A 72,089-nucleotide genomic window follows, 5' to 3' on the forward strand; every position below is an offset into this window, starting at 1 on the left:
CTCACATATATTTCTAGAAGTCAAAATCAAAATCAGATTATTAATCATCAGGTCGATTATTAAAAAATTGAGCATATTAACCCCAATTTAAGAGTTTGGGCCTTACTGTTAATTTTTGTGAGCATTGATGATTTAATTATTTTGGAATAATTAATATAGAGAGGTGAATGTGGCTAAAAGTATAAATGTTAATTATGATAGGAGGAGTTTCAAATTTGCTTTCTACAATGCAAAAGACTAACATATCCTTTTGTATTATTATCCATTAAAATGAGCAACCAAACAATTACAATATTGCCATGTTGATTGTATGTCATAGATCAAACATGATCAAGGGTTATCAATTACTTCTCGCACTTCTCTCTATAAAATCACTTCTCGCATGATCCATCCCCTATATATATATATATATATATATATATATATATATATATATATATAAGTATATATAATGTGATTATTTATTTAGTATTAAATTGTAAAGGTTTTAATTTTATAAAAAGGGTTTTTTTTTTAAAAAGATATATTTAGAATATCTCGTTAATTAATATATAAAAATATAGTATAAGTCAAGTACTTTATAAAAGATTTTATTTTATATAAGTTATTTATTTATCATCAATAAAAATCTTTATAAACATTTATTTAAGTATTTTTATGTATTTTAATAATTAAAATCATATTAATTATGTTAAAACTTTTATTATAAAGTTTATAATAAATTAACGAGATAAATAGCCTTTGTAACATTTCACCCGAACATCATCGAATTCCCAATTTTCTATCTAATTTTAGCTTTGCTATACAGTTCATATTTGTTTCCTCAATTTATGTTACTTAGGATATCTCGTCGGTAATTCCCGAAGAGCTTCGTTTACCGCTTCTCTAACTAATCATTTTCTGCTTTGCTTAATCTCTAAGGTGAGTAATCACTCCCCTATTTTACTTATTTTTAAACCTTTTTGGGGACATGAGTGTATCTTACATATATTATCTATTATCTAGTACTCAAAACCGCAACTGTTAATCCTTGTGTTTATATCAGTTTATGCTTAACTTGCTATTTGCTTACTTGCTTTATTTGAACGTTGTTTGCTTACTTCGGCAACCGATGTCCATTTTTATGGCAACGGTTTAGTCCTTGCTTTGGTAGCCAATATCCATTTATATGGATTGGTTGAGCCCTTTCTTTATGGTTGATTGCTTGTTTATATGCTATGGCTTAACTGTTTATTCTCACAGGAACAGTTTGCATCTTTCTTTATTTGTTATATATTATTATTGTTGTGTCTTAAACTGGTGTTTTACTCACTCAACATGTGTTGTTGACAAAATTATATTTTATACGCATATGCAGGTTATCGTAGAAATTTAATGCAGGTTGGTGAAGACTTAGTGAATAATATAAGTTAGAAAATAATTAATCAAGATCATTTGTAATATAAGTTGTATTGTTGTATGGTACTTGATTATATACTTGTTTGTATTTGATTTATTTGAAAATTGAATTAAATTAATAGATATTGTCATTTAAATATTGCATGATAGTACCTTGAGAGCTGTGGCAATCAGCTCACGCCCCGACATTTCCGCCTTAGGTTGGGGTGTGACAGATTGGTATCAGAGCCGAAGTTTTAAGATAGGTCGTTAGTGGTGCCCTACTAACATGCTTAGGAGCCCCATACGTGCTTATTTGTTTACCTGATATGTTCTATTTGATTGTTACAGCTTACGTAATTGCTTGCTAGATTAAGTACTTATTTAATTGTTTAAATAATGATTATTCTTATTATTATATTGTTATGCACACACACACACACACAACTCTGAGGCTATGCCTCAACCTTCAAAGAAAATTTTTCATAAATATTTTAAATTAAATTAGATTGTCTTTTATTTTTGGGAAATTCCTTAAGAATTCCCTACTTTTGTTTTTACTCCTTCATCTTAAGGCTTGGTAGCATGACAAGTTCTTCTCGGCCAAAGAGGAACACAACTGTCATACGACCGACACCTTAGGTTGTTTTTGAACCGAATTCACGGTGGTTCGTGGCTAAACTCGGTTTTCCCAATTATTGTGTTCCATTATTTAAATTGTTAATTGGGTGAAAAATCCATGGAACCCATGGGCATTCATACTATCCATTTCTTAACTTGTTTTCGTATTTTTGTTGGAGTGATCAATGTGGTGATTCACAAGATACTCCGACTACTCGTATTTATTTCGTTAATTCGTTATTTAGTTTGGTCGGTTAAAACGCCATGTAACGCTCATCGGGCCGACAAACTTCATTGCATTGTTAATTCATTAATTAGTTGGGACAATGAAATTGCCATGTAACACTCATGGGCTGTCCAACTCAGTTATTTTATTCGTTAGTTCGTTGGGCCATTCAAATTGCCATGGAAAGCTCATGGGATGCCAACATCCACAATTTATATTTCGTTAGTTTATTCTAAACTTAAATAATCAAAATCTAAAATTTTAAACTGACTTATCTCCTTGTGTAGTCATCACACTATAATCATATTGACTACATCATCTAAAAACTATTTACGCTATATACCCCTTACCTTATAAATTTTTATCTTTATTCCTCATGATATGACGCAAATCCCTCATTTATGAAAAGCAACGTTATTATAAAGCAGTTAAACTTTTATTATTTAAATTATTTCCTCAACTTATCCTTCATATTGTAAATCTTTATTTTTGATCCTCGTAGAATGTCTTCTCTAAGAAATTCACCATCGTCCTCGACATCAATAATCTAGTTCTCATAACCGTGTATATCCAAGGAGTTAACTGCCGCGACCTGTAAAATATAAATTAAAATTCAAAACATTAATACAACCAATTCAAACTGGTTCATTAACTTCCTTGATTGAAATTTCAATTCATTTACCCCTTACTCATTCTCGTGACAACAACAAGCGCAAGTCTAATTATATATAAAAAAAACTATGTCGTTAAACAAATTAATTATCAACCTCGACAAAATCAAAGTATCTCGAGCAAGGAACTTTCCAACGATATTCACTCGTTATGCCCCGCTAGTAACTTTCATCATTCGACTCAATCCTCATATCGTTTCTACACCCAATGTAATCGCTTCGATCATCCTTACATATGCATGTCCTACACCACCTACCACTCATGCTCAACCTGATGCCACTACTACCTGTACTTGCTACCATAGAATGCCTCAGATTATTCAAACTGCTCAAGCTCTTATGGATCAAATCGTTCAAGACGTTCAAGTTTCAAGGTTCCAAGTCAGGCGCGACTAAAGATTTAAACTACTAGAAGACTTTGCCGCTCGTCATATTCTATCTTACTTGAATTTGACATTTCTGCTTTGCATCAACTATTTAATAAATTTTAAATTAATGTTTTTTATGAAATATTGAAGTACTAATTAAAATTTTCTATTATTATGCCCCTCGAGTAAAGTTTAAAATTATCGAATGGTGGCTTTATAAAATTCCTCATTTTAAATAACCAAACTATAAATTTTTGTCTATTTAAAGACGTCTCACTTAAAACTCATTTCCCTAAAGGATTTCTATTCTTAAAATTTTGTTTTCAAACGTTTTTGTAAACCCACACGATAAGACGAGTTATGCGGACCATCCGACGATATAAATAATTATGGTCCGGAACATAATTATTGAAGTCCTCGCATGGAAATCATGATGCGTAAGATTGTGTGTCATAATATAGAATTGAAAGTAGTTGGGATAACGGTACAAATGTAAAGATTATAAGGACATGGTGGATACGCCGCTGGTACATCCTATATATAAGTGCCCTTATTGGATTTTCATTTGGAGCGTTGTTTTAACTATTCAAAGTTCTATGTCATGATAAAATTTTTAAATTTGTATTTTAAAATTTTCCTTTCCTCAAAATTTACTGGTTTTGTTATAGTATTTTTAATTTCGGGACGAAATCCCCAAAAGTAGGGGAGACTGAAACAATTCGGGTTTCCGAATCAATATTTTTATTAAAAACCCGACCCATTTCGATGTTCGAGAACTTTTATTATTATAATATTATTTATTTTTATTTGTAATTATTTATTTATTATATAATATATCTTTCAAGATATTTCGAAAATAACCCCAAACTAAACTATAACCCATAATTGATCCCACCTCTTATCTTTGAGGACCTTATTGCAAATTACATATATTATTCATTTAAACCATACCCAGACCCGTATACCAAACCCTAGACCCGTTTAAAGAACCCGTTTATTCATGGTGAAGCTTGGACCTTAATTCTCGACACTAATTAGGAAATTGAATCGTTGGGTTCATTATACATGTGATTTGCGACATGACCGACAACTTAATTAAGTTAACATGATCTCAATGAATCGTTATGCTTATTTAACCTAGCCGACCCTAACCCAATCTCAATATACATATGATCGTTTATAATAATGCAATTAAACTTGCAGACACAATCCTTAACCCAGCGCCGTCCCTAACCCTCTATTCGATTGGCTTTTAATTGCTGTTTGGGTGTTTGTTCGTCATCCAACCAGGCCGTCATCTGTATTGCACAATTAACCCTCCATACAACGAGTTTTGAGGTAATTATTTCATATGTTTGGTTCGTCTAGTTCCAATTAACAAGATCCCTAACATTAATTGATTATACAATAACGGATTAAACGATTTGGATTGGTTAGGGTTTATGGTATGAATGGGAGTTGTGTCTGTCTCTTTTAATTTTTGTTTTCTGAAATTAAACCAACTGACCTGATGGATCAGTTGGTTGCGTGTGAGTGTGTTAAGGTTTGTTGTCACACCCTCAAAATCCGCTAACGGAGTTTTACTGTCAGAGGGTGTGAACTAACAGGATCGGAATCATTAGTTATAATCAAACACCATGTTTTAAGTTTTCAACCCAACAAGACATTAAGTCTTAAATAAAAATGCGGAAGCGTAAATTGTAAACCAAAAAGTTTGCGCCACACAGGACGACTTAAAAACCCAAGTTATTAAGATAAAAATTAAAAGAAGTTTTCAAAGCGATGGTGTTTAGCGAATGCATGTTCCTATACCGCGCGCCCGCCTCGGCTACCTGAGAATAACATACTAAAAGTGTCAACACAGGGTTGGTGAGTTCACAGGTTTATATAAATAAAGTGTTTGCGTTTACGTTTTGCGTTTGCGTTTGCATTTGCGTTTTGCGTTACCAGATAGTGTTAAGTCAATTATATATCAATAGGTAGCTAACCTATCAAGCATGTATTACTAAGTGTTTGACATCGAAGCTGATTGTTTATCAATTGCCTTGCCACCATGTCAACCACGACCATGGTAATGTGTTAACCAAGATTACACCCACTCGACCTACAGTCGAGTTTAGAGTTGGGTGGGGTTTGTCAAACCCAGTAGTACTACTCAACAGTGGCTCGCTATTATCCAAATATTAACCGGTTCGATGTTATGAAGGACTTTGGTTGGTTTGTTTGCCACTTAGCCTTACAAGTGATATATAAAAACTAAACAAAATCTACAGCGTTGGAGTATGTTATCTCCCCCAAATAAAAGCGTTTAAAAAGAGTAAAAAGGGGACGAAAACTCACTGTTTGCGAAGATAACCAAAAAGATCCGAGAAAAGATGTGCGTCACAGAAAATCCTCACTAGTGTTCTAAAAACAAAAACGAGATTTTCTAAGTATTTAAACTACGAGTGAGTCCCTAGACTCGACACATACAACTTATGCATGAGATGCGTTTCGTGTTTCGTTTGTGAAATAAGTGCGACTCGAAAAACACGTTGGTGATACGTTACATGTGTGAACAACTACTTAAGTGTCAAGTATTAACATTGTACATTACTAGCAATTATCCCCCAAAAGGGCAATTTGGTCAAAACATAGCAAACATCGATCGGTTATGCACTTTTCATGACAATTTAAATAATACAGCAGCTAAATTATCCATGCAGATTTTCACTCGACAAGATTACTCTTATTAATAACTTCTAACAAGTCAAATAAATCACCAAAAATCATCACAGAAGCACACGTGAGTTAGGTTTCTAAACCTATTTTTATTATATTTTTATCATATATGGTTTTATCACAAAGATCAAAACATCACAGCAAACACACAGCAATCATTATCATGCGCAACAGAATGTTATTTGTTATTCCCGTTAAATGAAAAATCCAATTAATGCAAGACCAATTGGGTTAGGTTCCTAACTCAATTTATTTTCTTTCAGAAGTGGAACCAACCCATTTTATCTTGTAGTTTATGAGATATCTTAGTCGCAAAAAAACAGCCTAACAGCAGGTCTCCTGAATCAGCCTTGCACAACAGTTTTGTAAAATAATAAAAACTAACTTTTATACGTCCAAAAATTACAAACTCAGACTTTTATACTTATACATTTCACATAAATAGTATATTATAGAATCAACAATCACATAAAAACATGTAATTAACATCGAGTTACAGTCATTTAAACACGAATTCAATAATCTGTCCAGCATCAGTTTTCTTCAAAACTCAACATACAAATAACCTATGAACTATAAATCATGCATACATCCCTAACTAATCAACAATCAACATATTTAGAATTTAGGGTTTTTGATTAATGTGTTCAATGATGCCAAAAATCAATAGAAAAGGCTACATATATTGTTTAGTTTACCTAGTTAACACTTTAAGCCTTCAACAAGTTGTGAGGATGATTGTATGTGTATGTGTGTTGTGTGTTTCGGTCGATCCAAGGGGGAGGGGGGCTGCCGTCGCAGGTGGTAGAGGGAGAGGGAGAAGAGGGTTAGGGTTTATGGTTAAGGTTGTTTATATATTAATTAAATAAATGGCAGGTTACAACTAGCACCCTCAACTTCTATTTTGTATAATTCTAGCATAAAACATAAATCACCTCCATAATATAATGAAATGCATACAAGCACACATTTATACATATAAACGTAACACATAATTATATCAAGTACTTGTTTATAATATTCATCGTTTGTTCACCAATGGTTTGAGTCGACTCGTGTGTGTTTCGGTGAAATTCCGAAAGACTACTTGTGTAGTGATTGTCATGCGTCATCTAAACCCTAGTTTAAATGTAATGAGATATGCGTTATGGTTCGTGTGATCTTAAGTTTGAATTAACGAAGTTCGGATTAACGGAGTTAACCTGAAATTGACGAGTGTCACATTTGTAGAGGCTGGGGGCGCGGGTTCGAACCACCCCCAGCACAGATTTTTGTAATTTTTGGTTATTAATTCATTTAAACAATTATATTAACATATTTTGATCATTTAAATTATGTTTTTAATATTATAAAACTTATAAATTATCAATATTTTATTAAAACCGATATATTTACCAATCACTCTTCCGAACTTATGATAAAACCATATATATATATAAGTATATATATGTGATTATTTATTTAGTATTAAATTGTAAAGGTTTAATTTTATAAAAAGGGTTTTTTAAAAAAAAAGATATATTTAGAATATCTCGTGAATTAATATATTAAAATATAGTATAAGTCAAGTACTTTATAAAAGATTTTATTTTATATAAGTTATTTATTTATCATCAATAAAAATCTTTATAAACATTTATTTAAGTATTTTTATGTATTTTAATATTTAAAATTATATTAATTATGTTAAAACTTTTATTATAAAGTTTAAAATAAATTAACGAGATAAATAGCCATTGTAAGATTTCACCCGAACATCATCGAATTCCCAACTTTCTATCTAATTTTAGCTTTGCTATACAATTCATATTTATTTCCTCAATTTATGTTACTTAGGATTTCTCGTCGGTAATTCCCGAAGAGCTTCATTTGCCGCTTCTTTAACTAATCATTTTCTGCTTTGCTTAATCTCTAAGGTGAGTAATCACTCCCCTATTTTACTTATTTTTAAACCTTTTTGGGGACATGTGCGTATCTTACATATATTATCTATTATCTAGTACTCAAAACCGCAATTGTTAATCCTTGTGTGTATATCAGTTTATGCTTAACTTGCTATTTGCTTACTTGCTTTATTTGAACGTTGTTTGCTTACTTCGGCAACCGATGTCCATTTTTATGGTAACGGTTTAGTCCTTGCTTTGGTAGCCAATGTTCATTTATATGGATTGGTTGAGCCCTTTCTTTATGGTTGATTTCTTGTTTATATGCTATGGCTTAACTGTTTATTCTCACAGGAGCAGTTTGCATCTTTCTTTATTTATTATATATTATTACTGTTGTGTCTTAAACTGGTGTTTTACTCACTCAACATGTGTTGTTGACAAAATTATATTTTATACGCATATGCAGGTTATCGTAGAAATTTAATGCAGGTTGGTGAAGACTTAGTGAAGAATATAAGTTAGAAAATAATTAATCAAGATCATTTGTAATATCAGTTGTATTGTTGTATGGTACTTGATTATGTACTTGTTTGTATTTGATTTATTTGAAAATTGAATAGAATTAAATTAATAGATATTGTCATTTAAATATTGCATGATAGTACCTTGAGAGCTGTGGCAATCAGCTCACGCCCCGACATTTCCGCCTTAGGTTGGGGTGTGACACCTATGTGGTAGAGGTAAGGTTGTCTACATCTTACCCTCCTCAGACCCTACCATAGCTTTGCTATTGGTGGGATATACTGAGTATGATGATGATGATTTTCATTAAAATACTTTTTATCAAATCCTTTTAAATATATGGCATTTTTTTTATTTTTTCATTTTCTTTAAAAGACTTTACAACAAATCTCTTTAAATTGTCACATGTCATTTTGGCATTTTTTTTTTATTTTTTTCTTTTTATAAAAATATTTTTATCAAATCTCTTTAAATTGTCACATGACATTTTGGCATTTTTTTAATTTATTCCTTTTCATTTAAATATTTTTCATCAAATCTCTTTAAATTATCACATGTCATTTTTTTCCCCTTTTCATTAAAATTAAAATTCAATTCACATATAGCGGGTTATGTAAATAACCAGACTATGTTAAAAGTAATTTCATTTCCATCCTTCAGGCTTAAACCTAACAATTCTATGTAATCCTCAACCCTAATTCTATAATGAGTATATCCTAATTCAAAGTATAAATGCGATTAGACTATATATATTCATTTAACGATCGCCGTCTGCTTTTGGATTCGTCTTCTACATTGGAATTATAAGGTTTGTTTATTTTTTTTCTTTTTACATGTGTTTCAATCGATATTCATCAACATGAGTATCGATTTATCAAATGCAACACAAAATTAAAACATTCATAGGAGATTCGTTTGTAAAAACATGAGTTTCGATAAATTAATTATATCCTTTTGGATCTTTGATTAAATCCAATTTATGAAGTGAGACTTCTCAAATTTTATCATTTTGGTTTGAAATTAAAGAATTATATTCAAATTTCTATATAACTTTGTACAACATGACCTATATATATATTTAGTCTCCATGAAAGCTTACCAATAGAAAACTTTAAAGTTTTGTAAAGTTTGGTAACTACTACAAAACACTAATATCTATTACGTGTATGCTATTGTTAATTTTATGATATTAACAAAAATGTTTGTAAATGTTTATATTATCATTTATTTATCGTTTTTGTTTTATATTACCTTGTGTATTGCATGTGTTTTTTTATTATATATTTTTTACTAACACATGTAACACGCGGGTTCTAACCTAGTATATAATATATCACTAATAAGCAATTAAAGAGATTACACGTGCCAACTTTACACGTTCTTTTTATCATCGAAAACTGAAACTGAGTTGTTTAAAATTAAAACCCAACTAAGCCGAACCATTACCAACAATTAGGTTCCGATATAGTTGTACTTCAATAAAAATTGAGTTTAAAATTAGAAATATTAATATGCCTATACATTCACTTCAAACTAAGCACCAAATAATATGTTACTAAGAGAATCACAATATGAACAAAGATAAATTTGGTGTCATAAATGCTAAACCTTATTAGAATAAATAGAAGACGAAATCATAACAAGACAAAGATTACAAAAAAATCGTGCTTTAAATTGCGTTAAATTAAAGTTGTAATAGACAAGTTTACTTGTATTAAATAAAACTTTGTTTAATTATAACTGATATATATTATAAAACATATCTAATACTAAATAAGTAAATAATTAATATTTCAATATGTACGGTCATCTCCGGTTTCAACCATGAAACCAAACTAATGAACGGTCTCACAAATTCAAATGGAATAATAAACATCATAAATTTGTTACATGATTACCAAAGTATGTGTTTTCTACTGCATCACGCAAACACTCTTCTAGTAATACAAAATGGTCTCTAAGTTGACTTTGAATCAACCACCTATCGATACTCTCACAAGCCATCAAGCTCATTCTGCCTATTCAAATACTTAGGTAGTGTTTGGTATGTGGTAATGGGAGAAGGAATGGAATAGCTCATTCAAAGGGAATGGAATTAGTATGTTTGGTTGAATAATGAAAAGAAATCATCCATTACAAAAGGAATGTCATTCCTTCTATTTCATTTCTCCCACACCCCCTTCTTTCATTTTGATTCCACGCTATTCTATTTTTGGTTTCTTCATTTTGACTCCTCTATTTTAGCAATTATCTTTAATTCATTATAATTTTCTTGTAAAACCAAAAAAGTAAATGATTAAACTTCATAATCCATTTCAATAGCTGTGACTTTCTATCATCTAAATAAGAAATTGACTAAAATCAAAAGTTTAAATAATTTTAAATTTATATTAGTTCTGAACTTTGAATTAATTTAAAATTTTATTAGCTAAATATATATCTATTTTCATGATACAAATTTATTATAAATTACAATTGAAAAATGTTGTGAAAATAGGTAGAAAAGGTATTTTGAAACGGAGTACTTTTGTCATTTAAAAAAAATTATATTTCAATTTTTCATTGTTTTCATATACCAAACAATACGTGGAAATGATTTATTTCAATCCCACATGGTATACAAACATGACAATGAAATGGTAATAATTCATTTCATTCTCTCCTCCATTCCATTCCCTACTTCATTACATTCTCCCTTCATTTCATTACCTCGTACCAAACAGACCCTTAATTTGAAAATTTGTCAACATTTGTTTTTCGATGAGGTTTACAATAGTTGCCCTCCATTAGTTTTAATGCCAAACACATTCATCCAAGTTGCACAATATAAATGAACAGTAGCAACTATATCATATATGTACAAACTTACATCAACGATGTTCATTCAATTTGAATTCATATTGAGGACCATAAATATGATAATACCATCATAATGCCAATAACATAATTTCATCAGCCAACAACAGTACGAAGTAAGAACCTTCCAATTCCCCTCATAACAATAATATTGACATAAAATATTAGATCCATGGATTTTGAGAATAATCCAAGATTGTGAACTTATTGAAATCCTTTCCAATCAAACATCATCAGTCGAAATGCCCGAAAATAAAAAGAAAAAAGAATGATTATAAAAGCAACAAAAAAATGAATTCAAATATAAGAACGATTGTAAACCACTATGACATCACATCAAATAAAATCAAATGCAAAATCTATACTACCAAATTATCAATGCGGACGACTTACACATCATAAACTTAAATTTTATCTTCAGGGAAAGTATAGAAAAACTTTTAAAGTGAATTATGTGTTACCAACAAGAAAAAAAGCTGGTGACACGATAATACTTTAGTGGTCCGTGAGTGATCCTAATTTGCCGTTAAAAAAAAACAAGAAAAAAAAGCTATCTTAATGAACTTGCATTATATAAAGATTCTATCATGAATTGTTCATTTTAAATCTAAACTAAGACTTATACTAATTCTTCGTTCAAAAACTATTACACTTAGGGGTGTTTGGATGAACTTTTAAAACTTGCTTATTTGCTTGTTGAAAAGCAAAATGTGTTTGACAAAGCTTCTCCAAAAACTTCAAATTGAAGTTTTTCAAAAGTTATTTTTGTTTTTCAAAAAGCAAATAAGCAAAAACCAATTTTAAAAACTCACCCAAACACCCTCTTAATTTGATGTGTGATCCATCATACTCAAATATAAATATATGTGTGAAGGAACTATGTACATTAGCCAGGGATAATTTAATGGTTAACGTCCCCTAAAATTTTGTCTTAGTTCAAAAACTATTACATTTAGCTTGACATGTGATTCATCACCCGCAAAATCCTCAAATGTAAATATATAAATATGTGTACGCAAGATTGCAACAATTATGTACATTAGATCATAATCATAAGTAAAGGTTAATGCTCCTTAATGGCCTTGTTTTTATGAGTGACGTTGTAATTGCGCGTTGAGTTAAACGGAATTTCCTCTTAACATAGCAATATATTTTAACAACATATTTTAAGTTTTTATATAAAAATTAACATCAAGATATAAAATAAATGGGTTAGCCATTTTGGCATTTGATCATTCGTTTGTCAATATACATGTCCATTATTCGATCTTCTAGCCATCTATTTTTAATTTCCAAACCCCTTCAAATGTGAACAATGTCCCGATTCAACAACTAGTTGAACTATTAAAGGCTCTCCCTTGATTGAATTTGTTGTCACGTATTTTTAATTTGCATTATCCTTTAACGAGAAACTTGTCCAATGTCAACACATATTGTTCTTTAAACGGAACAATATAGTGATAAGTAGTTAAACGAAGTTGTGAGTGGTTGTTCTGTTGTAAAACAATTTAGCCTGAAAAATAGATAAGTGAGTCAATCGGTTTCTAGTTTGATTGACGAGTTCGACTATGATCAATCAATCTTTCCATATGGATTGAAACTAGTTATTAGAAAGTGTATTAATTAGTTATTTCACGTTGCAATGGAATATTTGCAAGTAGTTTAACTTTTTGAGTGAAATGCTAAATGTAAGATTGAATATGCGTGATTTGGTAAACAAAAACATGAATATGTGAATATAAAACAACGTCATGAAACCAACATAACGTAATAATTGTGTGAGCTCGGCTGCGCTCGGGCTTTCAGCTAGATATGGTTTTGGACAGTCCAAGATAAACCAAAAAACATGCATAATATTAGCCACCACTTAAATCAATCTAGCCGGTCATGACCCCTACCAGTTCGTACCACCAGATTCTGCAATGTAGAAAAGCAGTTATATGTGAAGTATTTAAACATGATATTATTTTAAGACTTTACATCATCTAATGTCAACTTTATGAAACCTAATTAACTCTTTTAACATATAAATAATAAAAAGATAACCATGATATAATTGCACACGTCATTAACAACTCATTATTATAATATCACTTTTGTGTGACACATACAATTAAATATTATCACAGAAATGATTATGATTAATTAATCTAAAAATCAAATTAACCAATAGAAAATTAACACAAGTGATGAAGTTCAAAAGAAATACGAGAAAGGAGAAAAAAGCGATGTCACACTTCGAGTGAATTAAATAAATATTTAGATTCAAAATTAGATATATTATTATTAAATATATATATTAAAAAGTAATTTTACGGTTTTTTAAGACAAAATCACTATTTATCTATGTTTGCTCTTTTGAAGCATACCTTACAACTTGCTGATGCATACATTTTATCGTCATTGCTTTGCACGTCACAGTTTGCTTTTGTCATTCAATTTCTTCTTCTTCTCAGGCCACTGCTCAGGTGAACTAACGTCAGTAGTTTCTTAGATCAACGATATGTGTACAACATACGATTGTCTGATTCTTCAAACCCTAATGAAAAATTCAGTTTTTATATCTCTCTCTTTCTTTCTCTCAAAATTAAATTGACCTTAATTTTACCCCAATTATGTTTTCGTTCACCCGATCTCTCCTTTACAACCCTTGATTTGATAGTTTGATTCTACCTATTGTTGATCTTATTATGTGGTAGGCGATCATTGAAGATGAACTTGGTGGAAGATGGTGAAAGAATACTGCTCTAATTCATGATAAACAGTAAATAATTTTGTATTCTTTTTATAACTTTAGGTGTTTTTAATGTGATTCTATTAGTAACTTGAATATTTATTTTACAAACTATTTTAGAAAGTTGTGTATTATATGAGGTAAATAATTTTTTTACACAACATTTATTTAAAATAACATATCATATAATTTTTAAATAGGTTTAATAAAAGTTATAAATATGGGAATCAACCCACTCTACTAACAATTCGCAAGTGCAACCTTATCTTAATCCACGTGAGCTCGGCTCACCGAGCTAGATAGCTTGACGATCTGCCTGCTTTTGTTGTGTAACCATATTATTCATCAAATTTTTTTAAAAAAAGCATTATTATTTAATTGGTGATAAATTTAAAAAATCAAAATCTAGTCTTCACCATAAATTGACACGTAAATACAAGAGAAAGGGAAAACCAACTTTTAGTTGACATACAAAGCTAACACATTTTCTATAAAACTTTCATTTATAGAAATAGACGATTATAGATTTTTCATAGCAAGTCCTAAACAATGAATTACTAGTTGCTATTTGATAATATTTAAACGGACAATTTAACAAGTGACATATTTAACTTTCATTTTTTTTTTCCTCTAGACAACCCTACTCCCATTCCCATAATCATATATAGATTTATATTTTATTTCATTCGATTTTACTCATTGAAAATGTGTGTTCTCATTTCATTTATAACCATCAATGTGAACGAACTTGAGTCGAAAACAAATGTCAGCCTATAATGATTGTGCGAGTGGGATTGACCTTAGTAGTGAAGTAAAGTTTCATTGTGATATTGTGTAAATTGTTTGTGTAATTTATGATCAATCAATAAATAATAACTATCATAATTAAAATTCGTTTTCCTATTTTATACTGCATAATTCACTTTTTATTTAAGTTACTTTTTATTAGAGTGGTTGGCTACTTTAACAAATTCGACTCATAATTGAGACATTCAACTTTTTAAGTCTTCGTGCTTTCAACCTTTTAATCCTTTTAGCCCCCTAACACTAACTATATAAGCTTTTTTGTTAAAAGTTCATGAAATAGCCAAAAGACCATGTTTATTAATTCTTTTTAATAAACTATTCAAACTGACTAAATCATTAGAGAAAAATTCAAAAATCTAATCCCTATAGACTTTTTATTTTTTCTAATGAAGATCATGAAGACTTTTCAAAATTGAGAAATTTGATAACTATTTTGAACCACTAAAAAACTCTTTAAAAATATTTAAAAAAATAAAAAATAGATAAAACAAAAATAAACAAAAAAAGTAAAACGTTTATCTAACATCTCGGTTTCAAAAAAAAAGTTCGGTTTAGCCGTTGGGTTTAGTTTGTACATATATGTAAAGAAAGGTTCGTGTACATTTTAATCTTAACATTAGAACGTAGAAAATAATACCAATTTATAAAAAAAAAATGAGAACGTAAGAAACTATACCAACTATAATACCAATATACATAAACAATGAATTGTAATAAAAAAGAAAAAAACCTAAAAATTATAGCAAAAGAATCAAAATCAAGAACAAAATACAACAACAAATACCAACAAATACTTATAACAACAAAAGAAAAAATCTAATAATAACAACAAAAATATAAATCAACAAATACTAATAATGTCTTATAATCGAAAAGTTGTAAATACGAACAAGAAATAACAGCAAACACATATAAAAATAAACCTAATAATAACAACAAATTGGTTCTCATTGTTTTTATGTTAAGAATAAAATGTATTTGATCATGTTTTCATATATGTATACTATTATTTAATCTCCTAGTACATATTGTACACATATGTATATTATAATTTATCTTAATTGTACACATATGTACACTATTATTTTCCTCTCGATTTACATAATTTGTTATGCATGTGTTTTTAAAATTGAAAAACAAGTATTATATATATGGGTAAAGTTAAAATACAAAGGGAGACAAAAATGAGAAATGTGAGAAAGATTTGTGACCACATAAAGAGCCTCTTAAAATAAATTCTAAACAATAATAACTCAAAATATAAATAAAAAACAAAAAAATTTAAAAAACTAAAATGTTTCCGCCATCATTCTCGTTCAAAAAATAATAATAAAAAAATTTGACGAAAAGACATAATGCCGAGATCAAAGGCACAATGACGAAAATGTTGTTGGAGCATTCGTCAAACCAAATGACATCACGATGAACTCGTAGTGTCCATACTGCGTCCGAAACGCTGTCTTAGGATGTATGCATTTTTCACATTCAACTGATGATAACCCGACCTAGGTCTATTCGCGAGAACCAACTCGCATCTTGTAGTTGATCAAACAAATCATCAACTCGTGGCAACAAGTGAAATCTTGACATTCTTTTACCATGTAATCAGACAAATCATCAATACGTAATCATAGTATTCATGTTATGTATGTATACGATGTAATTAGGCTAAGCCACAAGTGAACCCTTTAAATGCTTTTACCACGTGGCCCTTCACTGCCCACGCATTTCCCATGGCCACATCTGCCACATGCCCAAATACCATGTCTAACACCACATAGTATGTTTGTATAGTTATATGGTCATGTGCAATTTTAATGTTCCAGTACTCTCCACCGCCTCTGTCAATTGGGTTTGTCAAACCAATAGTACTATTCACATGCCACCGGCTCATGGTTAATCACTTATGTTTGTGGAGACTTTCAAGTGTTAGCACTTAGATAATTCACATCATAACACGTTTCCAGATAGATAGATATACGAAACCATGTTTTTCACCCCAAAAGTTCGTAAAACAGTTTAAAAGAGGGGTCATGAAACTCACCTAATAGTATCCACAATATACTTCAATATATAATATGCCTCGATTATAACACGATCCTATAATAGGTATTATACTGTTAATACTAGTATAGTCGTTAAATTGCATTTAGCTGTATATTAGTCTGGGTATGGCTATTACGCCCATATCGTGTCAGTAGTCTTAAATTGTGACGTTGTACAATATCTAATTTTTAAAATTAGTATTGGCTTAGTTTCACCGTTTTACGCGCCTGGCCAAGTTGGTCGTTCACGCGTTTCGAAAATAGGTAATATCATACAAACTTGAGCAAACGTACTATTCGATAAAATGATTCAAACTATAAAAGAAAATTAGGGTTTAGGTGTCTTGATTCTCTTCTTGGTTCGTTTTCGTTCATACGAACTGGATTATAGAAAACACGCACAATTCACCCGAATTGTCCGAAAATCTCTTAAAAAGTTATGTTTTACCAAATTTACCCAAAACTAAGATATTTGACCACTTTTGATATTTTGATAATCCAGTCAGTTCGTTAATCATAACATTGCCGATTTTATCAAAACATATATAAATTAAATCTTCAAATTATTATAACTCTTTATTAATATATAATTACATTATGAATGTTTTTACACTAAAAAAATTAAAATGTGTAGATTTATATAAAAATATTTTCATAGTTATTAAACTTACTTATTCATTTATAAAAATTCATTTTATATGTTATTTTTAACCGATAAATCTTCCGTTTATTCCAAATGATACCTAAAAAAACCAATAATTTTTCTGAATGGTCAAAATATCTTCATATGTTCCCTGAAAAATTCCCAGAAACTAACTCTTTGGCTAAAATATCTTTTTGTGCATAATTCGGTTGTTAAAACTCAATTAAACGAGAATCCAGAAACCATAGCTAGCCTTCTCCAATTGACCAAAAGTTTTTTGTGTGATCTTACAATGACTTTCCTGAGTTCTCCACAAAACTTCAGATTTTTCCAAACTGTTTAACTGTTTTCATAATAAATCATCGTCAATAAACAGTAATAAAATCGTCAAATATGCTATGTTTATCGAAAAATACCAAATTTGAACAGCGACTAATTCATATGATCCTTGTCCCTGAAAAGTTTCATATACTAACAAAAAGAATGTCACAGTCTAATCCTAAACAGCCCCTAAACTAGGGTTTTTGGCTAATACCTTTGCGATTTTCGATCGGTTAAGCCCTCTTTTCAAGTTTCTGGGTCCTTGGTTAGCTATATAGAGTATCTACAAATCAATTACAACAAAACCAAGCATAAATCATCAATCATCAAGCCTTGTTACATAGGGTTTCGGTTAGGGATTTAAATCAAGTTTTTAACCCTAGTCCGTGTCTTTGGCAAAAAAAAAATGTTTAATTCATATTTGTAAGCATGTTTAACATCACAAGATTTTTTTGTATCATTTTGAACAGGTTTTAATTGTTGAACATGATCTTTCTTGATTAAACCCTAATTTAATATATATAAACATGTTAAAAATGATCCAAATCAAGGTGTTACCTCAAGTTCTTGATGTTCTTGGAAATGATTAAGATGGATCAACAGATTGAGAATGTGAAATATCTCACTTTGGGATTAAAGAAGCTTAAAAGAGAAGATACACAAGGGGTGGCCCCCCTAACTTGGGCCGCCATGCGGATTGGAACAAGTACACTATTAGATGATACTTGTTTGTTTGCAATCAACTCATTAACCAACATTAAATTAGATATATATACGTAAACTTGACAGAGTAGTATATAGCACATATAGTATAAAGACTATGAATATATATATATATATATATATATATATAAATAACATAACTCTTTGGTTCAAAAAGTTTAGTTCTATATGAAATCAAACCCTATAAGGTAACTCAAAACGCCAAAGTCCAAGACAAGTATCCGAGATTTGAAAAGAAATCATTAGAACAAGTATTGAATTAGATGATATATTTTTTTATTTGCAATGAACCCATTAACCCGCATTCAAATCAGATATATATCCGTAAACTTATAGTATAAAACTACGACAAAAACTCATAGTTCTAAAATAACGCAAACTTAATAAGAGAATCCAAAACGTCAAACATTACTGTATTAAATAATAGTTTTGTATTCCCTTTAACCCACACTAAGCTCATCCTATATATCCTTTAAGCTTGATGAGACAATATGTAACAAATATAGTATTAAGACTAAGATGAACCATGACTCAAAAAAGGAAAAATAATAAAATGATCAAAGTAGCCAAAAATGTTTACATCGTTAAAAAAACACGTGAAAACCATTTAACACGAAACGGAGAAGACGGCAGGAGTGGACGGCGTTTGGTCCAATCTAATACCAATCCACCTGTCAGCCTTAAAACCTGGTGGGTTTGGTTTCAACTGGTGAAGGTCGGTCTTTCTTTCTTTCTTTCTTCCCCACCGCCACACCTTTATAATTAACCTCTCATCCTTCATTCATTCTCCATCCACACCAATATCCATCCATCCATCCATCCAACCGTCCGATCCGATGCGTTGTCTTCAAAGGTACCGTTCGATCTTATCCCTCATCTCATCTCAATACCTGGATTTCTCTAGGGTCAGGATCTCCTTAACCCTTCCCTTCTGATCCCATACCTATTCCTATTCCTATTCATCCATTTCATGAATTCTTTTTTTTATTATTATTATTATTATTGTCATTCTTGGAAATATGCATCTGAGACGCTTTAATTGTTTCCGTTGCAAGATTATTCATATCGGATATGATGTTGACTGACTCACTAATTACTCATTTATGTTATACACCTCTAGATTTATTATTATTATTATTATTATTATTATTATTATTTTCAATACATAGATTTTAGAAACCCTAAGTTTATGATGCCGGCTAAGGAAAAGATGAACGGGGTTTTGTTGACGACGTTATCCATGGATAATAATAATATTAATAATAATGCTAATATTAATCACTTTCTGTCCATGGATTCGAGTTTGTTTGATCCGGAGATGAATCGGGCGGCGGTGCCGTTGCCGCCCGATATTAATCTCCCGTTTTCGGCGGAACCGAGTCCGCCGAACTCGTGTGATTTGTTGGATGCTGGGTTAGGGTCTCAGCATTACCAGAGTGAGACACAGGTTAGTGTTACGAAAAGTGGGAAGAAGTCGGCGAAGCGGCTCGATAGCATGTGGGGTGCGTGGTTTTTCTTTAATTTCTATTTTAAACCGGCGTTGAATGACAAGTCGAAGAACAAGGGGAATAGGGAGAGTAACGGGTTTGATAAGTCGGAGCTGAAGTTGGATGTGTTCTTGGTGCAACATGATATGGAGAATATGTATATGTGGGTGTTCAAGGAAAGGCCCGAGAACGCGTTGGGGAAGATGCAGTTGAGGAGTTATATGAACGGGCATTCCCGACAAGGTGAGAAGCCGTTTCCGTTTTGTGCTGATAAGGGGTTTGTTAGGTCTCATAGAATGCAAAGAAAGCATTATCGGGGGTTGTCGAATCCTCAGTGTGTTCACGGGATTGAAATCGTTCGGTCCCCTAATTTGAATGGATTAGATGATGAACAGAGGAGACGGTGGATGGAACTTACGGGAAGAGATTTAAACTTCTCTATAACGCTCGAAGCGAGTGATTTCGGTTCGTGGAGGAATCTTCCGACTACTGATTTTGATATCGAACGCCCATTAATTCTAAAAGATAATTCGGCTAATCATATTTCTAATCATCATCAACAGCAGCAAAAGAGATTGCAGTTATCAGATCACACGCATGCTGATGTAAACGCGTACGGGATGGATCTTTTGGCGGGTTGTAATAATAGTAATAACAAACGGAAGAAGAATAACTCGCCACGTGGGAATAATGATGAAGAAAGCTCCGACTCGGTTCTTGATGTTCATCACGTGGGCCCGCATTGGGTGAATGATGTATCCGGGGTGTTGAAAAACGCGTCCGGGCCCGTTACGGCTGCTAAAACAATATACGAAGACGAAGAGGGTTTCTTGATTGTGGTGAGTTTGCCTTGTGTGGATCTTGAAAGGGTTAAAGTTACATGGAGAAATACTCTCTCACAAGGGGTGGTTAAGATTTCGTGTGTAAGTACCGGGTGTATGCCCGTGTTGAAAAGAACAAACCGGATATTTAAAATGACGGATGTAGCACCGGAGCATTGCCCGCCCGGGGAGTTTGTTAGGGAGATCCTGCTGCCATTGCCGATTCCTGAAGATGCAAATTTAGAAGCTTATAGGGACGAATCGGGGACTTTGCTTGAGATAATTGTGCCGAAACATCGTGTGGGGCCCGAAGAACATGAGGTGCGGGTTTGTCTTCGTCCGTCTCAGACTTGACTTTAGGAGAAACTAAACTCTGGTTTAGTGTTTGTGTTTGTGTTTGTGTTGATGGTTGTTCATAGATTTTGCTTAAAGTTATTTTACTAGTGAAATCTGTGATGAATGGATAGGTGACTTTTGTACCTTTTGTTTTATGGAACTTGTTATTTAAGTGTTTCATTGTGGTTTTTGTGCTTGTACTTTCTTAGTTTGGCTTTTTAAGTGGAATTGCGATTATGGATAAAATTATTTCAGTTTTTATTTCTTTTTATTTAGACTGTTATACCAGGTTACTTGAAGCTGTAACATGGGCTTAGCTGGTCATTGTTATTTGTTAAGGACAGAGTGGTCACGGTGTGGCCAGCGGCGCTGCCTGTCACCGGCGGGAACACAGCTACACCCTGGTCAGCCCCCAAAAAAATGAACCCCGAGATGGGTGTATTTGGCGAACGCACATATCCTCTCTCTATCTCTATGCAATTCTCTCCCTCTATAGGTTAATGGTTAAAAGTTAAAAGATGGATTGGGGCGATAGATAACTGTTTCCGGGGTTGAAAAATGGTTATGGGCAAAATGACGCGATGTTGACAAATAGTTATGGGTAAAATGACGCGGTGCTGACATGGAGGAGATAAAACGTCAAATGTCAATAGTGGAGGATTGGTGGTTGAATTCTTCAACTCGCAGACTTACCTATATATTTATGCATTCGTGTTTAGAAGTCAACTCAAACTTGAATATACTACATTTGTGTGACATAAATACAATCCACTAACCCATGTCCCATTATCTAAACATGTTAAATGAGTTGGTGGGTAAAAGTCAAGTTGTAATCGTCAAACGTGTTAATTGGGTTACTGACTTGTAAAAAAGTTGGTTAAATGGATTGTGCGTCAATATGTTTAACTAAACAGGTTGACGGGTTAAACATGTCAACCTGAATATGACCAATTTAAGTAGACATGGCAAACTTTACACAAACTATTTAAGTAGACATGCCAGCCAAAAACTTAATTATTTACGTAGTGCGTTTTGGATCATCACGAATTTACTTGCTACCCTTATTTTACCATTGTTTGAATCTCGGTATCATGGGTTGGGTTGCAGGGTAACACTTTTTGTGTTGTTTTATTTTTGTAAATATTTTGGTGGTAGGTTTCATCACCCCTTTTGACTAGTCTCCTTCCGTCTAATGTTGTTGGCTTTACTCTTTTGACTCAAAAACAAATTCTAAAGCCAAGTTGAAATTTCTTTCGTAACGTATGATGTGACATATGGTATAAGTTATCAAAACAACTTTTAAGTGCGACTAAAGACAACAATAACAAAAAAAGAAAGATCAATAATGAATAGGATGTGCTATCTAAATGGGGAAAACGTTGAATGGAAACTAAAGAGCTAATAGAGCACGTTTACTAATGAGTAATGAGTACTATAATGTTGCTTGCTACAAAATAAACAAAAATAATATAATCAAATTCTCGAATTAAACGTCATTTATTAGGACTTATGTCATGGCTTGTCTTACAAATCGCATTTATTTTCTCTTCTCTTTAACAAAGCATAGATAATATCTCTCTTCCCCCCCCCCCCCCCCCCCCCTCTCTTACATGGCATCTCCTACCCTCTTATAAGATAGGCTTATTTTCTCATGGATGGTATGTGACCACAAAGGCACAAACTTGAGTCCTCTTCGTAGCGTCTGCATTACTCACTCAGTATCTCATCCACTTGACCATTTTTGAGCCCCAAAACCTTTACACATGCCAAAGTCGCTCGCTAGTCGCTACCTACACACCAACCTTCTCTATCCTCTTCTTCAAACAACTCTTCTTTTTTACCGACAACTTTTCTCTCTTTCTGTCACGTCAACAGACAACAGGTGACTATCATCTCTAGCCCACCTCACCCCATAGGCACTTTAGAGGCGTCCATTAAACATGGTCTAATCAGGGCCGTCTCCGAGGATTTAGATACCTCGGTCGAGCCGAAATAAAAAGGCTAGGCAAGTAAAGAAATATAAGCTAATTTTTTTAAATGACGCTTAACGTTATAACAATAAACATAGAAAACTATATTATTAAAATCAAATACGTAATAACTAACAATTAACCAATGATTCGTGAAACTCTCTTAACATTGGAAAAAAAATAGCTTGGTCCTTTGTGGCTGGCTTGGTCAACCACAGAGGAGCCTAATGGTCAACAATGAACCAATAGTGGTGGTCGGCTGGGTTAGTCATCGTTTAGGTTTTGATTAACATTCACAAAGAATGAAGGAAGCAAAAAAGGAATCTCAATCGACAGCTATTTCTTTTATTTTACATTGGGAGTTTATTTAATTTTTTTAGTTTTTAGTTTTACTTTGGGCCCAATAATGTAAACTTGATTAAATGGATTATAAATAAAAAAGAATTTTGGGCCAATAATTATAAGATGGTAAAGATTAAATCATATTTTACAAGTTTTATATTTTTAAATGTATATATAAAAAATATAGATATAAAACAACTTGACCCCCAAAAATTACGTGCCCCGGCCGACAGTCCGACCGGCGCCACCCTCCAGCCGGCCCTGGGTCTAATATCGTGTTCAACGCGTTAAAAAATATGGTCCATATCACACGTAGCTTTCCATATATGAGAAATTATGATCCTCTAAAGTAGTTGCTGGCTTGTTACTCACTTGGGTTAGTCTACGCCGTACTTGCTCATGCTCCAACAACCAATCATGTTTGGTTAGTCGGTCTTTGATATGGGCCGCCCCCATGTTCTTTTTTCCTTTTATCAAACACTTTATACGCCAAAGTACAAAACTATCACCCTAGTTTTACACATCCACTTGCATTTTGACTTTTAAGAATGTATCATTCAATTTGAATTGCTTTACATACCATCAATAATTAATAATTTGATTTTCAATTAAATTTATCTAGTTAAGACTTACAATTAAATTTTCGTTTTTAGGAAGTATATTAATGCAGTACTAGCAAAAGCTATATCGCATAACTCCCAAAACTCCATACATATAAGAAACACAAAAAAATCTAAAAATTTGAATCTACACCAATACAATCAGTCGAGATAACTTAATTCAGCTCTATTTTTCACTCACAAGAAACTAGTACTTTTGATCTCTTCGAATCGCTTTTTGGCGGATATTCGTTTATTATTGAAGTACAACAACGAATTTTGATATGCTTCATTCCGTGCTTTCCAAATACAACAAGATGAGAGTAAAACTGCATGAACGACTTTACTTTTCACCAAATTATGGGGAGGCTATAGGCTTTGAGTGAAAACCAATCAACTTTTCATAATGATTATGGACTTTAAATTCTAATGACAAATATGTACATTATAATAAGTTATGGGTTTTTAAAAACATTTATGTAGTTTTGGGATATTTCAAGAAATATAGATAGCCATATCATTGTCATTTCGTTCTTCACATGTTCTACAACTATTCATCCAATCCTTACGGTCATTTAATCTCATATCTATTTCATAATTGTCGCATTGCCTACACACATTATTCCGCTGACAACACTAGATTCGTGGTAAGCGAAATTTCACATTGTCCCCATACCAACTTCCTATAGATTGATTCTACAACCAGCTAACGATTACTAAATCTTAATGTTCATCCTAAATGGTAACATAAAGGGAGCATGATAAATTCTTCTCAAAATACTGACTGCATAGCACCACTCGAGAAAAGGTCTGAAGTTATCTTGACACATGAAACCCAATAAATAAACCATAGTGCTAACTTTAGAGATTATAACCAGACTCTTAAAACATGAGATTCATAAATCATGATTATCGTGAAAAAAAAAGTGTATGATCATCCACTTCAATCAACATAAGCCACGTTCACTCCATTGTCCACAATGTACTTTCTTCAAGCCTTAAAGAACGCTTACCCTTTATTCCTTAAGGATCAACTTGAATGTCCCCATCTATGATCAACCACCTTCCAACTGGAATTTTACTATTCAAGACGTGAAAAGAATGACAGACGTAACACCTTATGCAGGCCTCGAGATTAATGTGTGTACATTCATATATTAACCACACAAATCCCCAATCGCTAGAATAACGGATGCCTCCCATGCTATGATGGCCCGCCTTTAGTTTATTCTAGACTACAAAATACAAACGATTAATGTTATGTTTTCATTATAAACCACTCCAACCGTACTAATATGTAACCCTACCCTATGCGTGGGACTAAGTTTCATTGTCAGTACAACATTGCAAAGTTAATTAACTCAAGATTTCCAGGATATAAACCTTATGAATAGCTTCTAACTCGAGACTAACATCGGACTTCTCGATTAGTACTTGATAACCTGACAGGAATCTATATGACTATATTCAATACAAAAACAAGCAGGAAAGTTTCGTATTCCGACATCTATAAAGTCCAAGCCAAACTCTAAAGCCAACGTGAAGCCGGTTAAGACAACATAGTCTGACTATTGAGGGATAACATGGCTTAAATTGAAGAGTACGGTGATATAAACAAAAAGGAAAAGAAAATCACCCTTCTAGAAAAATACTTTTAATCGGTGATACTTTGAACTCTCTTGCACAAGTGGTGTCTTCTTGGCAATGTTCACACTCACCTAAGAGCATTCACAGCAAGCTCCAATTTTCTAGGTTTAAATCTATGTGGCAAAGAAATAGACTTGGATGACAAACTTCCCTTGTTGTGAAGCAAGTTTGTGAAGGTTGGGTTTGTGAATGCAAACTTGCAACAAACTTGAAAGGTGACATGTTTGTGGGGCCACCCCTTTCTCTCTCTCACATGCATGTATACATATATTATATATATAAAATTATAATATATTTTAATAAGGTTTGTCAAGTTTTGTTGTAGAAAAAGTTTGAGTTTTTGAGAAAATGTTTGGAATATGGTGTGGCTATTATGTGACGGTTTGTGGATGTTTATTGTGGATACTCAATACATCACATACTTTTACATGAGGTTTTATTTTGTATATATTTGTCACTAGGTTATAAACATGTGTATTACACGGGTTTGAAATATTAAATTTCATTCATTACCTTATTATATGATTCTGGTTCTTAAAGTTGCAATAATCATGTACAAAAAACACCTCAAAACTTTTAAAAAAATCACAAGAGCTGAAAATGTAAAAAAGATGCTTCTAATTATGTTGTTGTGTTAGTTTCAACCATGGCCAGCTCTTGGGGTGTACAAAGCGGGCGACCGGCCGGGACACGTTTTCTTTAGGGGCACAAAATTTTTAAAAATTCCCGATGTTATATATGTAGAATACCTGAATGTTTATAATCATTATTTTTATATTACTCAAACACCTTTTAGACTCCATTTTTTTGGATTAACCAAAGACTTATAGGCCTACTAAAATTTAAAAAATGCCAAGTACTTTTAAGTAATCAATATAAGTTAAATAAATAGAAGAAACGAATAGGCGCGATAATAGCAAAATCGACTTCGAAGACCAGCAGCCACGTCGACTTCGAACACCAGCAGTCATGGTAGCATATGAAAATATGAGTTTTTCAAAATTATAGTTCTTGAAATCCTATTTTCGACCCAAAATGCCTCAAGAAAGACTTAGCGGGTTGGCAATGAAAGTTATCAAGAACGGAACATTAGAGGGCATAAACTGCGAAGAGTTAATTCACCAATTTGCTATAAAAAATGTTATGAGAGCTTCACAAATCCTCAATTAGCTATTAATCTATTATCTGTGTCATAAACTCATTATAATATCACGATTTTCTAATTTTTATGTTAATCGCTATAACTTTAATCGGCGTATAAAAAGTGTGTTTACATTATTTAGTATGTTAAGGTTTAAGGGGTATATTTTTTTTCAGCTCGGCCGAGGCACGTGAATTTTCAGAGCCGGCCCTGGTTTCAACATATATTGCTACTGAACTAATAGTTGCAAGAGTTTTTTCGTTAAAAAAAATTACCAAATTATTCAAATTGAGGATTTAATGATATTAAATTATTAACCATCCATAACCAACAAAAAGTAAACTTGTATGGCTTACTTCATGTCTTTTTTTCTAATTCATGTCTTAGGTTATAAAATAGCAAGAGCAACTGTATATTTGGTAATATCGGCAAAGAAAGTGTAACACTAATAAAGGTATAAGCATTTTATCACAATTTTTTTCGGTTTCAAACATGCCATTTTATTAACACATTTTACTCAATTCCAACAACATACAAGAAACTAAACAGTTATAGTGATTTTATATTTGTGTGTAAATGTAAAAAAAAGTGTAAAGAAAACATGTTCGGAAGCAAAAGTAACATTTTTCTTAAAATAACTATTTCTTACCCTAACTTGTACCGACATAACCGGTTCTTATGCGTTGCGCCGACTAATACGACCCGTCATTTTTTCCAGTTATAAGAGAATACAATTAACAAATTTGACCCATTTACTTAAAGGGCTGAGTACAAGTTGAACTTGCCCGAAATGTTCCAAGTCATACTAAAAGTAGGTCTGTTTCAAATGAAACTTGTTGTGACCCATTAAGTAAATAAGAGGAAAAAAACTGTTGCAGAGATTTTATGCACAATAAATAAACAACCAACTGAAACCAAACCATCATTCCTCCCATATATCAAACAATTTTGAGATTCTTGTATAGAATATAGAACACAAAATAAATTATAATAATAAACAACCAACTTAAAAGAAACATGTTAGTATTTCAAACACCCTCCTCATAATCTTACTCCTTAAAATGATTTTGCATAAAATCGGTTTGCAACACCCATAATTATAACCATTTTCCTATCATTTATATTAGTTAAGTGTATACTTCATGGCCTTAACTTGTAAGCTTTTTTTGTTTTTTTTTAAATGAGTGTTGTGCCTATAACAAACAACACACTGTGATCACCACCAGGATGCTCTTCTGAAAAGATATGAATTTTGCTTCATGAATATAAATGGATATCATCAAGGAAACAAATCTCACTATGACATCAATGTATTTTAGGGATCAAAACAACTCATTTTCTATATCAGTTTGGCCAGAAACTATAGTTGATGTAAGTTTGTAACAATGAATAAGCACAATGACTTTAACTATCAGTTAACATATTATAACAAACCACAAAATAAATAAATAAAAAGTAAGGAAATGAAAGAAGGAAAATTCCATCCCACATTGGTGGAGGAAAGGAAAGGAGAGGCTTCCACCTTAGTATAAATAGGAGAGTAAGTTTCTTGTCCCACATCGCTAGATTATAAAACTAGTGAACTCTTTATAAGAAAGAAAATTCATATGTTAATATTCTTATAAGACATATCACACCCAGTGGTCCTAGCGGAGAGTGCGAAGCACTCGCACGAGCACGGGCTCGGGCTCGGGCGAAGTGCGATGAGCGCAGTGCGGGGCTTTGATGGCGCACTTTGCACTTCACACGCTCGCGGCGAATTAAGATTTTTCCTCCCATCGCGATACGCGACAGGTTTGGGTTAGCCTCATCGCGTACCGCGATGACGTAGAAATTATCCGATAAGTATTGCGGCGTAGCGATACTGTAACATCCTGGATTTTCAAAGAATAATATTTAAATATATAATTTATGTATGGCATAATAGTTACTCGTATTAACAGGGAAATAATAAAAGAATAAAATAATAAGATAAAAGAAAGTCCATGAAATTATAAACGAGTATCAATAGTTAATTAATATTAAATATAGAGAGAATTAGGGACTTGATTAATAAAAATGGATTAAGATGATGGATGGACCTTAGGTCCATGGGCCTTGAGGGTATAAATACTCCCTTAAACTATTCCAAACCCCTAACTCTCATTTCATTCCATCCTTTCCATAATCTCTACACACACTCCAAACACACACACACCTTCCTTACTATACATAAGCGGCCAAGAGAGAAAGAAAGAGATCAGAGACCAAATCAAGCTAACTATTATTAAATCTTCTATATATAAGATAGATCCAAGGATTTAAGTCCATAACCAAGCCAAACGACAACAAACGAACACAAAAAGTTAGCAGAGCTCAACTAAAGAAAGGATTAACAATTAACGGAGAAAGGAACCGGATCCAGGTGAGTTTCTAGCCCCATTTCCTTGTTATGTTTTCGGGGCTGTGTGCATACTCGATGTGACAGTTAATACACTTACCTTAAATGGTAAGTGTATGCCATGTATGATATATGTGATAGATACGATTGATTTCTTGTCGGTATGTGAACGATCTTCGGATATTGCACGTATTGCCAAGGGAAGAGGTTAGTTCCTTACATGGATATTAAATAATAGCTTATATACAGTGTTCCTTCTATGGATAATATATAGAGTTCCTTCTATGGATAATGTATAATGTTCCTTCTATGGATAGCATAGTGTTCCTTTTATGGATAGTATAGTGTTCCTTCTATGGATAGTATAGTGTTCCTTCTATGGACAGTATAGTGTTCCTTTTACGGATAGTATAATGTTCCTTATATGGAAAGTATATAGGGTGTTCCTTCTATGGATAATATATATATATAGAATGTTCCTTCTATGGATAATATATGTGTAGAGTGTTCCCTCGATGGAGAATATATAGCATGGGCAATAGTAATAGTTTCTTTAATAGATATTACGTGACGTTCCTCTTATGGATATTTATACAAAAATAAAGTATTAATACGTGTCTTCGGATACGTTAAGAAATATATGAGAATAAATTGTATGTTGCCTGATTAACTAGAACTCACTCAGCGTAGCTGACTTTTAGTATGTACGCAGGTGAGTAGAATGAAGCAACTCGTTTGAGGGGAACACGTGGCATTGAATAGAGGCTGGCATCAGAAGACTCGAGATGTTTATCAGTTTATGTTTAATTACTTAGTTTTTGAAAGACAAAGATGTTGTTTAAGACAAGTTATGTAATGTTTTATGAAAGTTTTTATATTCCGCGAAGTTTTAATAAACTCTGATTTGTAGAACTGTGTTTATGAGTAAATCCAACATCCGAAGTAGGGCACCGATAACGGGCCTCACAAGTTGGTATCAGAGCCAGGTTCGAGAGATTTAAGCATCCTACATGCTTAGACTCGAACAGAGAATGGGATTTAAGTAAGAAGATACCAGTCCAAGAATGTCATGTGTCACTCAAGCAAGCTCAGTAAAGGTAAAGTGTATGGTTAAATAATAAATGTTAATGTTATCTTGATTAATATGGATAGGATTTCTTGCTTGTTTGACTGTTTAACTGTTTGAGATTAGAATCAGCACAAATAGACTCATAAAGGGAAGTGTATAGGACACGGAAAGTAACGTGATCAGCTAATCACAACTGGCCACTGTTATTACCTGCTAGCCTTACTATCCTTGTACTAAACAGTTCATTGAGTGATAACGTTTGTGTTTTCCCTTTTAGAATACGATGGCTGGAACGGGAGGAAATGTGGAAACTGGAGACATTGTGAGAGCTGGAGGTCGCACTGGACGTCGTGGCAGGCCTCATCGTGTCCAACGACCTTCGGTCGAAACAGCTTCCAACACCGGAGATGAAGGAAGCGTAGTTGGAGGAAACCCGAACAACAATGAAGGGGTTCAACTGGATCCCGCAATTCAGGCAGCAATTGTTCAAGCTGTAGCCACTGCTGTGAAGAACCTGACGCATGAAGGAACTGCTCGAAGTCGTGAAAGAACCACTGAAGGGGCGGTTGGTGATGATAGGAGAGATGAGGAAGGAGAGCGGGAAGCCTCGAGTGGGGTTAAGTCTGTGAAAGCCGATGACAGGAAAAGAGGCCGAGGTGCGTGCAACTATAAGTCCTTCAAAGGATGTGACCCGCAGAAGCTGACCGGTTTGGGAGACCCAATCGCTACTCTTCAATGGATAACCACTATGGACAAGATTATCCGCATTAGCGAGGTGCCATCCCGACCAAGCAGTGGGGTATGCTACTCAGTCATTTGGAGATGAAGCCATGTATTGGTGGGAAAGTGTGGAGCAGAGAAAGACTCGGGATGAGATTAAGGCGATGAGATGGGATGATCTGAAAGAGTTGGTGATGAAGAGCTTCTGTGCCGATGCCGAAGTTGAAAGAGCTGAGATGAAGTTCCTGAACTTGAAAGCGGGAAAGATGACCCACCGGGAGTATACAACTGAATTCAACCGCATGTCTAGACTGGTACCTGACATGGTGAGCGCTGAAGCTAAGAGGGTCAAGTGTTACGTCAGGGGACTTCCACATAATGTTCGCACTTTGGTTAAGGCTAGTAAACCCGCAACGTTTGACTCAGCTGTGGAATTGGCCGAGATGGTTTATGAGGACCTTGCCATCAATGAAGAAGAGAAGACTAAACCGAAGATAAAGAACCCAACCTCAAAACAAAATGAAGCTAACAAAGAGGATCCACGCAAGAAGAGGGCAATGCATGAGGAGTTCACTATTTGTGAAAAATGTGGAAAGAAGCACCCGGGAGAGTGCATAATGGGATTAGGTGTTAGCTACAGGTGTGGAAAAGCAGGACATTCCTCCTGGGAGTGCAAGGATCACCATAGGTGTCATAACTGTGGAGGGCATGGACACCTAGCAAGGGACTGCAGGAAACCAAGGGACGAGAGCATAGCAGAGAAGAATGCTTGAGAACGGTTTCCTCCATTTGCTTAGAGAAGACCATTCAAGAAGGCTAGCTACTAGCCATAAGTTTAATTTATGTTCGACGTATTAATGACTCAATGCGCGTTGTTTTGATGTTTAGACTAGTGTTTATTAATTATATGAATTGTCTTAGATGCATGATTACTTATGCTATGATAAAATGTCGTTTAAATAATAGTGTTAGATTGTACGAAACAACGCCCCTTGGAGGGACGAGATGAGACTTGGTACATCGAGGGCCTCATGAACAAGCTACCACGAATAGCTAAAACCCGTGAACACCACTCGGTGACTGCAAAGTCAGGAGAAAGAAGGATAACCCATAAAACAAAAACGATTTGACAAGTGTGTGAATATTAGAAGTGTTCCTTTACAAGGAATAGGCTAGGTTTCGGGGATCAAACCTCTTTAAGGAAGGAAGACTTGTAACATCCCGGATTTTCAAAGAATAATATTTAAATATATAATTTATGTATGGCATAATAGTTACTCGTATTAACAGGGAAATAATAAAAGAATAAAATAATAAGATAAAAGAAAGTCCATGAAATTATAAACGAGTATCAATAGTTAATTAATATTAAATATAGAGAGAATTAGGGACTTGATTAATTAAAATGGATTTAGATGATGGATTGACCTTAGGTCCATGGGCCTTGAGGGTATAAATACTCCCTTAAACCATTCCAAAACCCTAACTCTCATTTCATTCCATCCTTTCCATAATCTCTACACACACTCCAAACACACACACACCTTCCTTACTATACATAAGCGGCCAAGAGAGAAAGAAAGAGACCCGAGACCAAATAAAGCTAACTATTATTAAATCTTCTATATATAAGATAGATCCAAGGATTTACGTGACGTTCCTCTTATGGATATTTATACAAAGATAAAGTATTAATACGTGTCTTCGGATACGTTAAGAAATATATGAGAATAAATTGTATGTTGCCTGATTAACTAGAACTCACTCAGCGTAGCTGACTATTAGTATGCACGCAGGTGAGTAGAATGAAGCAACTCGTTTGAGGGGAACACGTGTCATTGAATAGAGGCTGGCATCGGAAGACTCGAGATGTTTATCAGTTTATGTTTAATTACTTAGTTTTTGAAAGACAAAGATGTTGTTTAAGACAAGTTATGTAATGTTTTATGAAAGTTTTTATATTCCGCGAAGTTTTAATAAACTTTGATTTGTAGAACTGTGTTTATGGGTATATCCAACATCCAAAGTAGGGCACCGATAACGGGGCCTCACAGATACGCGATGACCTGTCAAGGTAACCCATCGCGTATCGTGACGTGGAAGTTACGCGGATGACACGTAGCATACCTAGGGCTGACTCGGCCAAGCTACAAGATTCTTCGCGATACGTGACGCCCGTTGTGTATGGCCATCGCGTATCGCGACGGGGTCCAAAATCAGCTATAAATATGTTGGCAACGGGACTCTCATTCTTTGCACCAAAACATCTTGTTCTCTGAATTCTTACACATATACATAGATATATATTAATAGTATAATACCGAGTTATCACAACGATATCCTATCCGATCGAAAGAAACTTAAACGCGAATCCAAAAGCTCTGCCTGTTAAGGTAAGACATTGTGCCATCGTGTAAAGTTTCTACTCTTGTGATTATCGTTATTATTATTGTGTTTATCCTCGGTGCTTAATACCAAGAGGCGTTTTCTTTAATTGTAAACTTGCAAGGTGAGACATTCAAGTTTTTGTACCACTCACATTTGTGTGAGACAACTATTTTTCCGACACTGTCATGATGATTTCAAATCGTATAAAACTCATGACAGATGTGTTGGGTATCGGTGGTGATCAGTCAAAAATTATTTATTAAAACCCGGTTCAATAAACATGACAAATAAGAATTAATCTAATTAATTAATATATGCGCAGCGGAAAAGTAAACGAGTAATCAGCACCAAAACTAAACCCGACAGGATCCGGTTATATACGATACGAGCACGGTCTAAATATAACAATTAATCTATCTAACTACCGATGAGATAAATATAACCATTCGAGACACCGAGGTACAACAAACTAGCGCTAGGTGACGAACCAAACAAGAGCGGGTGCGACGGACGGCGCATGGCAAGCGCGGACAGCGGTTGCGAGTAGCGGCGTGCGTGGCTGGTGCGGCGGCAGCAGGTCGCGACAGTGGCAGACACGGTGGCTGCGTTCGACTTGACTGCGGTGGTGACCGGTGGTCGCTCGAAACGGCAGCGGTGGCCGGTGGCTTGTGTTGCGGCCTACAACTCTTGCTTTGTTGTTGCCGTGAGTACGAGACAGGTGACTGCATTATGGAGATAAGCTCCATGTTGTTCTCCCATATTGTTGGAGTTGGCTTTGGTGTTTTGAAAACCAAAGAACTCACGAGGGCCGGCTCTTGCAAAACATACAGTAAGGAAAATTAGGTTTTTTTTTTATTATTATGATTATGATAATATATAATCATAATAAGATAACAACCGGGCCTCAAAGTCCAACTCGATCCAACTCTCGTTTAAAGCCCGAATCATTTATATTTAGCTAGTAAATAAACATAATATTTATATTTAGTATAAATAATAAATTCGTTTTATGTTCGTCATTACCGGTTAAGCGAGTTAAGTGGATTTAATGTTTGTTGCCCAAGGTGTAATTCTTACGGGTCATAACTCGGTTGGTCGCATTAAATTAATCGGACCGGTCCATATTTTCCAACAAGATGGTCTAAATGGTTTCAAATATATTTTTAAAGTTTTTTAAATACATTACAGTGACTAAGTCTCTGTAGACTTACGGAATGGTTACTACTGGTATTGTGGGGTTTTGTATACAAGGCTTGCCTACTGAGCTATTACACGTTACTTATTGAACAAGTGTTAGCCAATAAGTAATATGACCACAGTCATAGATACGGTCGAGTGACAAGTACCTTTTGGTAATTTGTAAGGAGGCAGATGTAAAAACATCTTAATGATGTAACTGTAAAATGTGTCATTTACAAATGAATGTACTCACCGTATTTCTTGCTGATCAAATATTTTAAACATGTTTCAGGTGACTTGTTAGAGACAAAGGAATGATGCATGCAGGCTTCCAGCTTAAATAAGTGGCTTGTCACCAGAATAAAGAAACGTGTTTTGTAAATTAAGGTTTAACCTTATAAAACTTATGTTTGTTTCAAAGGGATTAAATTCTCAGTTTATCATAATAATAATCATGGTGTTTTTATAACTCTGATCATTTTTTCTAACTACAGTTCTGATAAATTTTTCCGCTGCAAAATAATTTAATAAACACCGATACCACCAATCAATGTTCACGGCTTCCCTCCCGGGGTATAGGGGTCGGGGGCTGTGACACATATGACAAAAAAATGCAAATAATTATTAAATCTAAAAGAAAGAATACTGATATGCACCATCATCAATCTACTATTCTCCTTGAGTGCTGAATTATGTCAATTTAGTAAAAGTTATCATTACATATAAAAGTTTATATATAGAATTAATTGTATAATATAATCGAGGAAAGACGAATCGTGGCACCTTCTGAATCGGTCACTAATAAACTAAAAACATACAACACAAATTTACACACTAAAATAAAGTTCAAAAGTTCTACATACATTCTTTTATTTCTATTTTTTTTCACTTTATTTACTACTATAAAATTATAGATAAATCATTAATATAGAATGTTTAAAATATTTATTAATTGTTTTAATTCATTAGTTATGAGTTCTTTACTTTATTTACTATTATAAAACTATAGATAAATTATTAATATGAAATGTTTAAAATATTTATTAATTATTTTAATTAGATAGTTATGACTTTAAATATTAAACAATAATGATGTCATTTGGCAAAATAATAGGACAATTAGGTGCCACATGACACAATAATGTTTTTGTTTATTATAATAGTAGATTTGTGTTGATGCAATGCACACACTAATATGGAATGAAACCAATATATTTTTTTCACTGTAAGGGTAACACGATCATCATGGTTCCATTTCATAGTATATAAACAATGAAATTGACAAAAAGATAACCTTTTAACTAAAAACTCTGAAGGTAAGTTTTATTTAAAATGAGGAATGAGAATGGTTAATTCAAAAAGAGCAGTAAACGAATATAATTTGAATGGATTTTTAATTTTATTTTGGTCACTCATGAGATTCGACCTTTCACCATTTGCATAAAAGAAAGCCTTATCCAACAACTATACTAGGCTAAAGACCATTTGGTGTGTTTGGTTGAAAATGTTTTTACATGCTCTAATTTATGCATGCAGTTTAGCGTTAAAAATATTCATATATGAAGGCACGTGTTAATCTCCACCAAATGTTAGAAGGAACACAAAATGCAAAATTATGAGAAAAACGCCTTCTTTATTGAAGAAACACTAAGAGAACCCACGGGCAGATTATAGATAATCTGGGGGTTAAGTAATGTTTCCCACGGATGAGGTCCAGTAGAGAAGGTTGTTCTTCAGGGGACCTGCAAAACAGACACCGTAAGCTCGTCACTGAGAAGGGGGGGTTCCTCCTTGTGACCACCCTCCGGCGTGAGAATCAGACTAGATTGCTCTGAATATAAGTGTATATTAAGAGATTGCTAGATAAGATTGAGATATCAGATGATGTCCTTACCATTCCAAGGTGTTGGAGTATTTATAGCCGAAGGTAGGTTTCCTAGAAGGTACAGCCGGCTGAATAGTATTCCTGTTCTACCAACAGTGGGCTACGCACAGGCCATGCTGGTTGGTGGATAGACTACGGCCAACAGTAAAGGTCGGCTGTATACTGTTCCTTTACTGCCGGCTACGCACTGTTCCACCAACTGTAGGCTGCGCGCGTCCCATCGTAAGGGTTGGTGAGTAGGCAGCGGCTAATAGTGACAAACAGTACTAGAGGGTGCTCCTCCTCGTATTGTTGTCGGTGAGCTGTCACCCTGTGATTGGTTCATGGGCTGCTCTGGTCAAATTGTCTGTTCCGCCCATACCTTAGTAGGTATAGTACGAAAGACCTTCCAGAAGCATACGGACTGGCTCATTTAGGCGGGAGTATTCCCGCCTTGCTCATTCCTTCATTTGACTACTGAAGTAGCGAATGCTTTGTGCGTGTAGCCTTGCTGTTAGTGCGGGTAGCCTTCCCTGATGGCTTGTATCCGCAGCTGCGGGAACAGGCGGGGTACTTCGCCATTGGGAGGCTTTCCCTGCGGGTACAGCTGGCGTACTGCGCGTAAGGTTCTCTGAGCATGGTGGGCCCTGCTGGAGCAGTTGGTTATTGCGCAGACGTCCCTATTCAAGGTGAGTCTTGCGGGTCCAACTGGGCTCTGCTGGGACCTACCTCTTCAAGTCCCCCCAGTCCAATGTTCTTCTCATGAATTATTAATAAGTGATGTGAACTTTTGGACTTAGCAAGGAGTTTTTGAAAAGGGTTTAGTTTTTCGGTTTTCCGTGGTGATTCTTCCCGCGGTTTTCCTGATGTCACGCAGAAATTCCCGACTTTTCTGCTTGATCTTTGGGTGTGAAGCGGGTAGGTTTGTAAACCTCCTCGTACGTCAAGAGCGTTGAGTCCTACTTGTGTGGATTCTCCGTGGGGTTTTGGTAGTTTTCAACATACTGATCAATTATGCTAAAACCACCAATCCCATCATGGAGTTTCGAACAATATAGTTCTCGACGTTCCCGTCATGCGGGGATGTTATTCCCGTTCCCGCCAGCATGGCCCAGAAGATCCTTCTTGGTTTGAATTCCCTGCAGAGTGCTAAGTATGTGAAGGGTTTTGCCTTGACACTGTACTCGCACTTGTCTTACGGTTACTTTACTTCCAAGGTATTCCTGGCGTCAATTCCCTGCGGGTGCTAAGTATGTGAAGGGTTTTGCCTTAACACTGTACCCGCACCTGTCTTACAGTTACTTGGTTGCCAAGGTAAGGGGTATTTTCCCGCTTACTTTTGAATCTTTTTGAATTTTGAATTTTGAAATTCGAAGAGTTGGTGGAAAGAAGAACAGTCCAAAACTCTGAAACGTCGTGCGACGGTTTCTTCTGACTGTGTCAGGACGTGCAGGAAGTTATGGTGACGTGACAGTAAATGGTCATTCCAGACGCTTTTTCAGGCGCGTGGGCGCGTGGCCGCGAAATTAATGGTATGCGTCCTGTCAACAGCTGTTGCCAGCTTGCTTTTTGCCACGTGTCATAGTTTCATTGCACCTTCATTTTCTCTCTCTTCCGCATTAATTTCATCGCATTAATTGCGATTAGTATATAAAGGGGGAGAGGGTTCTTTGTAATCCACACTTTCACTCTTCTCTTCATCTTCTTTGCGATTTCCGGCGAATACTCACCTTTTCAGGCAAGCATTCTCCCGAAATCGTTTTCTTCTTCTTTTACAAGATGTCTCGTGATCTCGAATCTGCAGTCGATGACAAGAGTACTGCTGGCGAGTGCCAGTGTGCTCTGCCTGGCGATCTGTATCGGTACGTCGTCAGGAAGTTCATGCTCGAGTCTCTCGAGCCTGAGTTTCCTGAACCCCACCAGACGGTGTACGATGCCCCCAGAGGCAAGATCGGGGTATATGCTGCATTCTTTGTCTATGGGAATCTTAGGTTCCCATTGACAAAGTTTGTTTACCGTGTCCTTGAGAGGCACGGTGTTCATTTGACCGAGTTGCACCCCATGGCGATCGCCAAGATTCGCCACTTCGAGTGGGTGTGCCGGATTTTGGGCGTTGAGCCCTTTGTTGACCGCCTGATGACCTTCTACACTTGGAGGTGCATCCAGGGGTGGTATACCCTGACAACCCGAATCAAGGGTTTAAAGATCTGCGCGACCGAGCGCAGTCTTCGCTCGTGGAAGCGGGAGTTCTTCTTCATATCCGCTCGCGCCATCCCCATTGCCATGAAATTCAACAATGGGCAAGCACTTCCCGGCCTTCACGCCTCCAACTACCAGGAGGCGGAATGGTTTGCGAAGATATCTCGGGTCCAATCTCCGGTTTACCGGTTTGCGGAGTCCGGGATGGTGATGCTGGGGATGAGCCGGGTGTGGAAGGCTGCGGATGCGCATAAGATCCCAATCGTCCTCGAATACGGTTCGAACTCTGTTCCTTACGGTATGCTTTCTTTCTTTTTGTTGATTTAGAATTTCTTCTAACTTTTTTCCTGTTTATTTCAGAGGGGAACGACTTGCAGTCGCTCCTGAACCCGCGGGAGGCTGACGGTCCCGCACGGATGGGTACTCGCGCTCTAGATGAGAACGAGTTGCCCATCCTAGAACAAACGGCGGATCGGTTCGTGGAGGTCTATCCGCTAGGCCATGAGATCCTTAGCGCCCGTCGGCCAGGTAAGGCGCTCTTCGACCCTCGACCCCTCAATGTTGAAACCTCTGCTGGAATTCCTCTAATCGTATGTTCTGATGAGGAATCCGCAGATGGTCCTCCGTTGGTGCGGAAGAAGAAGGCTGCCGGCGGGAAGGGGAAGGAGAAGGTGGGCTCCACAGCCGATCCAGCGCCTCGGTCTGACTCGGAGACCGAGAGCGAAGAGGTGGCGGGGAATCCCGGTGGTGACAAGATCACCATTCCGGAGGCTGTGACAACTGTCACCGAAGAGCCCAGGATGACAACGGTGACCGGCGTGAAGAGGCCGGCTCCATCGGGTTCATCCCCGCCCGTCCGTACTTTCAGGCTCAAGAAAACCCGTAAGTACAAATTTCCTTTAGCTTTTATCTTCATAGCTTAATATCATTTAAACACTTTTCTCTGTGCAGGCGTGGATGTTGACGCATTCCAGGGTGGAGCGCAGAGGAGTACCTCCCCGCCAATGACGGTAGGCTTGGTCAGCCTTCCTGAGGCGACGACCCAGGCGCCTGCGCCTGCATCCGCTGGTTCAGTCGCTCACTCCTTTGAGCCGACTGTTCCAGCTGTGATGACGTCGCCGCCGGCTGTGAGTGCTATTTTTACAGCATCTTTCACCGAGCCGGCGGTTACTATTGCTGCGGATTCTGCAGCGGCCGCCGCACCATGCCTCCTCCGTCATCGGCAACGACGGCCGATCCTTCAGGTATGCATGGGGCGTATCGCCAAACTCTGCCACCTTCCCATCTGCCTGACCTCTTGGATGGATTTCCCTTGGGTTCAGGTGATGGGTTCGGCGGCTATCGGCCTGTTATTGACCCTACAGGTGCGTAGGGTTATTTTGGCCTCTTTTTTTTTTATATATTTTTCAATCATCTTTTCCTAACTGCTCTTTGTTTTTTGCAGTGTCGGATTCCAATGAAGTGTATGTTCCACGATGGAACATTCGCCGAGGAACAACCCTTCGCACCCCTGTGGAGTGCGTGGAGTGGGCTCGTCACGCTGCTCCTAGTGGTGCGTTGGGGGAAGCCATGGCTAGCTACCAGGAGGGTAGGCTAAGCAATGAGCTTCGGGTTCTCCTGGCCCGGATGCAGCCGCGCGTCGAGCTGCTTTGTCGTGAAAACGACAAGTTAAAAGCAGCTCGCCTTCAGGAAGTAGCTCAGGCGCGGGCTGTCCGGGAGGAGAATAGGAGGCTTTCCGCCGCGGCGGCGGAGAAGGAGAAGGCGTTCAAGGCCCTTGAAGTCGAGGTTCAGGCCCGTCTCGAGGCTCGCTCCAAGGCTGCCCAAGCTGTTATTGAACAGCTTCGGCTGGCTAAGGAGACTGCTAGGAACGCGACTGAAAGGGCCACCAAGGCTGAAGCTGTTGCCGAGCCTCTACGCGTGGAGAATGAAGAGCTTAAAGCCAAATTAGAGGCTCTCCAGCAGGCTCATGATGCTTTGGCGATGGAGGACGCGAAGAAGCTTCAAGAGATCCTGGACCAGAGGGGCGTGCTTGACCACACTGAGCGGAAGCTAAAGGGCGTCGAAGAGGCTGCTGCAAAGGAAGTGTTGCTTGCCAACCTTAATAAAAGTGAAGCCGAACGAGCCTGTACCCAAGCTCAAGCCGCCCTCCAAGAAGCTCTGGTTGCCAAGGAATGGCTTCTTCGAGAAGCGTTGTCTCGGGTAAGTCTAGCTTCATGTCTTCACGCTTTTCTTTATAAATAGAAAAGGTTCTGATACTTGTATTTTTTCTTTGTAGGTTGTGCATCGGGTCTTCTCAGAGACGTCTTATGACGATGCTATGAGCGCAGCCCTCAACGCTTCTCATGAGGATGGGGAAAAGGCCGGCTTCCTGCTTGGTCTAGGGTTCGTTGAGAAAGGCATCCCGCCTTCCAACTTCCCTTTGTACGATGTGGATACTAAAGCTATTTACGACCAAGCAGTGAACCAGTATGCCGCCTTCTCGCATCCTGTGGTGGAGAAGGTGAACGAAGTCGCTGCTGCTGATGATGGGCTAGCTATTCTTAAAGCCTTCCTTGAACCACCATGCTCTACTGATGGAGCGGGTCCAAGTGGAAGTGGTCCTGAAGCCTGATCCTGAAGATCCCTTCCCACTGCTAGGATAGATTTAGTTTGTATAGATTTATTTTCTTGTAGGCGGGTAGTTACCCGGCCATTCTTGTAATGAATATTTATGAAATATAAATCTTTTATTGGATTCCTTGCTTTATAAACGTTATATGACTTGCATACTTTTGTTTAAATTAGCAATTTTCCAAGTGTTTTAGAATAAGTTAACCTTTGAACGTGGTAGATAATGTGTGAAGTTTTGCTTCCTCTTTCGTGATTGTGCGGGTTCGACCGTCACTTGCACTTAGTAGGATGGCTAAACTTTACCCATATCTGGCCTGCGTGTAGGTTTTTCTCATCCTTTTTTAGGATAAGTTAACCTTTGAACGTGGTAGATGATAGGTTGAAGTTTTGCTTCCTTGTTTGTGATTGTGCGGGTAAGACCGTCACTTGCACTTACAAGGATGGCTAAACTTTACTTACATCTGTCCTGCGTGTAGGTTTTCGTCATCCTTTTTGAGGATAAGTTAACCTTTGAACGTGGTAGATGATAGGTTGAAGTTTTGCTTCCTTGTTCGTGATTGTGCGGGTAAGACCGTCACTTGCACTTACAAGGATGGCAAAACTTTACTTACATCTGACCTGCGTGTAGGTTTTCGTCATCCTTTTTGAGGATAAGTTAACCTTTGAACGTGGTAGATGATAGGTTGAAGTTTTGCTTCCTTGTTCGTGATTGTGCGGGTAAGACCGTCACTTGCACTTACAAGGATGGCAAAACTTTACTTACATCTGACCTGCGTGTAGGTTTTCCTTATTTTTAGAGTTGTGTTTATGCGGGTTTTGCCGCCTTCCACACATAACGACTTACTTCTTCCCCCATTTATGCGGTGAATATCGGCACTAGTGTGGGAAGTTCATAAGTATAAAGGTAAGGCTATCAACACATTGTGAAAGGAGAATCATTTCCATTAGAAGTGGCTCTAGGCCTTTTCTTTACAAGTTTGGAATTGATCTACATATAACATTTGCGTAATTGAGCTCCGTTCCATGTTCTTGGGATGGGAGTGCCATCGAGCCTTTCGAGCCGGTATGCGCCCTTTCCCAGGACTTCTTTGATAATGTATGGCCCTTCCCAGACCGGGGCCAGCTTTCCTGGGCGCTCTTGGTTCGAAGCCTCGTTGTTACGCAGTATGTAGTCTCCTACATTGAAGTTGCAGAGTTTTACCCGCGTGTTGTAGTACTTTTGCATTTGCCGCTTGTAGTTCTCTTCACGCACTGCGGCTAAGTCTCTGCGTTCCTCGGTTAGCATAAGGTCCAACCGTCTTTCCGCATCGTTGTCTTCTGGCTGAATCAAGACCCTTGGTGAGGGTAAACCAATTTCGACCGGGACCATGGCTTCAGTGCCATAAGTGAGGCTGAACGGGGTTTCTCCCGTACTGGCCTTCTTCAGCGTTCTGTTTGCCCAAAGGACGGGCGGAAGCTCGTCCACCCAGCCGGATCTGTGTTCCAAGAGTCTTTTCTTTATGCCTTCGACGATGCTCTTATTTGCTCTTTCCACCTCACCATTACCTTGCGGGTGTGCCACTGAGGTAAAGGTGTGGGTGATTTGAAGTTCTTTCAGCCACTGTTGTAGCTTCTTGTCAGCAAAGTTGGTGCCGTTATCGCTCACCAAATTCTGTGGAAGTCCAAAACGACAAATAATAAATTCCCAAATAAATTTTTTGATATGTTTCGCGGTTGTTTGGGCTAGAGGTTTTGCTTCTATCCACTTGGTGAAGTAGTCGATGGCTACCACTAGGAACTGAACATTTCCTGCTGCTGTAGGAAATGGGCCTGTCACATCGATGGCCCACTTCTGAAATGGCCATGAAGAAGTGACTGGAACAAGTTCATTCTTCGGGCGGTGCGTGTTGGGTGCGTAAAGCTGGCAAGACCTGCATTTTCTGATGTATGCCAGTGCATCCGTATGCATCCCCGGCCAAAAGTATCCCGCGTTGTTTAGCTTAGCTACAACAGCGCGGGGACCTGCGTGTACTCCACAGATGCCTTCGTGTACTTCCCTTAGGAGGTAGTCAGCATCTTGGTTGTCCACGCATCTTAAGAGTGGGCCAAGAAAGTTACGTCTGTAAAGGATGTCATCGATCAGTTGATAATTCAGTGCTTTACAGCGTAGTTTTCTTGCCTGTGTTTTGGACTCCGGTAGTGTACCTGCCGCAAGGTATTTTATTATTGGTGTCCTCCACGTTTCCGTGCCGGTTTGGATGACACAAATTTCCTTGTGCGGGACCGAAGGTGTCTCGAGGAGTTCAATGCGGATATCCTTTCCTAAGTGGGTGAAGGCTAATGATGCAAGCTTGCTTAACGCATCCGCAGATTTGTTTTCACTTCGCTTGACTTGTATGACTTTGCAGTCATTGAAATCGCGCATAAGGGATTTTGCTTGTGCGAGGTACAGGGCCATTGTGTCATTCACGGCCGTGTACGCCCCGTTGATTTGATTGGCTACTAACATGGAATCCACGTGGGCTTCCAAGTTTTTCACTCCCATCTTACGCGCAATTCTCAGCCCAGCCAAGAATGCCTCATAATCGGCTTCGTTATTCGTACTTGGAAAATTCAGTCGAATAGCGTAAGTGTATTCTTGGCCCGCTGGGTTGGTTAGCTTTAGCCCTGCGCCTGAACCCTCGTTATTGGCTGCCCCATCAGTGTAGAGTCGCCAGACATCATTGATGTCCTGTGCTGGAGAGGGTTGAGCCTCTTCCTGGCACTCTTTTTCCCGCGATGCAGGCACTTCTACAATAAAGTCGGCCAGAACCTGGCCTTTTATGGCTGGTCTTGGCTTATACTTTATCGCGTATTCTCCCAACTCAATTGCCCATTTGGCTAGGCGTCCCGATAACTCGGGTTTGCCTAGAACGTTTGCAAGTTTGAAGTTGGAGAGAATGGTGATTGGGTGACCCTGGAAATATCGTCTTAACCTGCGTGAAGCGTGTATAAGTGCTAAGACTAATTTTTCGAGGGTAGAGTACCGGGTTTCTACGTCTGTTAGGATACGGCTGACATAATAGATTGGCATCTGGATGCCTTTTCGCTCTACTAGCAGGACTGCCCCGGTTGCTCTATCAGTTGCGGAAAGGTATAGGATTAACTCCTCTCCCGCTTCTGGTGCTGTGAGTGTTGGGAGTTCGATCAAGCGTGACCGAATCTCCTGAAAAGCTGCTTCCGCTTCTGGTGTCCAGCGGAAGTGCGTTTTCTTCAAACAGTTTCTCAACGTTGACACGAAGGGAAACGACTTATCCGCGTGGTTTGCCAAAAAGCGATTAAGTGCCACTAGTCGTCCATTCAGTGTCTGAGCCTGTTTGATGGTAGTAGGTGATTCCATTTTGATAATGGCTTCGACCTTTTCAGGGTTCGCTCTGAAGCCATCTTTAGTGACGATGACCCCCAAGAACTTCCCTTCTTCCATTCCAAAGGCACACTTGCTCGGGTTGAGCTTCATGTTTATCTTCCTGAGCGTGTTGAAAGTTTCTTCGATGTCTTTCAACATCGCTTCTGGGTCAGGGCTTTTGATGACCAAGTCATCCATGTAGACTTCCAAGTTCCTCCCAATTTGGGTATGAAACTGGTTATCCATCAGGCGTTGGTATGTGGACCCGGCATTCTTAAGTCCGAATGGCATCATTTGGTAACAAAATGTGCCATCGGGCGTCCGAAAAGCGGTTTTGTCCTGATCATCAACGGCCATGTGGATCTGATGGTACCCCTTATACGCGTCCAGGAAGCATTTAAGGCGGAATGGTGCCAACGAGTCCACCTTAAGATCAATTTCAGGTAACGGATAACAATCTTTGGGGCATGCTTTGTTCAAGTCTTTGAAATCTATGCACATGCGCCATTGTTTGTTATTCTTCGGTACCATAACGGGATTTGCAACCCAAGTTTGATATCTACTAACGCGTACGATGCCTGCGTCAAGGAGTTCCTTGACTTGGGTTCTACACGCATTAGTTTGTTCTGGCCCCATTACTCTGCGCTTTTGTACGATCGGCGTAACAGCCGGATCGCATTTGAGCTTATGCTCTGCCTTACTTCGGGGTACACCAGTCATGTCAGCTGGTGTCCACGCGAAGATGTCGGCGTTCTTTTGTAATAAGCGCTTGAGTAAGGTGCGTGTGGGGTCAACAATTGTTGGGCCAATGGTGACGGCCTGGTCCGGGTACTTGCCGTTGAAGGCCCATCTTTCTGGTTCGGTGATGGTTGGTTTAGCCATCTTTGGTTTGGGTTTAGATGAGACAGATGCGATGAATACCTGGGGAATGCCGGTGATCATCGCTACACCCTCAGCTGTTGGCCAACCCATCATGCCGTGGACCGAGGATACCACGGCGTTGAATCTTGCCATCCCGTCTCTCCCGAAGAGAATGTCGTATGTGTGGTGTGGCTTCCTCATCACGACAAAGTCCACATCTTCTGTGCGGGAGTGTTTCCCATCTGTAAGAGTGACGGGGAAAGATAGGATACCCAAGGGGGTGTTTGTGCTGCCATCAAACCCTTCCATCGAGGCGCAGATCGTTTCCAGGCGTTCCTTGTCTTCGTCATCTAGCTTATCGAAGAACTGCCTGTACATCACCGTTGACGAGGCGCCGTTGTCAGCAAGAGTGCGAGAAGTGATGTAATGTCCCAGCTGGCTTTTTATGACGATAGGGCCTTCTTTGCTGGGTCCTCCTGGCACTCGCGGGAAGCGCACCTCAGCTTCCTTCCACGCACATGGTTCTGGCGTTCGCCTTTTTCTTCCTCTGATGTTACCATGAACCATGTTGATGCTGATGTCAACGGGCTTTCGTCCGTTGCCTCGGTACCGGTTGTCGTTCCGTCCTCCCTTCTTGATTGATGCCACCAGGTGTGCCAGTCTTCCATCCTTGACTAATGCTTCAACAATATCCTTCAAGGATGTACACTCTTCCGTACCATGACCTTTTGTCCCGTGGAAGTCACAGGATTTGCTCTGATCCGCATTAGGTCGGTGCCGGATCACTGGAGCTTTTGGCCACGGTAGCTTTTCAGTGGCAAATATGTCCGTGACGCTTTTGGTGAGTGGCGTCCACCGGTGCTTTTGGCTTGAAGGGTGTGTGTGATTTCTTCCGCCAACAAGAGGGTGAGAGCTGGATGAGGTGTCAAAGTTTACCCTTGACTGCCAGATTCCTAGCTTCCTCTTTTTGTTCTGCCGGGCGATCCGGACATTGTTCTCTCTTGTCCTCTGCGTGTAGAGGTGTGTACTTTGGGGAAGATCCCTTCCCAGTTGCTTCTCCGTCTCGGCAAAGCGCTTGGCCGCCGTCATGATGGCATCCCATGTTGATGGCATGCCATCCTTACCCGTCAACGTGCGGATAAGCTACGGGTATTCGGCGCCTTGGATGAAAGCGGCGCGAACAAGATCTTCACTCACGTTGCCGAGACTTAGCTTTTTGGAGTTGAAGCGGGTGATGAAGTCTAATAAAGATTCATCCTCCTCTCTAACGCAGTTGAGGATCGTCCACTGTTCCTCAGTATATTTCCTCTGTTGGCTGAAGTGCTGGCTGAACTTGTTCTGAAAGTCCGCCCAGTCATATAAGTGGTGGACCGGTAAACGGTCGAACCATGCCCTGGCCGCTCCAACCAGAGTCATCTGGAACATATAACACCACGTGGGTTCCGTCCAGTTACTGACGGTTGCCCCCGCAATGAATCTGTTCAAGTGGTCGTCTGGGTCGGATAGACCATCATAAGTGCCAATGTTGGACATTTGCTTGGCACTTCTCGGGGCGATTGCTTCCGCAATGTCCCTTGCGAACTTTGACTTTCCTGCATTTGTAGCAGTTGGCCTAAAGGTTTTTGAGAAGTCACGCGGGTTTCTCTCCGCATTTGTTGGTTTAAAAGCTTCCCCAAAATTCCTTTTTGGCTGGAAGTCCGTTTCCTTACGCTTCCCTTTCGCCTTATGGCGAGGGTTTGCGTCGGTATCGGATTCTTCTCTCTCCTCGTCTGAGTACTCGCACTCGCTGTTCATATTGAGCTGTTGGCGAGTACTGCCGAATTCGTCAGCCTGTTGAACTGAACGCAAGCGTTCATCCAATTCAGCTTGGAACTCTCTTTGACGTGCTTCGGCCCACGCCTTCACTTGATCTAGTGTTTGGCGAGGGGCCCTCGTTCGTTTTTCCAACTGGGCATCAGTGAACCCCAGTGGAATATTTACTGCACTTGCCCCGGCTTGGGTAGTCGGGGTAGTGTTCGTAAGATTTGTATAACCGCCGGTGTTCCCCCCAGTTGCTGGGGTTGTGGTTACCGGGGTTTCTTGGTCGGTTACTTGCCTTGGGACCGGAGTAACGTTAACCATTTCTTCGTAGATTTTGAAAAAACTAAATTAGTTCTAGCTTTTATGCACGGATGGCGCCAATGAAGAAACACTAAGTGAACCCACGGGCAGATTATAGATAATCTGGGGGTTAAGTAATGTTACCCACGGATGAGGTCCAGCAGAGAAGGTTGTTCTTCAGGGGACCTGCAAAACAGACACCGTAAGCTCGTCACTGAGAAGGGGGGGGTTTCTCCTTGTGACCACCCTCCGGCGTGAGAATCAGACTAGATTGCTCTGAATATAAGTGTATATTAAGAGATTGCTAGATAAGATTGAGATATCAGATGATGTCCTTACCATTCCAAGGTGTTGGAGTATTTATAGCCGAAGGTAGGTTTCCTAGAAGGTACAGCCGGCTGAATAGTATTCCTGTTCTACCAACAGTGGGCTACGCACAGGCCATGCTGGTTGGTGGATAGACTACGGCCAACAGTAAAGGTCGGCTGTATACTGTTCCTTTACTGCCGGCTACGCACTGTTCCACCAACTGTAGGCTGCGCGCGTCCCATCGTAAGGGTTGGTGAGTAGGCAGCGGCTAATAGTGACAAACAGTACTAGAGGGTGCTCTTCCTCGTATTGTTGTCGGTGAGCTGTCACCCTGTGATTGGTTCATGGGCTGCTCTGGTCAAATTGTCTGTTCCGCCCATACCTTAGTAGGTATAGTACGAAAGACCTTCCAGAAGCATACGGACTGGCTCATTTAGGCGGGAGTATTCCCGCCTTGCTCATTCCTTCATGTGACTACTGAAGTAGCGAATGCCTTGTGCGTGTAGCCTTGCTGTTAGTGCGGGTAGCCTTCCCTGATGGCTTGTATCCGCAGCTGCGGGAACAGGCGGGGTACTTCGCCATTGGGAGGCTTTCCCTGCGGGTACAGCTGGCGTACTGCGCGTAAGGTTCTCTGAGCATGGTGGGCCCTGCTGGAGCAGTTGGTTATTGCGCAGACGTCCCTATTCAAGGTGAGTCTTGCGGGTCCAACTGGGCTCTGCTGGGACCTACCTCTTCATTTATGCAAAATTCATGGACACATTTCGGCATGTGCATCTCAAGATTGGACAAAATGAAGTATTAAAACACGTTGCTATGTAAGCTTGAACATGTTCTTGGTTTCGTGCATGTGCTCCTGATTTAACATACTAGTATCAAAGACACGAATAGAATACGATCAGGAAGGTCCTGTTTGTGTTTAATCGTGAACAAGTTGCCATCCATGTACCGGATCAACGATTGTACCGATCGAAGTCGAAGGAAGCTAGGGCCGACTACTTTTAATTTCATTTAAAACATAAATCATAAATTTTATTTAATTTGTGAATGTCATTTCATTGTCATATTAACCAAACATGAAGAACAAACCTTCAATCATGTTTCTACCCCAAATCCCTAATTTTGCATGATGGAAGAAGCACAAAATACATTTAAATGATCTTGGTCAAAGCGTAGCATGCATCTTTAACCACAATGAAACTCAACAAAAATCACAAATAGTGAATTAGAGGAGAAACATGAACATAATCACAACATGAATATTGAAATTCAACTAGTTACCAACCAAAATTGACCGAATTATAAACAAACCATATACTTTTATATTCCCAAAAACGGCTCTTCAGAAACATCATATTGAACCAAATCTTACTGCTCACGTCGATTTACACCACAACAGGTTTACTCTTGTGTGCTAGCATAGGGTTAAATTCCTAAAATAGTCATGTTGACCTTCTTTGTTTCCATTCTAGTCCATGATACCTATAATATCCCCAAAATAGCCACTCAAGAACCGTTGGATCTTTCAAAATTATGATCATATTGACTATTTTGGGAATTTTCTCGCTTGCATATTGGTTGTTAATAACGTTATATGATCATTATTCGGCTGAATTAGTCAAGCGATGTCATGCAGGAGCGAAATATAGTGAGGGCTAGGGGTGGGCCCACCCCTTGTTTTGCAGTGTAATTTTATCTGTTTTTCGTCCAAAAAAATTTATACGTAGTGTAAATTTACCTTTTTTCGACAAAAAATTTGAGCCCGGCCCTCCCTTCGTTTATAAAAATTTCATGCGTTTTGAGTCCCACGCCTTCGTTCAAGCTTCGACACGAACGTCAGGCCCTAAAAGAGAAACCCTAAGGCTATGGGTGTATACTCTAAGCTTAACATAGGTTAAAATGACATGACACTTTAATGATAGATTAAACCACTCCCCATTTATGTTAAATTTGTTAAAAACGAGCCTTGGATTATGCTTTTAACATGTTAAAAGGCAAAGAACAATATATTAAATTAACAATTGCGTGCATACTAAAAGTCAGCTACGCTGAGTGAGTTCTAGTTAATCAAGCAACTTATCATACAACCACTACATGCAATTATATACGTATCCGAAGACACATAGCCCACTAACTAACCTGCTCACCTTACCACTTGGCCTCTTATTTACCCCTACAGCTTAGCCACTTTAATAACGAATAACGTTATGCCACTTTGCCACTTTAATAACGTACAACGTTATGCCACTTTGCCACTTTAATAACGAAGTCATGTATAGGCTTACCCTACCACGTACCATCGTCATGCCACTAACACTCTTACTAAACCCTTGCCACTTCTAACACACTCTACCTCTGCTTGCCTACAACACACTTCCTATCAATTCATCATTTGAATAATAAACAAGTCACATCATAGCATTCATACACACTAACAACCACTTGGCAATCACAATCCTTGGCGATACGTGCAATATCCGAAGATCGTTCACGTACCGATAATCATTATATAATAGCTACCTCGTATAACATCTATAGCATACACTTACCACTTAAGGTAAGTGTATTCACACTTCACATCGAGTATACACACAGCCCCGAAAACATAATAAGGAAATGGGGCTAGAAACTCACCTGAACTCGGTTACTTCTTCAGCTAATGGTTATTCCTTCTCGAGCTGTGCGCGTCTAACTGTTTAATAATTGAGATGTTAAACACTACTCTAGCCATTATCATTGCTACTTAATTAATCTTACAAGTCTAAGCCGGTTTTACTTCATTGAATCATTATCGGTTAGTTAATCGTTACTTGCTAACCTTTATAGGTATCAATTATCAAAGTCCAAGGGCTAATTTTCAATTATCTCAATCTTTCTAAGTCCAGGGACTAGTCCGTCATTTCGCTAACCTTCTAGTTCGTTACTTGATCCTTAACGAAATGGGATTCATTCGTTACTCCAGTCTCATGACGAATTGCTAGTTCGTTACTTCATAACGAATCGACCTTCATAACGAACTGAATCCTATAACGAATTGAACCTTTCTAACGAATTGGACCCTTAACGAACTCAACCCAAAACGAACTGGGGTTAATTCGTCAGTTCTCCCTAAACGAACTACTTAACGAATTGGTTTTAATTCGTTATCAATTCCTTAACGAATCAGAGCTAGTTCGTCAAACCTCCGTTAACGAATTACCTTTAATTCGTTAATTCCACATAACGAATTAGGGTTAGGTCAGAGTATCAAAACATTCTCTGATATCCTTGTACCCACAACTCCGGCGCCGCCATCACCGGAATAACGGGATCTCGCCGGAAAAGCGAGATCTCGTTTGATTCTCCACCGTCTTCACCGTTTTTCATCCCGTTCGATCCAGATTTGAGCTATGGTGATCCCTAAGCTCATCTTAGGCTCGGTTTAAACCCGATTCCACCCGGATCTCGTGACTTCAACGATTTAACGGTGTCGCCTCGTCGTTTCGTGACTAATCTAACGGATTTGAGTATAAACGACATCATACTATCATTACCTCGGGTCGGAAATCAGTTCTCCTTCTTCTTCTTGGTTTCGGCTTAGAGAGAGAAAGTAGGATGTGAGAGAGCTAAGTGTGTGTTTTTGTGGTGTATGGAATATGAGAAAATGAAGGATTAAATGGTGATTTAAGGTTTATATAATTATGGATCATGGGCTTAGGCCCATGGTCCTTCCCTCTTTCCTTCATAACCCAAGTCCATAACCCATATCCAGTACCCAACACTAGCCCGACCCATACTAGCTCCTGCTTATTTAATTATTTCCCGCTAACCCGAGTAATCTTCCTCACTGACAATAAATAATATAACTAATATTGTTTTAGAAATTTCAGGATGTTACAGTCCTCCCCTCGCTTTAGTAACACAACCTCTTCTTTTATCTCACCCGATTCGAACGACTTGTCCGAATTCGACGAGACAGAACTTGTGACATTAGAACTTGTCTTACTCGTTTCACTCTCATTAACTTCAGTTTCTTTAGCAGAGACTTTTATTTGAACTGTCTGACTAATTTCAACACTTGCAGATTGCTGATTACTAGGATTATATGTATAGTTATTATTGTATGGTGGTGGGACTTCTGAGAATCCAATTCCCCCTTTATTATTGTATGGTGATTGAACACTTATAATATGATCTAGCATCGCAGAAGAATTTCTAAATTGTTCAATTTTTTTGTTCAGTTCCAACACTTTTACCTGGTAATCAGCTATCTGTTTATCCTTTTCAGCGATTAGTTTGGTCTTTTCTTCTAACACTTCATAACTAAGATCAATCACTTGTATTTTTTCAGCTAGGGTGGCTTTAAGACTTCTAATATCTTTTTCACTAGCTTTTATTTTTACCGAGTAGCTATTTTCTTTAGTTTTAAAATAGTGATGTTCTTCTTTTAAATTTTTAAATTGAGTGTCCAAACTAACAAACTGATCAGTTAATGCTTTCAATTGATCAGACAGTTATTCACATTGTTCACAATGAGATTCAGAACATACCTCTGAGAGTTGATCGTTCACTTCTGCCATGTATGCTTGATCTTCCCCCGTATCTTTGTCACTTCCTCCAGTTTCGATATTTACCAGATTTGCCTGTTCGAACACCACCTCAACTTGTATATTCCAGTTGTATCTACCGTTTTGCGGAGATACCATAGCCTTGTTTTCACTTCCACTATCATTCTGTTGAGCAGGTATGTTTTGACTTCGTTCGAATCTCTCATTTGTACACTCTTTAGCAAAGTGACAACGAACTTTTGACTTATCAAACCCCGGTCTTTCTCCAACAAACTTTCTACCAGTTTTCTTCATAAATCTCTTTACCCTTCTTACTATCATAGCCATCTGCCACCGCAAATCCATTTCTTCCAGATCATTAGCGTCGTTCTGATCATAGTCTTCATCCAAAGTTGCAGGGTCGACTATTTTTCCTTTAATGTAATTCTCACATGAGGCAATGAAAGAGGCATAAAGAGCAAACTGTTGTTCAGCTGATTTCACACTCATAGGCATCTGTGAGTAGTTCTTGCTAGAAGCATTGGTTGAGAAATTACCAGCTGTGGTTTGAGTTTTTGAGGAACTACTACCTCCTGCTACAAAACATACGTCACCATCCATATTGAGAACCACAAGACCATCTGGAGTGGCGTTTGGTTCCCCCTTTGAGTAGTAGGCAGTGGATTCTGTTTTTGAACTTGAGTTTGGAGTGACTTTAGCACCATACATTCCCGGATCGTGAACCTGATCAGTAGGTGTCTCCTTTCGAGCCATGTTAAGTTCAAAATTACGTAACTTATTTACCACCGTCTCCAAATCAATCTTCTCAAAGTCTTTATCTTCTCTCATCAGAACTGTGTACATCTCCCATTTTGGTGGGAGAGCATCAAGAAGCTTTTCCACTATCTCTTCTTCCTTGTATTCAATGGAGTAGTTATTTAGCTCGGTCATCAGATGATAATATCGTGTGATGATGTCATCAAGTGATTCATTTTTCAGATACTTGAATACGGAGAATTGAGTTTTCAGCAGCTTTGTCTTCAAGGTACGTATCCCAACATTTCCTTCATATCGATTCTCTAGTGCTTCCCATAGCTCTCTAGCAGTTTTGTATTTTTTGAAAGTATGAAGAAACTCTTGTGGAAGTGCCATTGTTATAGTTGCATGCGCTTTACTTTCTGCCTCATACATTTTCTTTTCATCATCTTCCATCTTACTGTACTTCTTAATCTGTTCACGACCTTCAAACATGGATGTTGGTGGAATGTACCCATCTTGAATGCAGACCCACATCTTTGCATCTTGATACTTCACATATTGTTCAAATCTATCTTTCCATGCAACGAAATCAGTACCTTTAAGCAGTTTTGGAGCTTTAGTTGCTGAACCAGCTTCAACCTCCATCTTTACCAGTTCAGTGATGTTTATCAAAGTCATACTTGAACGAAACGAGCCTTAGAACTTAAAAACAAGATTCTGTGTGCAGTAAGCAGCAAAATTAATACAACTTCGCTTGTAACTTCGCTTAAGATAACTTCGCAGATTAAAAACTTCGCTACTTCAGTGATGTTTAATATAACTTCGCAGATTAAAAACTTCACTACTTCACAACTTCGCTGGCTATATAACTTCGCTAGTAACACAACTTCGCTGAAACCCTATATCTTCGCTAAAACCCTAGTTTGGGTGACGGCAACTTCGCCAGAAGAGCATAGGAGTTTTGCAAGTTAGGTTGGTCGATTTCGAAGGTTGCGAGGGTGATTGGAAGGTGTAATTGATGAGTAATGAGGAGCGACTGACAAAAAGAGGTATTTCAACGTAAAACAGTTCCACGATTTTTCTAAAGGAACAATCTTAACACCTGTGTGATAATCCCGAACCACACAATCACGATCAAAAGGCTCTGATACCAATTGAAGGTTCCCAGCCGGATCTACACAAGAGTATCTCGTAACACGAGGGTGCGGAATCCCCACGTATACGATACGAGTGTTGAGACGATTGACACGTTGAATCTAAACAAAAACACACGAGAAGATATGATAATACTTGTTATATTGCAATGCGTAATCACCAAAGAAACAAACACGTGACTCTAAGAATCACTCAAAACCAGCCGTCCAAAAGTTTTATCTGCATATGTCAAAGTTAGGAATATATATCAAGACAACTTCGCCTAACATGCTAGGCGAAGTTGTCCTAACTTCGCTACCTACTCAAGTTCGCTTGAACACAAACACAAACTAACAAGTTCAATACGGTCAGAACAAATTAAACGATTACAGACACAGATAAACACGAGATAATGAACTATTGGCATCATGCACTAACAGCTAATATGTTTATGATACTTTGCAGAATGAGTGCTGTTGCTTATCTAGCAAGTTACCTGTCTCGAGCAAAATTCTTGTCTACTTCATATGTGACGATTATATTAGAAAGGTTGGCATGCACCTTCTATATTGTTTTTGAATTTTTTGAAACTAATATTAATAGAATAAGATTTTCTTACGCAGTGTAAACCTTCACTGAGACTTGCATCTAATCAGTTTTTTGTATTATTTATTGTCTCAGCCTGGTGGATTGGTGTTATAAATATAGCAAAAACCAAAGTGGTGAAATTAATCTGAAGAATCATCGGGTGTTTTACGCCGGGTACCAGGTATGAAATAATCTTTTGGAAACTGAATCCTGTATATATGAATGTATATGACGGTTAAAGCAATATGTAAGTGTTTATGCGGATCTCATTGTGTTCAAATCTTATGTGATCACAATTTTATTTTGTTCAGGCCGTTATGTATGTACTTTGTTTTCGTATGAGATCGATTCTAGCCACTCCTCTACTCAAATCACAGCTGCTGAATATGCCATTAGAGAAAATTTTCAAACACGCCTTGAACCCGTTAGAGGTGACTTTCATATCCTCGTATATGTTTATTATTATTATAATCTTAAGTTTTTTATTAAAACTAATATGATTATGTTATCTATGTGGTTGAATATTGCAAAGCAGGTCTGCTTACCGTCGATAGTAGAGGAATTTCTGCGTCAAGCAAAAGCAGCCCATCTGTTTAATGTATCCAACGGCACCTTTGTGTTTGACCATTTGTTTGACTCAGACACGTCTCGTGCGTTTGATGGGTTTCAAAGGCTCGATGTCTTCTTTCCTTTTGATCCTTATTTGTTAAAGAAGTCTGAAAGGTTGGTTAATACCTTTTGTTATATTATAAATATTTCGTAAACATTGATGATGATGATAATCTTTTCTCATTTGATGTGTAGGTTTATCGACCGAACTTTATATACTGGTCAATGGTGAGAACCACTTATGACGATGATGAGGATGATGTGAGCGATGATGATGAAGGTGAGGGCGACGAGGAGTTTGACATGAACTTGAATAAAATGTCGATTACGCCCCGGGATTCTTTCATGTACGGAGGCGAACAAGATAGGAAGATGCAGATGCCTTCTAGAATCAGACCCTCTACTAGTCCAGAATCCTTGTGAGGAAATGACGAGGGAGCTGGTGGTGTCAGCATATTATTGATAACTAATTTTTTTTTGTTTTAGGTGAAACAGGTTATAAAAATTGTTTTCTTGTGAAAGAGAACCTGCTGCTTGTAATGACATAATATTTTGTTCTTAACTTTGATGGATCTTGTATTGTTTTAGTGGCTGTAAATAACGTCTAGTAACTCTCAAAGTCTTTGGCAAAACGATTCCCAAGATACTCAACCTCATGTCATGTTCTCGCTCTCGTAAGTACTTACACCAAAAGTACTATTCCTAGCCCAAGCGGTGGTGAAAGACTTCGAAGAAAAGAAAATTCATGACATTCCCGTTGTTGTGAATTTACTCAATTTTGAACATTCAGGATCCTCATCATGACGGTTTGATTATTACTTTATTTATCTCTAACCATTATGTATGCAGGATCCTAGTGGACGGTGGAAGCTCGGTCAACATTATCCAACATGATGTCCTCAAAAAGATGAACATCCCGGATTCAGAAATCATTCCTAGAACTTCGGTGCTAGTCGGTTCCAATGGCGAAACCAAGAAGACATTGGAGGACATCAACCTCCCAATTTATATCAAAGGGTTAAATTCATACCAAAAATTGTGTGTTATAGATAACATTTCTTGTTGCAATGTTATTTTAGGTAGGCCTTGGCTCCATGGAATGAAGGCAATAGCCTCAACTTATCACCAATGCATCAAGCTACCTACTCCATGGAGAGTTGTAAAGATAGTGGGTGACCAAGCGGAGACCAAGAACTATTATTCATCATCAATGAAGCCAACAGCCAAGCAAACTATAGCATAGCAACTACAGCAACATCCTAGGGACGTGTTGGAAGCTCGGGAGAAAGACCTTAAAGAAGTATCATTGGATCCCGAGGATCCAGAAATAAAGGTGTTCCTAGGATCTAGTATCCTCGATAAAATTGAGGAGGATTTAAAATCCTTCTTAGGGCGAAGAAGATCTACTTTTGCCTTCAAGCACTCAGACATGACAGGTATTTCAAAAAAAGTAATTACTCATAAACTCGGCCTTGATTTATCTGTTAAATCCGTCCATCAGAAGCGAAGGAAATTCGCTCCTGAGAGGAACAAGATCATACAAGCAGAAGTTGAAAAACTTCTCAAAGCCGGTATAATCAGAGAGGTTCAGTATCCTCGATGGCTAGCTAATGTGGTCGTTGTTTCAAAAAAGAATGGAAAGTGGAGGGTGTGTGTCGATTTTACCGATTTAAACAAGGCATGCCCCAAGGATCCTTTCCCATTACCACAGATAGATTCCATGGTGGATGCGACGGCAGGACATGAAATGCTTACCTTTATGGATGCTTCCTCTGGATTTCAACAAATTCAAATGGAACCATCCGATCAAGAGGATACAACATTCATGACTCCTACCGGCATATACTGTTATACCACTATGCCGTTTGGACTAAGAAATGCAGGGGCAACATACCAAAGACTAGTCAACATTATGTTCAAGGATCAGTTGGGTAAGACTATGGAGGCATGCATAGATGATATGGTGGTGAAGTCAAAGAAAGCTGAGGATCACCTTAGAGACCTCGAAGAAGCATTCAATATCCTCGACCAATATAACATGAAATTGAATCCGTCAAAATGCCACTTTGGTGTTAAGGCTGGAAAATTTCTGGGATATATGGTGACTAAAAGAGGAATTGAAGCAAGCCCCGAACAGATTGAAGCCATCCTCAATTTGAAATCTCCTGCAAACGCAAAGGATGTCCAAAGGCTCACAGGAAGAATAGCTTCTCTCAATAGGTTCATCTCAAGATCCTCCGAGAAGTGCAAGGGCTTCTATGACATCCTTAGGAAGAATATGAAATTTGAATGGACGGAAAAGCATGAGGCTGCGCTTACAGCCTTGAAGGATTACTTATCCTCAGCTCCAGCTCTAATGAAGCCTGTGGATGGAGAATCCTTGTATCTGTATTTAGCTGTCTCAGGAAATGCAGTAAGTGCCGTCTTGGTAAAGGATCATGAAGGTGAACAACATCCTGTTTACTATGTAAGTAAAAGTCTTCTAGATGTGGAAGCCAGGTATTCTCATTTAGAAAAATTAATTCTTGCACTTATTATGGCTTCTACTAAATTGAGACATTATTTTGAAACTCATCCTATTATTTTGAGAACTAACTATCCTGTAAAGAATGTTCTTAGAAAACCAGAGTTATCAGATAGAATGGCCAAGTGGGCTGTAAAATTAAGTGCATATGATATCCAATACGAGCCAAGAACAGCAATCAAGTCTCAAGCACTAGCAGACTTTGTGGCTGATTTCACTAGTGATCTACAAAAAGAAGCTGACTTGGAGGTCCAACAACTGGAAAAGACCAAGGATCCTTGGATACTCTTCACCGATGGTGCTTCTAATGTAAGAGGAACAGGATTGGGGATCCTACTGAAATCGCCACAGGGGGACATATTACCCCAGTCCATAGCTTGTGTGTTCCAAGCAACAAACAATGAAGCAGAATATGAGTCTCTAATCGCAGGTTTGCAATTAGCCAAAAGCATGAGGATCAGGTATCTTCAAGTTTATGTAGATTCTTTATTGATAACTAACCACTTTAATGGCTCGTATGCTGTTAAAGGTGAGAAACTAATTAAATATTTAGACGTTTTGAAGGAGTTATCGAAATCCTTCGAAATATTTAGTATTACACAGGTACCGAGGGAAGAAAACGCTGGGGCAGACGCCTTGGCAAACTTAGCCTCATCTTTGAAGATTCTTGAGGATTTGAAAATCCCAATAATCCACATTCTCTCGCCAGCAATAGGAGAATAGGAAGTTGGAGAGATAACGAATGATAAAGAAATCGTACTCTGGGATCCTTTATCCTCAAATAACAAAGGATCATGGATCCATCCTATCAATAACTACATTCAGACTGGAGAAATTCCAGCCACATAAAATCCCAAGTCCTTCAAACTCAAGGTATCCCAATATATCTTGTTAAATGATATGGTATTTAGGAAATCTCTTGCAGGTCCATATCTCAGATGCATTGAGGATCCTGAGATCCAAGAAGTACTCAAGGATTTTCATGAAGAATATTGCGGCAATTACACAGGTGGAAGAGCGTTATTTTCCAGGATACTCAGAACTGGATACTTTTGGTCAACAATGAAGAAGGATGCAGTGGAATATTCAAGGAAATGTGATGCTTGTCAAAGACACGCAAACATCCTTCATCAGCCAGCGGAGCCTCTATATCCTATATCCTCCTCATGGTCTTTCATGAAATGGGGTATGAATATTGTAGGAAAGCTACCAAAAGCACCAGGTGGAAAGGTCTTTATGCTTGCTATGACTGACTACTTCTCCAAGTGGATTGAGGCAGAAGCATTTGTACAAGTCCGAGAGAGGGAAGTGATATCTTTTATAAAACGAAATATTATAACAAGATTTGGTATTCCTGCTGAAATTGTTTGTGACAATGGTTCTCAATTTATCGGGAATAGAACCACTAACTTTTGTGACAGTTTGGGCATCAAAATGATTACTTCCACTCCGGTTCATCCTCAAGCCAATGATCAAGAAAAGTCTAGCAACAAGATCATCATCAACAATCTGAGTAAGAAGCTAGGATCCAAGAAGGGAAAATGGGCTGAAGAACTTCCTTATGTTCTTTGGGCAGACAGGACTACGCCTAAAAATGCAACAGGCCAAATACCCTTCTCATTGGTGTTTGGATCAGAAGCAGTAATTCCCACATAAATGGTGGTCCCTACGACGAGAACGAGCATCCGTGATCCTGAAGCCAATGAAGAAATCCTTCTTGAAGACTTGGATACTATAGAAGAACTCAGAGACCTAGCCAAGATCAGGATGGCGGTATATCAACAAAGGGTAGCTGGGGCATACAACAAAAATATCAGAATCAGAAGATTTCAAGAAGGAGATCTAGTGTTGAGGAAAGCCTTCCAAAACACAACTAATCCGGCTGATGGAAAGTTAGCACCCAAATGGGAAGGACCTTATCAAATTGAGTCGGAGGCAGGAAAGGGGGCATATCATTTGCTCACAATGGAAGGCAACAGGTTACCAAGAGCATGGAATGCCATCCACCTCAAGAGATATTTTTCTGATCAGGATCTATTATCCTTAGGGGATATATTATCCTTAAAGGGTCAAGGATCCCAAAATCGATAACATCTATCTAATCAGTTATTCTTTTTGAATTGTTATTGTTAATTTAAGGATAATATATTCTTAACATTTTATCTTTTCCAAGTTTGAATAACCATGCAGGATTATAATAATTAATTTGATGCTCAAGAGGTTGGCCACCTCTCCTTTACATTTGAGGTATTATCCTAATTCTCTTGGCCTAGCCCACGATTGGATATAACCCCCGATGGTCATATCCCCTACGGTTTAAAGGTTTTCACCTTTCTTATAAATAGAGTTTCTACACTCTTGTTAGGCCATGATTTTTATACTGAGGATCCTTTATCCTTGACTGTCTTATGGATAGTTTATCCTTGAAATCTATATCAGGATATAAAGGATAGATGATCCCCCCTTTCTTGGTTACATCTTTCTCTCATTTAGTTAATTTGTTTAACACTTAATTTTCCTATAGTCGGAAATTTGAGAGGTTAACCAGTAATTTATATCGTGTTATCCAGCCTAGTGATGAATCCCTTAGGGATTTCGTTACCAGGTTCGGCAAGGAAGTTCTAGAAATCCCAAACCTTGATATGACTACTGCTGTAGAAGCATTCAAGATGGGAATTCAAAAGAGCTCCCCTTTTTATGATGATTTAGTGATGACTCCGTGCAGGACATTAGATGAAGTCAGAAACAGGGCATTAAGATACATCCGCTTAGAAGAAGATAAAAATATCCAGGATCGTCTTGGGGGACAAACAAATCAAGAAACCCCCGAAAAGAATAAAGGATCCCGGAACAGGAACAACAATTCGAAGCCGTACGCCAAGTTCAACAATCAGAACGTACGGGCAGTTGAAGAAGGAGATGACGATGAAGACTATCCTTGCATCTCCGACTATTGTTTCTCTGTAGATACTCATGGCTTGATTTGTGCCATGAAGGATCTGGGAGAAAAAGCAAGGTGGCCCCGAAAGAATGAGAAGGTTGTCGGTTTCAAGGACAAGTCTAAGTGGTGCGCCTTCCACGAAGAATTTGGCCACGCGGCAGACGAGTGCATCGGCTTAAGGAAAGAAATTGGATACCTCCTGAGCAAGGGTCACTTTAAAGAACTCTTGGGAAGGAAAAAATCCAAGATCCAGGATCCTGAAGATCTTCCACAGAATGCAACACCACCGCCGCCGAATGCCCATGTGATCAACTTTGTCTCCAGAGACTACGGATTGTTTAAAGATTCTTGTGCCATAGAAGAAAGTCCCGTAGAAGAATTCGAGTTGGATGATGAGAGAAGACCACTCATCCCCATTACTCGAGTGACTGATCAGAGAATCTTTTTCAATTCAAGGATCCAGGATCCTCAACAAGACAAGCCACATGTACAAGCAGTTAATTTCATCTCGGGAGGTTCAGACATATGTGGAACTTCTTTCTCTGCAGCAAAAAGATTCGCCAAGGAGATCAAGATGGATAACGGAGATCATCCAATAGTGTCAACCACATTAACAACAGACAAGAGAATCTTCTTCGATGAAGAAGACAGGCTGAACATTCAGGATCCTCATCACGACGGTTTGATTATTACCTTATTTATCTCTAACCATTATGTACACAGGATCCTGGTGGACGGTGGCAGCTCGGTCAACATTATCCAACATGATGTCCTCAAGAAGATGAATATCCCGGATTCAGAAATCATCCCTAGAACATCGGTGCTAGTCGGTTTCAGTGGTGAAACCAAGAAGACATTAGGGGACATCAACCTCCCAATTTATATCGAAGGGTTAAATTCATACCAAAAATTTTGTGTTATAGATAACCTTTCCTGTTGCAATGTTATTTTAGGTAGGCCTTGGCTCCATGGAATGAAGGCAATAGCCTCAACTTATCACCAATGCATCAAGCTACCTACTCCATGGAGAGTTGTAAAGATAGTGGGTGACCAAGCGGAGACCAAGAACTATTATTCATCATCAATGAAGCCAACAGCCAAGCAAACTATAGCATAGCAACTACAGCAACATCCTAGGGACGTGTTGGAAGCTCGGGAGAAAGACCTTAAAGAAGTATCATTGGATCCCGAGGATCCAGAAATAAAGGTGTTCCTAGGATCTAGTATCCTCGATAAAATGCATCAAGCTACCTACTCCTTGGGGAGTTGTGAAGACAGTGGGTGACCAAGTGGAGGCTAGGAACTATTACTCTTCATCAATGAAGCCAACAGCCAAGCAAACTATAGCATAGCAACTACAGCAACATCCTAGGGACGTGCTGGAAGCTCGAGAGAAAGACCACAAAGAAGTGTCATTGGACCCCGAAGATCCAGAAATAAAAGTGTTCCTAGGATCCAATATCCCCAGCAAGATCGAGGAGGATATAATATCCTTCTTAGGGCGAAGAAGATCTACTTTTGCCTTCAAGCACTCAGACATGACAAGTATTTCAAAAGAGGTAATCACTCATAAACTCGGCCTTGATTTATCTGTAAAACCCGTCCATTAGAAGCGAAGGAAATTCGCTCCTGAGAGGAACAAGATCATACAAGAAGAAGTTGAAAAACTTCTTAAGGCCGGTATGATTAGAGAGGTTCAATATCCTCGATGGCTAGCTAATGTGGTGGTTGTTTTAAAAAAGAATGGAAAGTGGAGGGTGTGTGTCGATTTCACGGATTTAAACAAGGCATGCCCCAAGGATCCTTTCCGATTACCACATATAGATGCCATGGTGGATACAACGGCTGGACATGAAATGCTCACCTTCATGGATGCTTCCTCTGGATTCCAACAAATTCAGATGGAACCATCTGATCAAGAGGATACAACGTTCATGACTCCAACCAGCATATATTGTTATACCGCTATGCCGTTCGGACTAAGAAATGCAGGAGCGACATACCAAAGACTAGTCAACATGATGTTCAAGGACCAATTGGGCAAGACTATGGAGGTATACATAGATGATATGGTGGTAAAGTCGAAGAAAGCAGAGGATCACCCCAGGGACCTTGAAGAAGCATTCGATATCCTTGACCATTCTAACATTAAACAGAATCCATCCAAATGCCACTTTGGTGTTAAGGCTAGAAACTTTCTGGGATATATGGTCACAAAGAGATGAATTGAAGCAAGCGCAGAGCAGATCGAAGCCATTATCAATCTTAAGTCTCCTGCAAATGCCAAAGATGTCCAGAGACTCACCGGAAGAATAGCGGCCTTGAATAGATTCATCTCAAGATCCTCCGAGAAGTGCAAAGACTTCTATGATATACTTAGAAAGAACAAGAAATTTGAGTGGACTGAAAAGCATGAAGCTGCGCTTACAGCCCTGAAGGATTACTTATCCTCAGCTCCAGCCCTAATGAAGCCTGTGGATGGAGAATCCTTGTATCTATATCTTGATGTCTCAGGAAATGCAGTGAGTGCAGTCCTGGTAAAGGATCATGAAGGTGAATAACATCCTGTATACTATGTAAGTAAAAGTCTTCTAGATGCGGAGTCCAGGTATTCTCATTTAGAGAAGCTAATTCTTACACTTATTATGGCTTCTACCAAACTGAGACATTATTTTGAAACTCACCCTATTATTTTGAGAACTAACTATCCTGTAAAGAATGTTCTTAGAAAACCAGAGTTGTCAGGTAGAATGGCTAAGTGGGCTGTAAAGTTAAGTGCATATGATATCCATTACGAGCCAAGAACAACAATCAAGTCTCAAGCACTAGCGGACTTTGTGGCTGATTTCACTAGTGATCTACAAAAAGAAGCTGACTTGGAAGTCCAACAACTGGAAAAGACCAAGGATCCTTGGATACTCTTCACAGATGGAGCATCCAACGTGAGAGGAACGGGATTAGGGATCCTACTGAAATCGCCACAGGGGGACATATTACCCCAATCCATAGCTTGTGATTTCCAGGAAACAAACAATGAAGCAGAGTACGAAGCTTTAATCGCAGGTTTGCAAATAGCCAAAAGCATGAGGATCAGGTATCTTCAAGTTTATGTAGATTCTTTATTGATAACTAACCATTTTAATGGCTCGTATGATGTTAAAGGTGAGAAACTAATGAAATATTTAGATGTTGTGAAGGAGTTATCGAAATCCTTCGAAATATTTAGTATTACACAGGTTCTGAGGGAAGAAAACGCTGGGGCAGACACCTTGGCAAATTTAGCCTCATCTTTGAAGATTCCTAAGGATTTGAAGATCCCAATAATCCACATTCTTGCACCAGCAATAGGAGAACAGGAAGTTGGGGAGATAACAAAAGATAAAGAAATCGTGCTCTGGGATCCTTTATCCTCAAACAACAAAGGATCATGGATCCATCCTATCAAAAATTATATTCAGACTGTAGAAATTCCAGCCATAGAAAATCCCAAGTCCTTCAAACTCAAGGTATCCCAATATATTTTATTAGATAATATGGTATATAGAAAATCTCTTGCAGGTCCATATATGAGATGCATCGAGGATCTTGAGATCCAAGAAGTACTCAAGGATTTTCACGAAGGAGATTGCGGCAATCACACAGGTGGAAGAGCGTTATTTTCCAGGATACTCAAAACTGGATACTTCGCCAACAATGAAGAAGGATGCAGTAGAGTATTCAAAGAAATGTGATGCTTGCCAAAGACACACGAACATCCTTCATCAGCCAACGGATCCTCTATATCCTATATCCTCCTCATGGCCTTTCATGAAATGGGGCATGGATATTGTAGGCAAGCTACCAAAAGCTCCCGGAGGAAAGGTCTTTATACTTGCTATGACTGACTACTTCTCCAAATGGATTGATGTAGAAGCATTTGTACAAGTCCGAGAAAGGGAAGTAATATCTTTTATTAAACGAAATATTATAACTAGATTTGGTATTCCCGCTGAAATCGTTTGTGACAATGGTTCCCAGTTTATCGGGAATAGAACCACTAACTTTTGTGACAGTTGGGGCATCAAAATGATTACTTCCACTCCGGTTCACCCTCAAGCCAATGGTCAAGCAGAATCTAGCAACAAGATCATCATCAACAATCTAAAGAAGAAGCTAGGATCCAAGAAGGGAAAATGGGCTGAAGAACTTCCTCATGTTCTTTGGTGTTTGGATCAGAAGCCGTGATCCCTACAAAAACGGTGGTTCCTACTGCGAGAACTAGCATCCGTGATCCTAAAGCTAATGAAGAAATCCTTCTCGAAGACTTGGATACTATAGAAGAACTCAGAGACCTAGCAAGAATCAGAATGACAGCTTATCAACAAAGTGTAGCTGGGGCATACAACAAAAATATCAGAATTAGAAGATTTCAAGAAGGAGATCTCGTGTTAAGGAAAGCCTTCCAAAACACAACAAATCCAGCTGATGGGAAGCTAGCGCCCAAATGGGAAGGACCTTATCAAATTGAGTCGGAAGCAGGAAAGGGGGCATATCATTTGCTCACAATGGAAGGCAACAGGTTACCAAGAGCATGGAATGCCATCCACCTCAAGAAATATTTTTTCTAATCAGGATCCCCTACCCTGTGAGGATGTATTATCTAAAAAGGATCTAGGATCCTTAAAGCGGTAACATCTTTCTGATCAGTTATTCTTTTTGAATTATTACTATTAGTTTAAGGATAATATATTCTTAACAATTTATTTTTTCCAAGTTTCTAAGTAACATTGCAGATTTCAATAAGAGGTTCAATGTCTAAGAGGTTGGCCACCTCTCCTTTACATATAAGGTACTTTACTATTTCCCTTGGCCTTGCCCACGTTTGGATATGACCCCCGATGGTCATATCCCCTAAGGTTTAAAGGTTTTCACCTTTCTCACGATCGCTAGTTGCGCACGCTATCCAACATATAGTTCGGGGCAGCGGGGCCAGTACACGCTTAGTGGCTGACAATTTTGTTGTCTTCGGCTATATGGAGGATCCTACGAATTATGGTAGACGTACCATACCTCCGGTTTATAACGTTTTCACGTTATCTCACGTTTGGGCTAAATCCCGGTTTGGGCGAGTCCCCAGTTTACATCCGAATCTTTGGGCTTGTCCCCAGTTTATTTTACGGGCTTGTCCCCAGTTTATTGAGCTTATCCCCAGTTACACGGGCTTGTTCCCAGATTACACGGGCTTGTCCCCAGATTACACGGGCTTGTCCCCAGTTACACGGGCTTGTCCCCAGTTGCACGGGCTTGTCCCCAGAATATTTGTTGGGCTTGTCCCCAGTTTAATGGGTTTGATCCCAGTTAATAATATGAATTGTTTGCAGCGATTTTCTAAGTTTTTCCTGAAGATCAAGAAACTAAGGATCCCAGATCCTAAAGCTACTCTTGTGAGGATCATTAAGAGTTCAATAATTCTAGTAACTTAGGTCTATCAAAGACCCTCTGGTATGATCTCTGTTAGTTAACTTATGATATTTGTTGCAATAGTTTTGGGTATTTTAGCTTAAAAGGCTATTTTCTTAAAGTTATTTGATTACTAAAAGTTTGTCTATCTTAAGGATACTTTATCCTAAAATTTGCCCTTCAAGGAAATTCTCTTTTATAAATTTTATCAACTATTAAAGAAGTCTTATCCTAAGATTTATGATTTAAGGGTATTCTTTTCTAAATATTTTTTCTTTAAGGATATTCTTTTCTAAATATTTTTTCCTTAAGGATATTCTATTCTAAACAATTTTTAAGGATCTTTTATCCTAAAAATCTTTTACTCAAGATTATTTATCAAATAATTAACAATGCTAAACTTATATGTAACAAGTTTTTGAAAATAAATAGCAAGCAAATAGTCAAAAGATTTATATTAATTAAAATAAGCCCCAAGGACTTATCCAAAATCCTTAACCCGGACTTCACCGTACGAAAATATGGACCATCCATCCGGGTTAAGTGAAGTTACTAATAGTTCATAAAGTGCAGGGAAATTAAAAACAGGGGCAACAAAGGCTTCATCCCCACAAACAGAGGATCCCTCCACCTTTGTCACCCCCGCAAATTGTCCTAAGGATCATAGATCATTTATCCTAGTTACTATTGTTTATTACAGACCACATAATTTGTTCATAAAAACATCATAAAAGCAAAATAAAACGGGCTCGGGCCTTGTCTTTTGTATCCTTCATTGCCCGTTCATACGTCCGCTTCCCCCTCCACCGTTGCCTCGTTTCCACCTTCAGTTTCATTCAAACCCTTCAGGCCGCTTGTTCCTGCTTCGCCCACATCAACCATCATAGCTTCAAGGCTTGCTTCCATTCTTTGATTTCCCATGAAGACTTATCAAAGGATGGATCATTGGCTTCGGTAACTAATTTGATTCTAGCCTCGAGGATAGACTTAGCTGCCCATACCTTCGCCTCTTCGGCTACCCGGTTGATTTCATCCTGCATCTGGATGGCCAGGGCAGCAGCATGCGCCTCTATTTCTCTTTTCTCTTTTGTCATCTTAGCGAGGGCCTTCTCCTTAGCAGCAGCTGTTGATCTCAGCATAGCAAGGGTCTTATCATGTTCTGTGACAGTCTTCTCGTAATGGTGTCGGGCAGAATCAATGGCCTATGAATGAAAGCAGGATAAACTTGGGAAAATGTTTGAAATAATAGAAATTGATGAAGATAAAGGATCCTTACAGTGGAAAGCATGTCCAGAATCTACTTTTCGGCATCAAAGGGGTTCTCTGTATCTGAGCTCTTCTTTCTCTTGGACCCAGACTTTGTTCGGTTATGATTGGGCGAGGCTCGGATGTAGGAGTTGAATTCGGGGTCTTTTTCTTGTTAAGCATGCAATCAATATCCTTGAGGGAGAACTTGGAAGCAGACTTTCCTGATTTTGGGGCACCTGTAAATAGCAGATAACAGATAAGTTTTCAACTCTAAACACTTTTTGATATTAAGAATTATTATTCTTACTTGACATGATTGATTCTGAGTTTGGTCTTTGAAAAGCTTCAATAGACTTTGCTTGAAAAGTCCTGATTGCAGGATCCAATGACAAAAACCTCTTCACTCTGTCTTCAACTCCTGGAAGATCAGCCAGTAGATCGAAATTTTCAACTGCACAAGTAGTAGAAGTTATTAGCAGAAGAATAAAGTATCCTATTTAGGTCACCTAAGGATCCTGGATCCTACCCTATGGTATCCACTTTTTGGGAAGATTAGTTCCACCCGGAATAGAATCTCGTCTTACGAAGAAAAATTGGTTTTTCCAGAGGGTACTTTTAAGGGTAACTTTGAAAATAGGATTTTCTTGGTAAGGTTTCGATTTAAAGACGAAACGTTTGGAACCGTGGGTAACAAGGTTGTACAGATGTGCTAATTCTGCTAAGCCAAACTCGACTCCCTACTCCACGGTTATCCTTTCTATGGTATGAAGGACTCTCCACAACATGGGCATGGCCTGAATATAAAAAATTCCCGCCAAGTTGAATAACCTTTGAGTAAAATTGGGGAAAGGATACTTATAACCTATGAGAAACGGTTGGGCAGGAAAGCAAACCCAGTTTTTCGAAATGCTATCGCTACGAGCTGTGGAATCGAAGGGTCGGAAAACTGTATCGATTGGAAAATGTGATCGGATTTCATCAATTTCTGAATCTGTGAATTTACAGACTTCGGAAGGTGATTGAAGGATGTTTTGTGAGTAAAGGTCATCATGATAGAAATAAGAAGAGGAGGAATATGTGGAAACAGTTGACATATCGAGCGAAGATAAATAAAAGAAAGAAGGATACCTGAGAGACGCTTAGATTTGTGATTATAAAAGGATTATAATTATCACATATATAGGCGGCATGTAATTATGGTTTTTAGATATTAAACCGCCAGACACACGTCTAATCGTCTTCTATTTTGCAGGGATATGAATTTCAAAATGACAGTTGTGTTCCACTATCACCCGTCATTTTGGGGGCAATTGTTAGGCCATGATTTTTATACTGAGGATCCTTTATCCTTGACTGTCTTATGGATAGTTTATCCTTGAAATCTATATCATGATACAAAGGATCGATGATCCTCGGTATTACTTGTTTACTAATGATTGCATTTAGTATGGTGATGTGTTAGACAGGTATAGTAACTTTAAGTCGAACTTGCATCAAATATCCTCACAGAACACCCTCTAGTTGGAACGTGGATCCAGGATCCTACATCAATGTAACTGTTGATGGATGAATTCATATCAAGATGAACGTGCAAATATCAACAACGGCTATGAGACTCATTCTTCCGCTTATCTCGCTACTGGATGGTTATTGGCACGTGGTCAAAGATCGTGGAGCGGCTAAGTGGAGGACTTCCGGATAGATATGAAATATTGTTATTGTTATTATCTTATTTAAACGAGATTTGATCGAGTAGGTAAACACATGTACTTACACACGTACTAGAGCAGAAGCAAATACTCTCTCTATACACTAGCTTTCTTTGTAATCTCGATCATATACTCCACAATCACTTGTAATCACATTTTATTCATCAATAAACTTGACGGTGATAGTTTTCACCGTCCGAGGGTTTTTTGTGCCGGAGACCACGATAACCACATACTCATCGACCAAAGGTTACCTTGTTGATCATTGACTAAAGTACTTCGACCAAAGATTATCCTATTAATCCTTGACCGGAGTTATTTTTCCAACGATTACCTCGATAAGTTTTGACCGAAGTAAGACTATCTTGGTTAAGGGTTTTTTCCCTCGTGATCAAATCATTGTGTTCACCAATACTACGCTCATACACTCATCATTCCCGTGTTAGCACTATACCTCACTTAACAGATTTGGATATATTATCCTTAGCTGATTTTTGTCCAAAACAACCCTCGTCTAGAGCGTACGTTATCCAATGTATAGTCCGGGGCAGCGGGACCAGTACACGCTTAGTGGCTGAAAATTTTGTTGCTTTCGGCTATATGGAGGATCCTACGATTTATGGTAGACGTACCATACCACCGGTTTATAACGTTTTCACGTTATCTCAAGTTTGGGCTTGTCCCCAGTTTTTGGGCTTGTCCCCAGTTTTTGGTCTTGTCCCCAGTTTGGGCGTGTCCCTAGTTTTTGGGCTTGTCCAGTTTTTGGGCTTGTCCCCAGTTCACGGGCTTGTCCCCAGATTACACGGGCTTGTCCCCAGTTGCACGGGCTTGTCCCCAGTATATTGTTTGGGCTTGTCCCCAGCTTAACGGGTTTGATCCCAGTTAACATTATAATTACCATGTTAAAGTAACCATAAAATAAAAACCAGTTAAAAAACAAACCAGTTCAACAAATAAACAAAATTTAAAACAATACTGTCTGCACTAAGCAGCATGGTACCGTGCCTCTAAAAATACGGGGCCGTGTTTTTGGTCACAGAGCAGTTACGAGTTTTAACTTAATAAAATAACTTTTTCCAAACACCAACCCTAGTATCACTGCATTCTGAACCGAAAACCGCCGACCATCAAATATTTTTCTAATTTCTTCATCAAATCTTCGATTCTAAACCTAAGGTATGTTAATTTTAACAATTGAATTGTTCAAATTCGTCATTTTAGGTTTAGTTTAACCCTAAAATCGCTCAATTCGACCGAATCGAGTCAAAACCAGAAGTGGATATGGGTTAATTTGCTTGCATATGATGAATAGATTGTTGAATGTTTAATCGTTAGGGTTTAATTGAAAGGAACAATTCGGGTTTTGGGTGTTAGCATAAATACCCGACACACCATTAAACCCAATTGATATAATCGGTTAGAAACAAGGGTTCGAGTCTGAGTAAGTTAGAAATCAATGTTAAAAACACGAGCCGTGCCCGAAACAACACGATTCGTGGTCAACCAAAAGTAAAACATCAAAGGAAACTGAACCAGAGGCAACAGCACGGGGCCGTGCTTCTGAAAGTACGCCACCGTGCTTTGCTCTCTGTTTCAGAAAATTGAAAATTTTTCACGAAAATTGACTAATTAGGATGTAAATTGCAGATGGCAGAGTATGGAGAAGAAGTTCATGCATTCCTAGTCTTCGGAAACCGCAAGGCAAAGGAGCGACAAGCAAACACAAGATTAACTTATATCAACAACAGGTATCCAGAAGCCAACTTCCATGCGTGTGAAGACACTCTGAGACACGTCAACCAATGGAACCATTATGAGAACATTGTGAAAGGACCTTAGAGACGGGTTTTGGGCCAAACAGGGGAATCAGTGACGGAACTTACAAAGGAATTCCTGGCCTCGTTCAATATGAAGAAGAAAAAGTTTGACATGTGGGATAACGAGGCAATCGAGTTCCGATGCGGGGGTATATGACGTAAAACTTCTGTCACCCATTAGGAGTTAATTTGGGAATTTACACGGAGGAGGAAACTGACCAAGAGATCTGGACCAAAGCAGAGATAGCATTTGTAAATGAAGACAGCAACGAAAGTACAGAGGTTGGGAACACGCAGGAAAAAGCATGGGAACTGCTAGGGTTCGGGGACGAAACAAACCACGCAAACAGTTCAAGAAGTGTCGCCTTAATAGATCCACTCATGAGATATATTCACCGACTGCTAAGCCAAACAGTAACAGCACGTACCAAAACTAAAGGAATGGTGAATTTACGGGATTTGTGGGCACTTTACTGCATAAGAAATAGGACTGCTTGCAATATTACTTATCTTTTCTGTCAACTTTTCAGAGCCAATGCAACCGCTGAAAGCCCGAATACCCCAATCTTCGGCGGTGCATGGATTTATAAACTTTATGAAGCTTACCATGTAGGCAGGGAAGGAACAGAAAGCCCGAAACCCATACCACCTAACCTCAATCTTTGCAACAAAATGGAGATAGCACAACTGTTTAATGCAAGGCCAGAAATTTGGAGGTTCGTCAACAGTCGCGTCCACATTTGGGACCCGGAAAGCCTGATGGAAATGATGATGGAGGACGAACGAAAAGACAGAATAGAAGCTGAGTACGCACGAACAAGGATTCGTAAGCCATACACGGGTAACTGATGACTGGCAGCACTGGTAGGTTGGGCAAGGGCATGGGTTGGT

General features: G+C 38.2%; 2 protein-coding genes across 2 annotated transcripts; both read left to right on the forward strand.

The window, feature by feature from the left end:
• The first annotated feature begins 19,280 nt into the window (after positions 1–19,280).
• Positions 19,281–35,779, forward strand: LOC143580642 (uncharacterized). The gene is made up of 2 exons (XM_077063612.1): positions 19,281–21,212; positions 35,767–35,779. The coding sequence occupies exon 1, from the start codon at positions 19,711–19,713 to the stop codon at positions 21,181–21,183; it is 1,473 nt and encodes a 490-aa protein (XP_076919727.1). The 5' UTR covers positions 19,281–19,710; the 3' UTR covers positions 21,184–21,212; positions 35,767–35,779.
• Positions 35,780–54,735: 18,956 nt separating this feature from the next.
• LOC143580648 (RNA polymerase I-specific transcription initiation factor rrn3-like) lies at positions 54,736–55,943 on the forward strand. The gene is made up of 5 exons (XM_077063618.1): positions 54,736–54,872; positions 55,005–55,092; positions 55,223–55,342; positions 55,447–55,638; positions 55,716–55,943. The coding sequence occupies exons 1-5, from the start codon at positions 54,736–54,738 to the stop codon at positions 55,941–55,943; spliced, it is 765 nt and encodes a 254-aa protein (XP_076919733.1).
• The last annotated feature ends 16,146 nt before the right edge of the window (positions 55,944–72,089 follow it).

The sequence above is a fragment of the Bidens hawaiensis genome, unplaced genomic scaffold, assembly GCF_021521415.1.
Source record: "Bidens hawaiensis isolate Kalapana, Puna unplaced genomic scaffold, B.hawaiensis_p1.1 tig00030542_1, whole genome shotgun sequence".
Taxonomy (NCBI): Eukaryota; Viridiplantae; Streptophyta; class Magnoliopsida; order Asterales; family Asteraceae; genus Bidens; species Bidens hawaiensis.

Excerpts from the sequence above, each read along its gene's own strand:
- LOC143580648 (XM_077063618.1), top strand. The coding sequence starts at position 54,736 with ATGAACTATTGGCATCATGCACTAACAGCTAATATGTTTATGATACTT. Across the intron at positions 55,093-55,222 it reads TGTTTTACGCCGGGTACCAG|GCCGTTATGTATGTACTTTG; the intron begins GTATGAAATAAT and ends TATTTTGTTCAG. Across the intron at positions 55,639-55,715 it reads TAAAGAAGTCTGAAAGGTTG|GTTTATCGACCGAACTTTAT; the intron begins GTTAATACCTTT and ends TTTGATGTGTAG.
- LOC143580642 (XM_077063612.1), top strand. The coding sequence starts at position 19,711 with ATGATGCCGGCTAAGGAAAAGATGAACGGGGTTTTGTTGACGACGTTA.